Source organism: Diadema antillarum, unplaced genomic scaffold (assembly GCF_040938485.1).
Source record: "Diadema antillarum isolate AM-2024a unplaced genomic scaffold, OU_Dant_1.0 scf00000138, whole genome shotgun sequence".
Taxonomy (NCBI): Eukaryota; Metazoa; Echinodermata; class Echinoidea; order Diadematoida; family Diadematidae; genus Diadema; species Diadema antillarum.
The window spans coordinates 663,027-735,115 of NW_027271027.1; the positions used below are offsets into that span (position 1 = coordinate 663,027).

At 38.4% G+C, this 72,089-nt stretch overlaps 1 protein-coding gene across 1 annotated transcript; it reads right to left on the minus strand.

The window, feature by feature from the left end:
* Positions 1-9,886: 9,886 nt before the first annotated feature.
* LOC139721092 (neurobeachin-like) lies at positions 9,887-45,341 on the minus strand. Its single transcript, XM_071632422.1, has 19 exons — positions 44,963-45,341; positions 44,355-44,473; positions 41,347-41,503; positions 37,471-37,573; positions 29,995-30,110; positions 28,930-29,042; positions 22,776-22,916; positions 21,975-22,094; positions 20,877-21,029; positions 19,984-20,151; positions 19,212-19,301; positions 18,065-18,245; positions 17,342-17,413; positions 16,443-16,598; positions 15,671-15,844; positions 14,640-14,741; positions 13,854-14,053; positions 13,145-13,296; positions 9,887-11,924 (listed from the first exon to the last, which is right to left on the minus strand). Exons 1-19 carry the CDS (start codon positions 45,339-45,341, stop codon positions 11,834-11,836), a joined length of 2,787 nt encoding a protein of 928 aa, XP_071488523.1. The 3' UTR covers positions 9,887-11,833.
* Positions 45,342-72,089: the final 26,748 nt, after the last annotated feature.

Here is a 72,089-nt window from a genome sequence, read left to right on the forward strand (position 1 = left end):
ACATGTAAAGGGTATAACGTCTACATACAGAAGAAAAAAAAAATCATGTATCTTTTTAAACCCAAAGGGATACACCTTTGTTGTTGTTGTTTCGACAACGCCTCTGTAGGTTTTAATGCCTTATACTACTCTTGGATGCCTCTGTTGGTGTCAAAGCTCAGTGCGTTACTTATACCAGGAAAAAAGTGTAATCTTGATTTTTTTTTTCTTTTTCCTTCTCGTTCTTTTCCTTTTGTATAAAGTTATTTGTGAGAACTGAATATTGTGCGAAGACTTGGCATGTGCGGCTTAGAGATACACAAATCCAATATGTACTATAATCGACCCAATTCAGATCTTTTGTCCTTCTTGGACGCCATAAGATCAGCTGAAGTTCCTACAATGTTCTTCAAGTCAGTTAATTCCGCTTAAAATCGTCGCCTTACTACACTGTTTTGATTACGCGACCGAGTTGTAAACGCTCGTTCAGTGAACTCTGTAAGAACCGCTCTATGAACCTGTGATCTACTCTTTATACGTAAGACCCAATCCTCAATTTGCAATGCATATTCTTTTGAAGTCATTGTAAGCAAGTCATCATGGTCTGTGTTGGGAGAGGTTCCTTTTTATGTTACACTAGTAGTCCATGGGCCAAGAGCCGAAAAATGGGTTGTTGGTACCATCCGAGGTGGCAAAACCTTTTTGGTGTCATTTTGTTTGTCGGGCATAGATATGCTTATCAAGCTATGATAGCATTTCCAAATGAGTAGCTTAGTCATAATAAATGAATTTTTAACCAATTTGGGCTCGTTTTTATATCCCTATACTTCTGAATCGAAACTAACCGCTATACAAATACGAGCACTGCCTTCTGCATGTCCACAGGTGTTCTGTTGTAAACGCGGTGCGCTTAGTCTTTATTCAAGGCAGCGAAGGGAATATCCAAAGGGTTATGATGTCCACAGCTGCCACGCGGTGCGCTTAGTCTTTATCTAGAACAATGTACCGTTAATCATATCTAAAGTTCCTAATAAAAGGGATTATCTATACTGTTTTTATACCACCCCCTCGACAAATACATCAGTTTTAAACAAAAATCACTCTGTTCATTGACAACATTATTAATTATAATGTATTGTAGTGTACCGGTACATTGTTTTTGCATAATCTTTCATTGTTGGATGGAAATAAAGCGACATTGGCGTGGTATTAGCGTTTTCACCGTAGCGTTTTCAGCGGAAAATGATAACTAATTGAAAAATACGCTAGAATTCACTAGAAATTGCTTTTTTGTTGTTGTTGTTTTTAGATAAAGGGATATACACTGTATTTATAAGCTTTGGATATTCCCTTCGCAGTCTTGAATATTAGACTAAGCGCTGTGGACATCATAACCCTTGGATATTCCCTTTGCTGCCTTGAATAAAGACTAAGCGCACCGCGTTTACAACAGAACACCTGTGAACATACAGAAGACAGTGTTCTTCTTTGTATAGCGGTTGGTCTCGATTCAGAAGTACAGGGATATAACAACGAGACCAAATTGGTTTAAAATTCATTTACTATGACTAAGCTACTCATTTGGAAATGCTATCATAGCTTGATAAGCATATCTATGCCCGACAAACAAAATGACACCAAAAAGGTATTGCCACCTCAGATGGTACCAATATCTGGCCTGGCCCATGGACTATAGGTCGGTATTTCCGATCTAGTTTACTCATACCAGAGCTGACTGAATTTCAAACGTGCTCAAAATACTCACCATTTAGTCCATGGGCCAGGCCAGATATTGGTACCATCTGAGGTGGCAAAACCTTTTTGGTGTCATTTTGTTTGTCGGGCATAGATATGCTTATCAAGCTATGATAGCATTTCCAAATGAGTAGCTTAGTCATAGTAAATGAATTTTTAACCAATTTGGTCTCGTTGTTATATCCCTATACTTCTGAATCGAAGCTAACCGCCATACAAAGAAGAGCACAGTCTTCTGTATGTTCCATAGAGCTGTAAAATGCAGCTCTATGGTATGTTCACAGGTGTTCTGTTGTAAACGCGGTGCGCTTAGTCTTTATTCAAGGCAGCGAAGGGAATATCCAAAGGTTATGATGTCCACAGCACTTAGTCTTTATTCTAGACGGCGAAGGGAATATCCAAAGCGTATGATACAGTGTATATCCTTTTATCTAAAAACAACAACAACAAAAGCAATTCCTAGTGAATTTTATCGTATTTTTGGTCAATCATTTATCATTTTTCTGTGAAAATGCTACGGTGAAAATGCTGATACCACGCCAATGTCGCTTTATTTCCCTCCAACAATATAAGATAATGCAAAAACAATGTACGGTACACTACGATACATTATAATGAATGATATTGTAAATGAACAGAGTGATTTTTGTTTAAAACTGATGTATTTGTTGATAGGGTAGTATAAAAACAGTATAGATAATCCCTTTTATGAGGAACTTTAGATATGATAAGGGTACATTGGTCTAGATAAAGAACTAAGCGCACCGCGTGACAGCTGTGGACATCATAACCCTTTGGATATTCCCTTCGCTGCCTTGAATAAAGACTAAGCGCACCGCGTTTCCAACAGAACACCTGTGGACATACAGAAGGCAGTGCTCTTCTTTGTGTAGCGGTTTAGTTTCGATTCAGAAGTATAGGGATATAAATACCTGACCAAATTGGTTAAAAATTCATTTATTATGACTAAGCTACTCATTTGGAAATGCTATCATAGCTTTATAAGCATATCTATGCCCGACAAACAAAATGACACCAAAAAGGTTGTGCCACCTCAGATGGTACCAACAACCCATTTTTCGGGTCTTGGCCCATGGACTAATTCATGTTCTAAAGTCTCGAGCAATGATCTTGGAATTACGTAACTTACAGCCATGTCTAATTGTTTCTCTACACGAAAAAAATGAGGGCACGAATCTTTTGATGGTTATTCATCTCCAGCAACATTTAGTAAAGTATTTTATTCCTCATCTTAACCCTATGGACTTGGTTGTAAATACCTTTGCATCACGTAAAAGGCAGTAGGCCTATCCTCTTCATTTTCTTTGTTTTTGCTCTTTAATTGTTGACGCATGTATACTACACTGAATTGTTTTGCTTTCTTTTTGTGACAGTGACATGTAAGCCAGAAGATGCTCAAGGTCCCACGCAGCACTGGCTGCTGGCCTATTTGTGTCTAAAGAAAAATGTTTTTTTTTTTTTTTAATGTATTAAAAAAAAAAATCCTGTATGCATCTTTAAATGTCGGGGTTCTTGTTATCGCAATTCTGGTACATTATAATACCTGTATTACTAAGTTGGTGCACTGTGCGATAATTTAATCAAAATAATGTGTTGTCACATCATAGTGACTACTGTTATACTTTCTCATATTATTTTGTCTTCATTATATCAATGCTCTGCCTCCTGGCAGCTACGACAGTTCGAGATGTGACTGCTTGGTTTGCTTATGGTGAAATCACATGGCGCCATTGTCGGTCATATAATAAATATATTGAACCATACTCCCCTTTCTTACGCCTAGTTCATATTCATTCTTTTTTAAAATTATGCATTATGTTTATTAAAAGATGCCTAAACTCAGAAAACTTTAGTTTCATCTGGGAAAGCTTTCATGTTATACCGTAATGTTTGACCGCTGGCACGGGTACGTCTCTTTTTTTTTTCTCATCCAGAGCTGGAAGAACTGTCTTTAATAACATGAGATTGCTTGTTTGAATTCTTGAAACTGAACAGCCTGATTGTCATGAATTTTGTCCACTTGTCACCTTGCTTACCTTTATGTAAACTGAAATTACGTCTGCATTTTTAGTCAGAGGCCTGATATAAAAAATTTGATATATGCGTATACACCCGTGTACTTAATGCGTGTGAAGAATTTCATTGTTGTCGATGAATTTGGAAGTATTGTATTTGTCTTACGCAATACACCACCCTGGTAACACATATTTTCGTAACGTCTGAACGAGAAACAGGTCAGGTCAGTCATGCTTGAAGGATCGCACTACTAATTTGTGTGTGTGTGTGTGTGTTTTTTTTTTTCTTCTTCTTCGCCGACATCTAAGTAGAGCATAATCCGTGCTGTTCCTTGGAGAATGGCGTGAACAAGTCATGACCTTTCACTTTTTTTTTTCTCAACCGATCCTGGATTAGGTTGCATTTTTTTTTAAATGATGAATTAGTTGCCGACAACATTAATTCAGCAGCGGAAGAAATGCAGTATGATTTTAATGATTTGACTCAAGCTCCATTGTGTAATCATGTCACTTTGAATCAATTCAAAGATATTAGTAAGGGTTTCATGAAAGATACATTTTCGTTGGTACATTTGAATACAAGAAGTATAAATAAACAATTTGAAGAATTACAGTTATTGTTTAGATAATTCAAACAAATCTTTATTTTCAGTGATAGGACTCGCTGAAACGTGGTTATATTCATGTCCCAAACAATCTTTTGCGCTTGAAGGGTATGATATTTTTGTGAATAATAGACCTGATCGCTCTGGCGGTGCAGTCGCTTTATATGTTTTACGCTGCTTTGAATGCACTGTCCGTGAACAGCTTAGCAAAATGAATGATAGTGTTGGGTCACTTTTTCATTGAGATCACTGTTCCTGGTAACAAAAACATCGTGATAGGTATTATTAACAGACCTCCAGATTTCAACAACAAAGATTTTTATCACATCTCACTGAGTTGCTTACCTACCCTTTATTTACTAACTCAGACTCCTTTATATTCGGTGATTTTAACATCGACTTGTTAAAACACGCGACGGATAATATCTTGGGAGAATTTCTTGAGACATTCTTATCCTCTTCCTTCTTACCTCTTATTTCGAAACCGACTCGCGTCTCCCGTCATTCGGCCATTTTAATTGACAATATATTTGGTAATGTTTTAACCCTTCAAGATTCTTCGATAATTTTATCAGATATGACAGATCATTTTCCAGTAATAACGCATCTTAGACTCAACCATATCAGCAGTAATTTATCGCAGCGATACTTGAGGCGTAGAGTAACCCAAGAAAATTTGTCTTCTTTTTGTGCTTCTTTAATGTCAATTGGGATTGTGTGTTTGATACTGATAACATTAATTTGGCTTTGAATTTGAAAAAATATATATTTTGCTAATCATTTGGATATTTGTATCCCTAAAAGAGAGAATTATAAAACAACACCAAAGCTACCTTGGATTTCGAAGTCCATTTTGCGTTCGATTAATAGAAAAAATAAATTGCTTTATGCATTTAAGATGAAACAAAAACTGAACAAGCATGAATGAAATATACTTCGTATGACAATACCCTCACTAAGCTAATGCCTATTGAAAAGAAAAAAAATATAATCATAAGCAATTAGAGAGATATAGATGGGATATAAAAAGTACATGGAATGTATATAAACAAGCAATGAATATATCAAATGAAAAGTTTGGTATTTTGAAAATAAGATCTGATGATGAAATTATTGATAATTCTGTGGATATAGCAAATATTTCATACACATAGTTTCCAACAATTGGAGAAACCTTCACTCACGAAATTCCCGATACTAATATTTTTTTTTCTGATTTTTTAAATCAATGTAATATGCATTCTAGATTTTTTATTCCTACCACTAGGTATGAAGTTACTGATATTGTATCTGGTTTGAAAAAAAAGAGGTAAGGTTATGATGACATAAGCAATATGATTTTGAAAATTGTACATAATTTCTTTTCTTTTTCCTTAATGACGAATACTTTGAGGATTATAAGTTTATTCAGTTCTTGTGGTATTGTTTCCAATTTGCCAATTGCAAATGATTTGAAATGCCTGCAGGGGCGGATCCAGGAATTCTGTAAAGGGAGGGGGGGGGGGGGGGGGGGAGCAACTAATATTTCTGTTGCCACTTAAGGGTTTTATTTCAGTTTTTTTCTTTTTATTTCTTTTGTTTTTTACAAAAAATAAAGGGGGGGGGCGTGCGCCGGTTGCGCCCCCCTCTGAATCCGCCAATGGCCTGTATATTTTGCTCCTTTTCTTTTCAGTGTTTGATGTGTACACATGCTTTGCGTTTCCATGTTGGTGACTAAACTCATTCTTTCATTCATCACCAAGCATGCCGAATGACACAAGCGAGACAGAAATAATAGACAAGATACAGCCTCATTTACAATATTGTCAGATTTATTTTACTCCATCTGTCCCAAATTGTTGAATAGAGAGCCAAAATATACAAGTACTTCACAGTAAACACAATCTCCTAAAATAGCACTAAAACTACACCTAGAAACAACGGAAAAAAGAGAATTAACTCCTAATAATGCAAGAACAATACAGATAGTTTTTAGGAATACTTGAACTAATTATTGCAAATTGTGCCATGACATCAAATAATGTTGCTAAACACATGAACTTGCAAATTTAAATGGCCTACATTTATCAGCACTTTATTCTACTATCAGAATTCTGCATCAGTTGGTCTTACAATATCTCATGGACAATAATCATTCAAAAAAAAAGTTGCATAAGACACATAACTATAACATAAAATATGAGAATGCTAGGTTTGATGTTACTTAAAACAATCATCACAAAAATTAATGTCATCTTTCCTTGACTAGTCTTTGTCAGTGAATAGTCTAGCTATCACAAATTCAGTCCAGACCTTAACTATCAGAATAACGGGAAATTATGGAATAGGCCTACATGTTCCCACAGAAACATTGAATGTTACAGATTTCATCTATACAAACAGAGACACAAGTACAGTGTGAAAAATAGTGTATACTGATGCCCACCTCAACACTCCATGACAGTTTGTTCTGTATCATTCCATTGCTGCAGTGGAAGATTCTTCATTGAACTGGTCTTCTTGTATACATACAAGTGCCGTCATGATAATTGTTACTAACTAGTTATGCTGAGAGCAATGAAGCAAAGAAAGCTGAAAACTAAATAAAAAAGTACAAAAGTCTAGTCTTAAGAAAACAACATCAAACTATAATAAATTCTGCTGCAAAGTGCAAAGAGAAATAGGTGCTCCGTCTCATTACAGTTACACACTTTGAATTAAAAGACTGAAAAGCATAAAATTCTGCCTATATTATAAAGGCTTTGCCTTGTTTAAGTCACACCACTATGATGCAATGACACACCAATATACTGAAAAAGCTCCCAACCAATGTTTACAGAACAAAAATCTAACAATATATTAGTTCATGGACACATAAAAAAAATATCATTTTTCGAATTTGCAGTCTTCACCTACAAAATGAAAGCCTACATGTCTTTGTCATTTTCTGGTATGTGGCATTTATTAAGCAGGAGAAATCACAGAAAAACAAAAATCCCTTGAGTTGAAGTGGTAACCATAAAACAGTACTTTCACTTAATGAATGAATTAATGGTAAAATGCGGATGGCACTGCATTTACTCTGTGTCTCCATTTACTTTGTGTTCTGAAGGGGTTATAAAAAGGAAGGAGCAATTTCTTAAATCCATCTTCTTTTGTAGATCCATATTATCAAAAATTGTCCATACAAAAAAAATGGCATTCATTTTTTAAGGCTTGTGGGCAAAATTCACACTAGAACCCCCTTGAAAAACAAAATAACAAAAACAATACAAACAAAAAATGCTCCACAACAGCATATTTATCTCATTTAAGATCACACAATAAACAAACGACACAAAGAATCAACCTGGACCTGTCTTAATCAAACAATGTGAGAAAATCAGAAGTGTTACAATAAACAAAGAGGTTCACCTCAGAATCTCTAAAAGATATCAACAATGATTTACATGTGGTCAATAGGACACAGTCTTCTTTTCTTACAGTGGATCAAAATGAGTCAAACGGAGGTGGTACAAAATTCTCCAGATGCTCACACTTTGACCCCTGTGAACATGGAACCCAATCAATTGGTTGAAAAATAACAAGCCTGGCCTGACAGAATAAACATTGGCTGTGCCTTCAGATAGCTAAAAAAGGTCATATTGGAATTCATTACAACTACTTTTGTGCTGCTAAACAATAAGCATTCAAAACAGTCAACTGGAATGACTCATAAGAAAAGGTTAACTTCATGTTTAAAGGAATCAATACAATAGAATGTTTGGGTACTATACATGTATATTCCATTAGATTCTAGCTACTTTGAAGATTTATTATATTACACTATAAGCAAGTAATTGCACATCATTATGAAATGAATACAAAAATGAAATCACTGCTTCTTTTGTCAGCTTGCTTTGTTTGTTTGATTTTTTTTTTAACCACAGAGGTTTGATTTTTTTTAACCACAGAAGTTTGATTAATTTCTTCATCAGAAGGGTTACCAAGAAAGTCAAAAACTTGATTACTAGTTTGAGGAACAGCAAGAAAGGTAATGCAGGATTTGTTTTCCATCTGTGATCATTAAAAAAAAAAATCATATATAGCAGGAACAAATACAGGTGAGATTAGTATATTCATTGGAAATCAAAATTTTGCAACCGTAATTACAATATCTTTCTTATTTTTGTTTTGAACACCTCAGATGATATACATTTTAAAACATGGTATTTTCTGACTTTTCTTGTTTTCTCCACATCTTTGTAATTTGCCTAAATTACATTGGTCCACATGATTAAAAATATATGGGATCTGCGTATTCAACAATTCACAACAAAATGGAGCTTTTCACGCCCTAATTCTGTATATGATAGGGCTTCACCACTGACTGGATATGAATACAAAATTACTTTGTATTAAGGGATACTGCTGTAAATCAAAGTATTCTAACACATCAGAAATAATAGCATGGGTTTTTAAAAATCCACCAAAAAAATGAAAGAAATGAGTAATTGGAATGAAGTAATGGTGGGAGCATAAAAGTAGGTAGAAAGTAAACATTCTGGTTTGAAAACTGCTGTCAAACTATGTATCCCGACATAAAGCAGAATCTGGACAGCACGTAGCACCACTGGCTGCAATCTCATGTCCAGTGATTTATCTTGAATTTTGAAACAAACAAGGGGCCACTTGATGAGGCTTTTTGGCTGACATGAAATAGATTCACAGCAATCAAAAAAGTCTAACCTCTCTTTTCAAAATGTCACAATTTCAAAGTGCCAACACTGAAGATAGAAACACAGAATGATAAGAATAAACTACTGTCAGCCTTTCCTTGTTTAGATTGTACGCATGATCTCCAGATCATGTAAGCAAGCATTTTGATTGGCAATGCAGTGGTCGATTTTTCAGGTACCCACATTGCTCATGGGGCAAATTATAAAGTGAGTGAGTGTGTCAACACAAGTTTTGATCTTTTTCCACTTAAAACCCAAAGAAGAGTCCATCTTGAATAGCTATAGAAGAGTCTATACATCTTATTGTAACCCTTTTCTCACATATCACCTACTGCTAAATATTCTTTGTTGTCTTCTTCTGATTACACACAAAATCATAACTTGTACCATGGCAGTCCCCTTGCTCCAGCATTTCTTTATATCAAATCATGGCGCAAAAACTGAGAAAGCAGCAAGCATTATAACATCAGTCCTACTTTAGAGACATTCACATATGAGCATTCTTGAATACTAAAAAAGGACACTTCTAAAGTGTAAAACTGCGGGCGGACATGGACTTGCACAAAACAATGAGGATACCATGTAGCATGTGATGCAAGACCCTCTTGAACATTCCGGAGATTCTTTCAGAAACCTCCATCATTTCAGTTTTCTCAGTATATCTCTGCCCCTCTTTCTTCTTGGAAATCAGTTCAACTCAATATCACATGTACACTTTTATGAGATTATACAGTGTCCTCAAACACTCCGATATGTGCACAGTATCTACAATTATACACTGCTTTTATGTATACGATATGAACAAAGCACTGAATATTTGTAAATATTTCCAGCAATATTTCATGATTACATCGTATTTGTTGTACAGGAATTTTTGACTAGTTTTGATACATCAGTAATGGAAAGAAAACAAAACCAAGGATTTTCTGGGGTAGTACATGTGTGTGCATATGTATATATACACACACATACATATATATGAGGTTATATGTATACAAATAATTAATTTGTTGATCCAATTTTCACAATAACTATTCTCTTGCATATTTTATCAACAATGTACTACATGTACGAAATTTTCATCGCAGAAGACAAAAAGATAACGTTCAGATACAAATATAACTTTGTAGTCATTATGATAAAAAAACAATGTCACACCTAGTAGCACTTAAACATGCATCACATATTTTTTTCTTGCTTTTAACAGTCATGAAAAAATTTCAGTGTCCACACAACTTTGGTCAGTCATGTACATTACACACACCTCTTATTGTAAAATGTTGCTGTCTAAATTGAGAGTGCTGGACAGGAAGTCAAGAAGCATTTTGTCTAGGACGGGCAAAACTATTTTTGTTCTTGACACCAACAAGATTATGCATCAAAGTAGCTCACCTGTCTATTGCATTGACTACATACATCTTATGAGAGAGTGAAGAATCCAGTGTTAAACATACTTTTCCCTTTCACTCTTTCAAATAAGAAATAATCTGGCTTGAAAAGAAGGAAGAAACGAAGTGATAGTTCAGCTCAATATCCTTATTTAGAAGTACGGTTGCTCCGAGTAATGAATAACAGATTTACAATTATATAAATGATTCAACATCTACATAAAAACCAAAACAACAAAAGGGATAATATGGAGACAAACCCATGTGATACACGATGACCTATTCTATTTCCCTAAATATTTTCACTTCCTTTCCCTGATATTAAGAGAACCACCTTTTTGTACATCATAAAGATCCTTGATACTAATTTCCATGTGTATCCGACATCACTGAATAAAGATACATTTTTTGGGATAATTCACAAAAGTTGTCAAGAGCACAACCACCACTCCTCATCAACCATCATCCATCTTTGTCCAAAGAATGGATGAGCATTAAACCCCTCAACACCACCACCACCATCATCAGAATGCTATTGACTTGGTATGCAAACTGGTTGCCATGGTTACTGTCAGGCTTCGTATATTCCTAAAGAGAAGTACTGCAGGTGGAATGTTATCGATCATGACGAGGAATTTTCACAAAGTCCTCGAAGACACTACACTAGACAAAAATGTCCACAGCTCCTCTGCGTGAAATGAATAACAATGTTCTTTAAAAAAAGAAGAAGAAGAAGAAAAAAAAAAACTAGCACTGTTCCTATCTAATTTCATGGGAAATCTGACAATAACTTAGGTAAAAAAACATCTGATGACGTCCTAGGGGCTTATTTGAAACATTAAAGTACAAATGTAAGTGTACAGATATTCTTTTTTTATCGATGGTGAAAAAATAGGAACAATGGCATAACTTTGGCTCAGTTTTGTTTTGAATAATGAAGAAATAGTCATAAGCATTGCACACTCAGAGAGAGTGCAAAAGTTAATCATGCACACCCATATCAAAGAATCATTCTTTCACACTGACACATTTTTTATTTTCCCTACGAGGGAGGTAGGCAAGTACCACTAGTCTGCTGAGAAGACTCACCTATTCCACATCATTTATCTACCTTTCTTTACAGACCTTTGATACCGCTACATTCCTGCAAATATGTATCAATATGCTTCTCTGCAATTTCATAGCTTGAGCAGAATGAACCCTGCTTCACTGCATTTAAAATTACAATGAGTATAATTATATTCATATATGTATTTGATAATTTGTGTGCGTTTCGCTGCAATTCTGCTATGATAAGCACAAGATGAGATTAAGGGAATGCCCTCCTGTGTGCTGTACGTGTTCCAAGGGTTAGGGGTTGGGAGTTGGGGAGGCTAGTATGCCTCCCTGTACTCATGGTGCCACTTTTGGAAGTTGACGTGAAAGGCCACAATGCTACCGGTTGCCATGCCAGCGATGATCGTCCTGAAATGAAGAGAAGAGAAAGGAGCAGATGCACATTATGGAGGCACAAGGGTGACTGTACACCAGAAAGTAAATCACAAGTATTACCATGTCCCCTCACCAACGGATAGGACCTCAAATTCATTCACCCTAAACTTGAATCTACATCAAGTTGGACAGTCCATTCAGGTGTAACACTACCTCGGTCAAACAGGAAGGCCATAGTGACACTATATGGATATTAAGTCTTACCACTTTGGCATTGACAGTTAATTTCCAGACATCTGTGCCAATCAGTGAAGCACAGTAAGGTTCAAGCCTGTCAAAACTTTCTTATCAACATCTCATGAATGCCTTTCTTGATTTTGTTCCAGTTCAAGACTGTGAAATCTCTCTCTTTCCTAACCTTTTTCAGAATTCTTTCAAGGTGTTTGTTATGAATATTTATTTTTACAGATCTATAAAGCATTTGTACATTACATACAATACAGGTTTACAAGTGAAATCCATCACATTATCTACATATCTTCTTGTCTTTCTTTCTTTCTATCTATCTATCTATCTATCTATCTATCTATCTATCTATCTATCTATCTATCTATCTCTATGTCTACTAATATATAATTATGTCTGAAATAACCTCATGATAACTACTATGTGAAGACTAGGAATTCCATCACTTGATACTGCACTAGTGGACTGGGAATTAATCCCCTTCAAACCTACTCCAGGAATGATAAAACATAACATATCCAGAATTCTCCTCTCTTAACCTTGACACCCATGTACAAAGCTATGTACTGTATCAAGCACCTTCCCCCATTCACCGTTGTTTATACACGAGGCTTGACACCAAACACCAAACACCAAACACCACTACATCTTTCCCTCCCCTTCATTGACTAAAATGTGTACACACAACACTGGGAGCATTGCAGTGTGGAGAATACACCTCTGGACTTTATAAACAGACAGAAGATCCTGTCAGGAGTGGATCCTGTGTCATATTCCTCTGACAAGAGAGAACATCAATGGTCTGCTTGTTTTGATAATTCATGGATACCCCCTCCCTCCTTGAACCAAACTTAAAATTGGTACCTGGCAATGCTTGGGTTTTGATTATGGCCGAGCCTTCTGAGTAAGTGGTCACTACACCCTAGAGTCTACCCTGGGTAAAAATAATTTCACATTATCCTTATCATTATACACAATACATAATGATGAGGTATTTGCATGCCAACCTTTGTTCGTGGGCGAGGTCTAGGGCGAGAATGGAGGCGTCACACAGGGGAAAGGTGTGCATCAGCTTGTGGTCGTGGGTCCGCCATACCTGGACGACTCGGTTGTCGCCCCCGGTGACAAAGTAGTCTCCCTCTGGCTTCATCTTTACAGCCTGGAGGAGGAGTAATTCAGAAGAGTGTAGTTTTGACACATTAGTTTCATGCAAAACAACACAATATTATTTGGTTTATAGTTTGGTTGATAGAATTTAACAGTGCAAGAGATAAAAACAGTGAGACAGTCAGAAATACCCATAAAAAATGGGAGATGCAGTGTGATAGAAAACTAGTATTAAGGGGGAGGACAGCTTGAAATTTCACTATGAACATTATGCTGGGAATACTGCTGTTTTTTCCGACAAAAAGTACATGAAAAGTATATTACACATGATCTGATTTTCTTTGCAATTAGCTTGTTTGACCAAATGTGACAACATTATGGAATGTTTGTCTAGTCACAAATAAACTACCAGGAATACTTAAACATGTCATGCCTTTAATCTTGTGAGTGTTCGACACAGATTGAAATTTAGAAAAAAAGTCTTCAAATGCTGTTCTCCAAGGAAATCAGCACTACAATACTATGGTTACTATTAGATGGAGGAGTTACTATGGAATCAAGGCCTATTGGAAGACACTGGTAGTGGAAGGAGAAATGAAATGAACTCACATGAAGGTTGGCCTGGACATCAGTGAGGTTGAGGAAGCGGCCATTGAGGGTGTAGGAGCAGATGTTGCCCTTGTCAAAGGTGACAATGATGACACCCTGCTCGGCGGCGATGGAGCAAAGGCGTGGCACTTTGCAGGCAGCCGGAGGAGTGAGAGACTGGAGGAGGTCTCCTGATACTGTGTGTACCAGACAAGCACCACCTGTGGGGGACAAGGAGCAATGCTTCAATGCACATGGCATAATTAACATCCACCTGTGCTACACATCTACAAGGCAAGACATTATGACATCAGCACTACAGTGATGATGATCTTTTTGAACACCGTTGCTGTAATTTGCATTCACTCAATCAGTCAGTAACCTCTATTGTCTCTAATATCAAAATCTAGATGTTGCCTGATCAGCCCATCAAGTATGCTGCGATGAGCGCATTGTAGCAATGAGAAGTGTGAATGGTATTGAAGGTTCTTCGACGGTCTTTAAAATGGAGACAAAAATTCCTTGTCATTTCACAGATGTGGCTTGACGTTAATGATAATGATAATAAAGTATTTTTTACAGTGCATTTCAAATAAACTGATCAATGCACTTTACATCCAAATTTGCCCCAAGGACAAAGTCAAAAAAGAATATAAGAATATGCTTTTGTATGTTATACCCACATTATGAATTGTATTTCTCTCCAAGAAGATATGAATCAAAAGTACCTTGTAATTTTGAATTCAATGTGTGCAAATATTACAAATGTATGACCAACTTTAAAACTCAAGACTGCCTAATACTGACCCTTTGACCCACTGACCACCAAACCCAGTTCAGTGCAGACAGCAACTGAGATGACCTCGGTGTCATGACCGGTCAGGATGGCTCGAGGCGTGGCAACCTCACCTGAAAAGAGACCAAACGGAAATATTATGTAATTGGAAGGATTGATTGTGAGCACTGGCCTGATATGAATAAGACAAAACAGTATTATCAATGTCTTGTACTTGTGGCTTTTGTGGAGTAACTGGAATTCCACAAAAGAAAAAAAAAAAGAAGAAGAAGAAATAGATTCCTCTCACACCATTACATCAAAGGATAATGAAATCACCTGACTTGACAGTGGTCAATAAAAACAAATAATGAAATAAATATCGAGGTTGGGTGATCCTGAAACATTCTTGTCAACCCTAGCCTGTGCACTTGCCTGTAACTCGTCATGCCTTTTGGTTGGCACCTTATTTATATCTCTCATAACTTGGCAACACTGTGAGGAGAAATTCAGGTTTAACAGTGTGGCAGTCCCACACAATGGTAATGGTGATGTACTAGGGATGGGAAGTTCAATGTGACCTCCATCTATTGACAATCAATATCACAACATCTTTGAAGACACCAGCTGGTTACAAAAAACATAGGAAAGGCAAAAGCTGACCCAAGTGTGTTCACATTCAATGCAGTATCAAATTCTAGCATCATGTATCAACTTGCCTCATTCATCAATCAATCTATCTGGTGCATCTATTTCTATCTATCTACCTAACAATCTATGTTTATCTACCTCGGTATCAATCAATCTCTTTATATATTTCACATGCATAATACATTGTACATCAGTCGAATTTCCTCCCATCTTCTCCCCCCCCCACCCCTTTTAAAATCTCTTACTGCATGATATCACATTGTCTGCATTGGGTGCAGATTATCACATCATTCCCTCCTATTACCAATCAATCAATCTATCTATCTATCTATTTATCTATCCATCTATCCCCCCCCCCCCACACACACATATACAAAAACACCTACACAATCATCTACAGTTTGTATCTCACCATGTACATGATTATCACCCAGCACCCACTGCTGCTTGGCACTCCAGTGCCACACCAGAAGGGTGGCATCCCGGGACCCTGACACAATGTAGCAGTCCCCACCGACTGGGCACTCAGACCGGCCCAGGCAGGTCACCATGTCCCAGTGACCATAGACAACTTGGGTCACCTTACCTGGAATGGTACAGAACACAGAATTACATATAATTACCAAATCACACTGATTTCTTTTGTAGCAAAAAAAGAGCTGCTGAAAGCTGATTATCCAATAGTGGCAAGCCAATGGAGTAGAATGGAGTCAAAGGGGCTTTTGAAGAAGCAAAATTGTGATGAATATTCTGGTAGGATCAAAAGCTCAGGCCCTTTTTCACTCCATTATTTCTTTTTGTATTATATTGCTGCATATGGTTCACTGCATCCTTATTTCTAAGTTTTAAATGGTTGACTTTTTGATTTCTAAATTGGGAAAACCACGTAGTAGAATACGGTTTATGTTTCTTTCTCAAATTGGCAAATGTTTGTATCAGTTTCTTCCTGATATTTGGCAGATTTTCTCCAGGATAAGATATGCAGTGGAATTCAGAAATGCCAATTTGATGATGATCTACGCAACAATCCTCATTGAGGATTTGATAAGCTAACAGAGTGGACAGTGGATAGATAAAATATAAATAATGCCCAAGTGGTCTCCTTGGGCCTTGAAGCTGAGACCTCTTGTTGGACAAAGGTGGACAGGCTACTGAGTGAGTCACTTTGGCCGATCTCTACTCACAGGTGTCGGTCAGAAAGACCCTGAAACTCTTGTCCCAGAAGCCACAGGCCATGATGTAACGATTGTCAGCTGTGGCCACGTAGCAGGAGGCCTTAGACTTGATGTTGGAGTCCATGGCCTCAAGGATCTGACGCCGATGCATACCAGTCTGAGACACTGGGATGGCAAGATGATTTGAAAAAGATATTATGTATATACATTGCACACCACTTATATTCAGCACACTGAGAGTACTGCAAAAGTGGAAATGTTCGTAGTGTGGAATTTTTTGCGCATTTTGCACAACATGAAACTAGCTTGATTTTGTGGAATGAAAAACAAATCAAATTCATTTTACCTGACTGAGTGCCAAAAATTACTTGTGAAAAATTTTTCAGTTTTACAATAACTTATATTGAGCTTTTATTGCTAAAGATGTCCTTTGTAGCCATTGAGTGACAGTGTGAGGTCAGAATGATGGACATATTTGCTTTGTACAAAAAAAAAATGGTATGTTAAAAAATTCACCAAGTATTGATGCACTACACTCATCTCTATATATCATAGCGTTTATGATATACAAAACAATGGCACAGCACAGTAAACTTACTATCCAGCCTTCTATTCCAACAATAAAATGTCAATAAGTGGATTTATTCAAATCTTTCACAATTTGATAACTTTTGAATGGACGGTCCAATTTTCCTTAAACATCTCTGATGTGTTCTACTTATACTTCTGCTTCCACTTTAATAATTAACGTGTACAGTGTACGGTAAAGTCCCTCAAAGGCCCGAACATTGTTTCTGGATGGTTGAATATGAAGGTATGGTATACTTTTAATTTCAGATTCGATTTTGTTTTGTTTTTCAAGCAGCAAGGCCTGGCCCTCAAATTTCCAGAAGGACTATGCCACTTACAGACCAATGGATCAAGTTCAATCAGGAGGTTTTTTCCAGCATCCATGGAATAGCCTGGTGTACCAGGAACACCTGACAGGAGAAATGGGGGTAAGGAGACGGAAGAATAATATCACATGCAGTAATGTCTTTAACCCTTTCACAGTTGGGAGGGATCTTGGCAGCAACTTCATATGCAAATGAGATGAGGTGATGCTGTCATGGCCCGACAAGTCTCCAACTGATCCACACATACATTTTTACTCATTTCCTCCATTTGACAGAAACTAAGAAAGAAAAATATGTATGCTTGGATGAACTATTGGTTTTGTTGCAATAAAGAAACAAGGACGACTTAAAAAAGTGAAAGGGTTGTAATTGCTGATACCAAACAAAATTAAGACTTGAATTTTATGCACAAACTAATGGAAGAGTTGTGGGCTGATGAATTTATCACCTTATAGCTAAATGACATAACACCATTATCATTACATAGTTGTGAATGGCATCACTATTTGGTAAAAGAGAACTTTTGAAACTCCTGTTTTCTTCTCCTGAGTCTGATTTTGATGAACTCCTAGCATTCTGTCCGTTTGCTTCTACCTTATTTATCTAAATTCAACGACATCATGTTGTTGAATTGCAATTGCACAAATAACTTTCCAATCCTATCAAATCTTATCTCTATTCTAACCCCCCCCCCCCCCCCCCACTTGTCCCCTCACTCCTTGTCTACAAACTCACCAGCTGTTTGGTTGTTCCACCTGTTCATGGCAAAGGTCTGGTTGCAAGCCACAGTGATGATGGCTGGTGTGGGGACCATTGGGCTGGTGTTAGCTGCCACATGGATGACCGGAGAGTTGGACAGGAACTTGATGATCATGAGGACCTCTTGTTGCAGCTGGTCAGTGTACATCATCGGGGACTGATGAAAGGGACATTCAAAAATAAGATGGGATGCTTCGCATGGTGGACTTCACTAAAACTCTTCATACTGCGCTGTTTTAGTAAAACAAACTATATGTGTGCCAATGTTATTACTTTTTACTTGCCAATACATTACTGTCAGACCAGAAGTTTTCACATGCATGAAACTTTTGCAAATTTTTGCGAGGGGTCAAGATTTGCAAAAGAAATTTCCAAGCAATAGTTCAACAAATCTCTGTTCTGAATGAATTTATTCTTACTCTGCAAAATAAAAAAGTCACAAAAATTACCCAATTTGACAGAAAAAAAAAGAAAATCAAATATTCTAAAATGTTGCAAATCATAAAATCATTTATAAATACAGGAATTAACAGATTTTAGAAATTCTGCACCCAATACAACAGTACTTTTAGACATTCAAATTTTAAACTATGTAATAAAAAGACACATGACAAAACCAGGGAAAGTGTAGCATTGGGTCTTGATGGGCTGACATGTTTCTGTCTAATAACTGGCATTCCTGAAGCTAGTTTTCATCAACACTAACATGCACGCCTTCAAAAATCTACCGGGAATTCCACATGGAAACTGACACTAGCATCACAAAAAATACACAGTAAATCAGAGCCAAAACTCTCCTCTTGTTTGATATTGACAACTATCATCAGTTTTATTCTTATTTTTTCAAACAAATTCATTCATATAATCTTTGAGCACAATAGGGTCTTTCCATGTTCATTTCACCCAAGGAATTTCATTTGTTCTACAAGCAACATTTCGTGATGAAAGTGAATGTACTGTATTGCTGTGTTTCCTGAATATGTCACTGATATAGTACTACAGCAAGGAAATATTAAATGTCTTGCTGAATTTGTTCATGACAAAGAGATCTACCCCCCTCCCCACCAATGACTAAATTTATGAATTTTCTAACTCTTGATTTGATGACCAATATTGGTCTCACCAGGTGCATAGCTGAACTCCTTGGTGGATGTGGCTCTGTCAGTAGCTGAGCTGGAGTCTGTCCAAAACTTCGGATCTGATTCTCAATTGCCTGCAGAGAGAGATATGGAAATCATAGAAGACATTGGAGGAGACTTTTGATACAGTTGATGCTCAATAGAGGCAAAAGCAGGAGCTACAGCAGTATTCCAACATGTTAATGATTTACACAAATGAGTTGGATTTGTTTCCATATGTATACATATCTATATTCATTAAAGCATTCTTGAAAATGAATGTTCAGCTGTTCAGGGCGACCTTTGGAATCAATAAGGGCAACACCACCAAAACCAATGTGTGTACATGCATGTGTATGTGAGTGTGTGTGTTTCATTGTATATCTGCACAAAAACTTTGAGGAAAATCCATTCAATAATGTAGCTTGCAGATCACACACAAGTAGACCTTTTAAAATTCACCATTTAGACTATATAACTTGGGACACTGAGGGCGCAGTCTAGTTTTTCTCAGGATAGACAGCTATTGCAATGTGTAGTATGCACGCAAGATATGTGAAGCAAAGTATACTCCTCAGACTTTGTCTTTTAACAACAGATTGTGATATCTCTATCATAGATATTCGCTCTTAAAGTTTATTACCAATTTAGAGAGCCCGAAAACAAAGTCTCATCAACATTTAGTTTACAAATGATGTCGCCTTTTAAGACAAAGGTCATTTGAGAGTGAATAGAAAGACGTTATATGTGCACATGTCTGCGTGTTTTGAGTCTGACCTCTCTCATAACTGGATCATCAATGGACTCCAGGTCAATGCTGCCCTCGTAGGTGAGGTAGTAGAAAACATTGGTGGAGCGGACGGCATCCAGGCCCCGCTGCTTGTAGCCAAATATCAGATCAATCCACTGATGAAGCTGACACGACACAAACTCAGATTCCAAGGCCTGCAGGGATGGGAAAGCAAAATCAGAAAAAAACAAACTACTCTCCATTTCACATCAATACGTCCTTCAACGGTTTGCTGCTTCATTTAGGCCTACTGATCTTTTTTTTTTTATTGTGACACTTAAAATCTACTTATATAGACATAAAAGTAAAACAGAATAAGTGACAAAAAAAAGAAGATAAAACAACACATGAATAAATATATGAAAACGTATAAAAGCAGTCATTCATCTGTAGGAGGTTTTCTTTTCCCATCGCAACATTTTACATAAAAACAATGTTTGGGCTTAACTTTCCATTAAATACATAGTTTTTGATTACACATTCCCTGAAAATGACGGTGATGGCACTATAAAGTTGTAAATACTCTGTGGTCCTCGCAATCACAATACTCTCTGTTTATTGCTGTGTATCTTCTTTCATGATGTAAACACTACAGATTACACAATCTCTATGACCCTTTTGAGACTGTGGCATGGGGAAAAAAGACACTCATCACTGATTAAACTATTATTGAAACTCAGTGTCACTTTCATTTTTGTATGATAACAGACAACACCAAATAATGGAAATAAAAATTGTTGAAACAAAATACATCATCAGGCCTACTTGGACATTGACCAAGGGGACCTTATGTGGGTTTTATGATGCAAGGTCACATTTAAGAGAGCTATAACATGACATTTTACGACCAGCCCACCCTCCTCCCTCCCCCCAAACTGACCAGTCGGTTTATCCTGATGAAATCTTCCGGTGACTTGGCCCAAGGTGGGAGGACGACATCATTCACCTCGCTTCCATCGTCAAGGTTACCAAGCCGGTAGCCATTGCTGTTACAGAACATCTCAGGCAGGTAGTAGAACTCTGGGATCAATTCCTAACATTGAGAAACAAAGGATGACAGGTGGCATGAACAATAACAGCAACAACATCAGGTCCTAAGAGATAGATAGATAGATAGATAGATAGATAGATAGATAGATAGATAGATAGATAGATAGATAGACAGACAGATATATAGATAGAAAGATAGGTAGATAGATAGATGGGGGGGGGGGCAAACTTGCCTATCAGCACTCTTCTTAAGTCATAATTCTTTGTTTCATCCTAGTATGTACCTATAAGCTATATCATAGAGGTTCGTCAAGTACCAGATTGCTTGAATTTCAATTTCAATTCAATTCACATTTATTTTGCATCAAAGCAATAAAACAAGACAATAAGAACAGGTGAGTCGGGTAGCACCATAAAAAGCCGATTGCTTGTCAAACAAGGTACATCCTTTCTGTACATGATAAAATGAAGCTTGACATTTGATATGGATGGTGAAATGAAAAGTACAGTACATAGAATATAGGCATAGAATGCTGGACAAACATAATCAACTAGTACTAGAACATTTCTTCTCTCCACATATGGGCAGAAGATTTTGAGATATTCTCCAGTGGGCACCTGTGAGACAGGGAGAGGAAACACTGGATGACTGGACATAATTATTGTAAAATAATAGACTTGAGCTTTCCCGTCTTACTATGCACACAAGGGCGAGACTGTACATCCACTGAATTTTACACAGTGGAAATTTGATCATACTATCAATAATAGTATGATCTTGATTACCCAGGGTAGGCTCACAAAGAATCCTGCTATAATCACGACCAACAGCATTATCAAGTACCGATTTTGAACACGCATCAGAATAATTTTTAAGGTAAAACATTTCATCTAATGACAAACTCCAAGCTAGATTGAACCAAGCAACTGCTGTTTGAAAATCCAGAGCATCTCTCCTCTATTCTACAGCATTCCTATGTCCCTATACCTTGACATCTGAGGTATCCCTCTGGCAGTTCTTCCAAGCCGTAGCCATGGAGGAGAATGTCCTGGAGGCGTGGTCAAACTTGCCTCCCTGCAGGTTCAGGAAGTAGGTGGTGTATGGCTCCTGTACATGGGAGGGGAGAGAGAGGAGAAGGTGCACATTGATGGGAATGCATATTGCTACAAGAAGGTGCTTATAAACAATGAAGTTGTGATGTGCTGAGAAATAGAGTTGTAACTCCAAAGTCTGGTGAATTACTACTAACCATAAAGCACAACTTTTCTTGTCTTTCCTCTTGTTTATACAATGTATCTTGCTAGCACTGAAATCATCCCTGTGATGGAAATTTAACATAAATATGTGTACATACCCATCTTTTTATGGTCCCCAAAAGACCAGATCCATATCAAATAATAGTTACTGACAGTCCATCCATACATTTTTCATTCAAATAACACACTGATATATGTGTGTATCTGTACACAGCTGCAACACACAAGCTGAACATGTATTCACCTTCAATCACTCCAATGTATACTGAGTACATGAATATCTCTCTATCCTACGTATTTCATCCATCTGATAGTCAAAATCATATCTGACATACATGTGCACTAGAATATCTATTCTCTACCTCTCTGTCTACATTCATGAATACATCATATGTACCACAGGTTTTCATATATCAGTCAGTTTGTCAAGTGGTCACAGATCTCTTTGTCCATAACAAGTCACATGGATCTCTACCTTCCTCCCTCTGTCTCTCAAGATCTCTCTCGCTGTCTCTCTCTCTCTTTCTCTTACCAGTCTCATGAGCCACATGAGAGTGAAGCCCAAGGTGGAGTAGTGGGTGCCGTAGTGGAATGGTGGGATCTTGTCGTCTTCCCAGTTCTCGTACCTCTCCTGGAAGAAAGCCTTCCGACTGGGATTCAGCGCTCCCATTGGCTGAGCAGAGAGGAACAAAAAGAAAAAAGAGGTAGTAAACAAATTAATAAATGGATGAAAAACTGCATTCCCACAACATATGTACATGTACATGAAAATCTTTGCTAAATGCAGTGATATGATTTTTTCAACAACAACAAATGTAATGTAATTGTGGCAATAATCACCTTTTTATCACATTAAGAGTACATAGATGCATGTATTGGTATACAAATAATGAATGTTTATGAGTGCAATGGACAGAATATTTCATGAGGTGAAAGATGAAATGATCCATTCAACGAGGCACAGCCTCGTTGAATGGATCAAACATTTCATCTTTCACCGAATGAAATATTCTGTCCATTGCACGAAAGAAGAACATTTATTATTTGTTTTATATAACGCCTGAAAGAGATCCTTGTCCTTTCATGTTTTATTAATCTAGAAACAATAGAGAATCTGAGATCATGAGAGCACTCAGCTCACTGAGCGCTTTATGCTAGGTAGCGCGCTGTCGCATACATACACTGCAAAACGCAAGCGTATACGCGTAGTATGCCGGGCTCTCAGTGAGCGTGCAATGGAGCAAATTGTATGGATCCAAAATTGCACGGTAAATGGAACCACAATTGCACGGATGATGACGTCATAGTGAAATGGGCCGAATAATCAACATCAAACAACCAATCAAATGACAACGATTTCTTCAGGTGTTATATAATATCTTTCTTCACTTTCAGACAATCCTATTTGTGTGATGAACCCATCTACTGTTGAATCAATGAAGTTGCCAAATGATAACTGATATTTTGCATATATGCAATAAAATTACAAATATTACTCCATGATTCTCCATGAAACAAATATCTGAAGAAGAATTTACCCTATAGAAGTACATGTGTGGATTCAGTTAACGCAAAAACAATTTGCACACATCAGTGATACTTGAGAATATACGAAAATTTATTCAACAGTTATGAATCAATAATTTTGTGATGCCACAACAGTACAAAAATATGAAGGAAAATATAAAGATAATTCCACAGAATTTTCATATTTCCTAACTTACTTTTTTTCAGAAGAGAGCGAGAATTGATATCACCCTCAAAATATGCTAACAAGTTGAGATAGTATGCACTTTTCACTCAAAATGAAATTTTTTGGGATTCTCTTTATATCTTCTTGACATTAAAGTATTATTGTGGCATAACACATTGTAGCTTTCCATCCCAGTGAAGATGGCACATGAATTTAACCAAATCTTTAAAAGTTTTTAACTTATGATAGCTTGTTTAAATTCCTTCAAGGTTTACTAAAGTGTTTCACCGGAAAAAAAAAGAAATCTACTAAAAAATTGGGGGAAAATTCTCCTTAAAAACAACACTAAACGATAATGATACTCTGAGGGACACATTCTAATTTGATAAACTACCTTTGATGAGGACATCAGGGGAAAGCTGGTGGGTACACATATCAGGGGAGAGTTTTGGAATGCACAGCTATAAATAAGGACAAACTATTTGATAATTACTGGAAGAACCTTGGGAACGTCAGTCAGTGATTTGCTGCCTCTATCTTTGTGCCAATATTTATGGAACCGACCTTCATCCGGCTCATTCTACTTGGCAGCTTGCAAAATCAAAGACTTAACATAGTCCTGTCCCATAAAACATATTAATATACTCTCCTACCCATCTGGAACAAATGAGTTTGACTAGTGTCATATGATCCACTGTAGCATCATCACTAAACAAGCCACATATTTTATGCTGCTTGACTGTCTTTAGTTCAACCACACACCCCAAGCTTTGTCCTTACGTAGGTCCTTCACCCCATCTAATCATGGCAATCTTGTCTTTTACATAACCTACACATCATTCCTGTGGTCTGTCTTCCTAGAGAAATCTACACCTCTCTATCTCATACTTGACATATAGTCTGAGAGCTGGCTGCTGGTCAATTTACCCCATCAAGCCCATAAGGTTTGACCCCTGAGAGTTGCTGGGGCCACCCTCCTCATTAAAAAAATGCCCGTCAGCCTGGTCCCTGAGGGCGGGTTCGGCCCCCAGGGACCCCCCGAAAAGGCCCTCCGGCGGGTGTAATTTACCCCATGGAGCCCATGGACCAAACTTGGCCTATATGAATGTCCTATGGGTGTACATAATCAAAATATAAAAACTGACAAAATATCTGGTCGGGAAAGGGGTTGCCAGACCGCTTGTTTGCAGGCATAAAACCTTGTTTTTGGTCAAGGAGTCTGCGCCAAGACTACACTGTCCCATAGGCCCTGTACTGTAGCGTCTCCCAACAGGCTGACGGACAGTGCCAGTTAGTGCATGTAGTAGTCTTGGCGCAGACTCCTTTACGCCCAACAAGGGTTTGTGCCTGCAAACTACCCGTTATACCCTGGGACCCAGGGTAGTTTGCATGCACAAATTGACCACACACACACCCACACCCACACACACACCCACACACACACGCACACACACACACACATACACACACACACACACACACACACATTCACACATGACTCTATGTATACTAAGAATACCGTAACACAAAACATGACCAGTGGTTTCTCCATACAGCCATGATACCTTGCATGTACATACCTATAATTATTATGTTCATAACTTTTGAATGTTTTACATCGATACTATCAGTGAACCTTCAAGCAGGAACACTGAAGAGATTTTGAAATTTGTGTGAAATTGTATTCTGTTTTACTGGCCACACAACCTGCTTACCCTTTATTATGTATCCACCATAAGACAAATATATATATATATATATATACATATATATATATTTGGAAAATGCTGAATGAACCCTTTGTTGTGAGTAGACTTCAATTTCTCAAATCATGCATTATACTGTATGATAGACTAAAATGTGAAATTATGTTTTATATTATATGAAATAAATTCATGCCAAATACTGGTCAGTTCAGGAATCATAAGACTGCAACTGAAACATGTGCAATGCTTATCATAGGCCTAATTTGTGTAAGCTTTAGTCTTCCATAGAGTGTGATGCATGGTTTGATGTGTAATTGCCATGGTTTTGAATGGCAACTAAATCATAAATATGAACTAGGACCTGCATTGTAACTGTGTGACACCCTCCAGTATTATCTTTTTTTTTTTTGGGGGGGGGGGGGAGGGGGGTAGACAAAGTATCTCAATGAGGAGTTGACAAAAATTCTAATATAAAAGAGAACACAACATGTAAATGCTCTCAACGTGCATGCTATTGTTAAAAAAAAGAAATTAAGCTAACATTTCATTTAGCTGGTAATTTTATGTTTCACGTTGTGTGTATATGTCCCGGGTTAACGGCAATCATATACTATGATGCGCTCTTTGCAGTGTGTGACACCGTAGGTTGAGTTTTGTTTGTGTGGGGCTGGGGAACTGAAGATGAAGTACAGTGTATCTCCAGAAATAAGGAGTTGACAAAACTGCTGATATAAAGAGACCACAAGACCAAGTTAATACTTTCAGCCTATATGCTATATAAAAAGAGAGCTATTATGTTTCAACTTGGTGTGTACTGGTCACGGTCATTGGCAGTGTTTGCAGTATGTGACACCATTTGTGTGGGGCTGGGAACTATTATAAATAAAATATATCTCCAGAAATAAGAAGATGACCACAAAAAAAAAAAAAAAGCGCTGAAGAGATGAAGACAACACAAGATCAAAGTAAATGCTCTTGGCCTGTTTATTTCCATTACAGAAAGTTAGCATTCTATTGTGAAGCTTGTTATTTGAGGTTCCAAGGAAGAAATACATGTATATAGAACACCATAATTACATGTTCATTAGTATTATAGATATGCAGATGTCCAAAACTATGAGGTGACATGCACTACTGAGTATGAAAATTGATCAATATCATTTCCAAAACCATTAAGCTCCTTCCTTATGTTATGCAGTTTATTCTGATTTGGAATTTATTAGAGTCAAATAAAGGAAATGTTGGCATGGATGCTGTAATCCTTGCCTATTTTATACATCAAAGGGTGGTTTTTATCAGCCAAAAACACAAAAAGTTATTAGTTTGAGGTTTTCAAAGGAATCTTATATTAGGATTGAGACTTGTTATTTGTATCTAAAAGAGGATATCAAGCAGGAGAAAAAGAAGTAATCCAAGCTACATCCCACTTGTTGACATAAAGTTTATTAGAGTTATGTTTAATGCACGGTTGATGAAAAATGTTTACTTAAATGTGTTATACAACTGGCCTTTAGCGCTGTTTTGGTTGGTCTTAAACTGAAGTTTACTCACAACAAAGGTTTTTCAGCATTTTCTGAAAAGCTCTATTTGAGTCTCATAAGGTGAATACATCATACAGAAAGAGTAGGCTGTTTGGCCAATAAAACCTAATACAACTTCACACAAATTTCAAATTTCTTCAGTGTTCCTTAAAGGTGTATTGATAGTATCCATGTAAAACATTCAAAAGGTATGAACATCTTATAAGTTTGACATTTATTATGTGCAAGGTATTATGGCTGCATTAATGAGAAACCTATTAATTGTAACATGTTTAGTGTTATGGTATATACAGTTGTACATTAGGCTACCTATAGAGTCATGTGTAAACATAATTGTGTGTGTATGTGTGTGTGTGCGTGTGTGTGTGTGTGTGTATGTGTGTGTGGGGGGGGGGGTGTGTGTGTGGTCAATTTATGCATGCAAACTACCCTGGGTCCCAGGGTATAACGGGTAGTTTGCAGGCAATAACCCTTGTTGCGCGTAAAGGAGTCTGCGCCAAGACTACTACATGCACTAACTGGCACTGTCTGTCAGCCTGTTGGGAGACGCTACAGTACAGGGCCTATGGGACAGTGTAGTCTTGGCGCAGACTCCTTGACCAAAAACAAGGTTTTATGCCTGCAAACAAGCGGTCTGGCAACCCCTTTCCCGACCAGATATTTTGTCAGTTTTTATATTTTGATTATGTACACCCATAGGACATTCATATAGGCCAAGTTTGGTCCATGGGCTCCATGGGGTAAATTACACCCGCCGGAGGGCCTTTTCGGGGGGTCCCTGGGGGCCGAACCCGCCCTCAGGGACCAGGCTGACGGGCATTTTTTTAATGAGGAGGGTGGCCCCAGCAACTCTGAGGGGTCAAACCTTTTGGGCTTGATGGGGTAAATTGACCAGCAGCCAGCTCTCAGACTAATAGTAATGTACATTTTTGATGTAAACATCACAAAGTATTTGTCTGTCTGTGCCTGCTTCTCTCAAGAAATTTGATTTACTCAGTTTCAAGCACTTTGAATCAACTGCCTGTGAAAGTGTTTTCAGCAATATCTTTGACATGAGAGGTCTAACTAGAAGAATAATTTTCATCACGATTGAGATCACAAATAACCTTTTATTACTATCATTACTATCATTCATCTATCATCGTGATCAACATCAATATTTATGTTATCATTGTCACTATCAACTCTATCATTACTATTGTTGACATTTATCATTACTGCCCTCTATAGGCCTGTGTGATACAACCTACACTGATGTTCATCATTCATGTCCAAGTACTTTTGGTGTATTGCCCTTACAATGACTGTGCAAGCATCACAATGTCACAAAATAGATCATATCTGATTTTTTTTTTAGGTACTTGCACCCTTTTTATAGATGCAAGAAATGGAATGAAAAGCATCACTAACACAATTCCAAGAATCAGCTCTATCATCTCTATTTCCACTCTCATTCTTTGTTCTCGTTATTTCATTTTTGTGTGTGTGTGTGTGTGTGTGTGTGTGTGTGTGTGTGTGTGTGTTTGGCTGCAAATCAAATCACAATTAAATACACAAACTTAGAGTGTAACAGAAAAAGATGAAGCTTATAAACATTGTTTGCACTGACTGAACCAATGCTGACCCAATGCTGTACAGTCTATTCTTTTGTACCACTTTGGCACTCCAGAGGAAAATATTTGTCACGGCAATGTAAGAGATGAAAGGTTTACGATAAAGATATAGAGTCGCTGTTATGAGAGTCACCTTTGAAAGATCTCTGTAGTTGCTTGGTAATGTGAGGTCCAGCTCTTGTGAATCATAGTTGGTAAGAACCCAGGGAAACACTGGGTACTGGTTGAGATCGTTGTAGGTTCGTCCTGAAATCAGATAACCACATGTCAAAAACATATACTGTACTTTTAATTTACACACTTATGTTTTCTATTCACATAAACAATGAAAAAATAACAAAATTAGAATAATTGCAAGATTTTGACACCATGATGTTCATGTGCACTTGGACATCGACTGGACTTCATGTAATGAGTATCGTGATTTTCCTGTAGAATTTTCATTTCTTATCACAAGCTGCTGACTGCAAGCAGTAAAGAATGCTGGGATTGCTAACACTCCACTAGTTCTTTAGTACACTGAAAAGTGATACAGAAGCTATGTTCACAGTCACACATACATCAATGATAGCTCCCATTGACGATGGGTTTGCCCTTATCATCGATCGGTGTGTGTGCTATGAAGTATAAGATTTCTTGAGGTTAGGAGCATCGCTAACTACACGTTTTGTTCAGATGGTCATTAACTTAATTTAGCTAATTATATATAACATAATATATGAAAACTGACAACAGAAAATGTAATCCCACTTTCTTTCCTCATTTTTCATTTGTATTGGCTGACAGTATCAAAGTTTGATATTAATGTTTGCTATCAAACATAACTTTTATATATAAAAAAAAGAATTCTACAGGGCCCTTGGCTTGTGTTGATTTTGGTGTGAAGATTTATGGAAATCTGGCATTATCCTATATATCTTGTGCTTAGATTGGGCACAAATGCAAGTATGTCATTTCGTGTTCTAATTCTTTACTAGTGAAGCTGCAGCATGACAATATGAGACCCAGAGTTCTTTTGAAAAGGAAAACATAAAAGAATTTAAGAAGAGGTATCCCCCACCACACACACAGAGCTAGATTCAGCTTCCATAAAGTGGTCCAAGAATTAATTCTCAGACAGAGATCACTGTTAAACTTTGCTGGAACCATCCAGACAGATCTATCATTCATTTCCAGGATTGCAATAACTTGCAAGTACCTGCTATAGTGTTGAGGTACATCAGGTACTCAAAGTTTGATATCTCTCTCCTCTGCCAGGCCGCCGTCATGTTGGATGCCTTGAAGAGCTGACGAGGCGTCGCCAAGGAGACGTGTCTGCAGGACAGAAAGTACACAGAGAAATTTAACTCGGATCAGACTGCAACTGTTACTGAGCCACTGCAAATTCTGACAGCTTGCAAACTGGTTCTTATTGCAATATATGCAAATGACAAATCTCTTGTAACTTTTGCATGGACGAAATTGATTTTCTACACATACTTTACGTTTTGATTTGAAAATCTATTTCCATTACAGAAAAAGGTTATTCTTTGTCAAGATGCTATATCCTTGAAGACTTGGCTCTGAGTTTTTCTCACTCAGAAAACAAACATGTGAGAAGTGTACAGATTAAAATGAGAAAAGCCCTTGTTGCAAACACTCAGGATATCATCTTGATGAGAGAAAGGATATGCAGTGTGGTTTATCATTATCATTGATGGCTCTTTGGTTTGAAACCAGCTTCTTAGGATTCTTTAAGACAACAAAGCCTCTTGAAGCTCAGGTCAAATGAGTAATTTTCTTTTGTTGTAGCCCCAGGCACAGCTCACATACCTGATCTTGATGTATGCTATCTAATTACAAAACATATTCAATTGTAGCTTTCAGCTCTTGATGGATCTGGATTACAACCGTTGCAAAAGAAAAATGGTTGTAATTGGAAGGATTAGGTATGCACTGCATGTATATGCACACGCACACAGTGGCACAAACATATATTCGCACATATAGATGATTACAGACTATTTCAGTGACATGTGGGATGTGACTTTCACTTCATACAATGGACACACTTGATGATGAGCAATAATACATATTTTTTTTTGTTGTTCAAACTTCATCTTGATCAAATCAATCTAAATCACTGTGACATCCCATGCTGAGTTTATTCAACCAAACAAGTAATGTCATCCATGCGCAAGAATGTACATCATTACAATGAATAAAACAAACATTCATGAATACACTAACAGACAACTACAATGCTGGAAAGATAAAAGTCTTTTGTAATGTAGCATGCAGAATTGATTATGCTACGTTTTCATGTAGGAAGTTTTTTTTTTCTTATTTCTGACTTCTCTTTGCATGAGAAACATCAAACATGGCTTGTTAGGAAATGAAACAACACGGCGACGATATAAACAAGAGAATATGAAGAGCTGACGAACTTGATAAACGAACTGAGAATAAAATTGTATGCATGCTGAAATTACAAAATGAAATATAAATGTAGAATGGGGCGGGGAGAGGCTTTTGACGACTGCTTGCCAGCTGAACATCTGCTATGAAAATGAAGGGAACGATGCAATGAAGCTGGTCAGTTTTGGAAACTTATTGCAGTTTGACCCTCGAGGCAGCGGCAAATCCTTGTTTATTGGATTTTGTCTTCATTGCAATAAATTGGAGATGAGAAGAATCAAATCACAAGACGAGATACGACTGTATGCCGCACTCCTACATATCGTCTGCCACTTCTCCACACTGAGGCCCGAGGTAGAACTCCACTTTTCATTTGTCTGATTCTCCCTTCATCATCCTAATTCAAGGAAACATGTGTTTCATTTCACTCACAAGCACTTGATATGTATTTTGGAGCAAGACATGTAAAGTATACCTGTTGCTGTAGAGTAGAGTAGAGCACATTGATCATTTGCCTTAAAAACTTGCCATCGATATCATGGCAATAAAAACACTAGCAAGTAGTACAACCACAGAGACTCCTACAATAAACTATCAATGCAACATGGTAATTAGCTTATCACTATGATAAATGTAAAGGTCTGTAATATCATTCTAATTTCATAATTACTTCAAGAAAAAAAAAAGACAAAGATTTGAAGCAATCTTGGAAGAATGACCTTTAAATACTTGAATTGATAAGGGGCATCTCATGAAGGTGCTGCATTTTGTGCATGTACAATGTATTAGTCCAGGCATTATTGAATGATGTCATTAACTACTTAAACTGAATGCACATAGAACAACAAATGACAGCATGTCATATGGACACTTCCTAGTAATGGTTTTTTGAAATATGGGGTGTCTGCAATACTGAGTCAATGATGTCCCTCATTCAACATCTACAGAACAAGATAGAGTCACACTCAACTAGAAAACTACAAAAATATGATTCTCATTTTGCCACTTAATTCATTCAGATTAGATTATTTGCGAACTCTGACTTTAGTAAACCCAGCAAAATTAGTTTGCAACTATCCATGTATTCATACAGAATACATTAGATATTTTTTTTCTTTTAAATTTCACAACCTGTTTTCACAACTGCTCAGCTTTCTCTAATCGATTGGTACAATGTATATTTATGTATTCAAGTCTTCTACAATTATCCTCCTTTGGCTGAGGGACTATTGGAAACATTCATCCCTGTCCTGCTTAACCCATTGAGGATGGGCTGATTCTGCTGTAACACACATTTCCCATAGACCCCTGCCCGAGTATCCTCGGGACTCGTCTCCAACGGGTTAACACAATATAAGTTTTGGATGGTACTGATGATGTAACTGGAAGTACATCATCATTTAGGGGTATGAACTATGATAGTGGGTGGGGAAGAAACACAGGTATGCTCCCTTAAGTATTATGCACTGCTTATCTGGTCTAAGATTTTTCAAAATTTATCTCTCAAATTATGAAAAAAAAAAGATTATCCTGAGGGCACCAGACTATGCGAGAAATAGAAATATATGGAAATATGACAACTCTAACTCGATGCTACAAGATACATATGTGAGGGGAACAGGGAGAGAGAGAGAGGCAGAGGTAGAAAAGGTGAAATATTGGATGCAGAGGGAGATACTGTATACACAGTATATTTTTCGGTGTTTTTATTTGTGTGGATTTTGTATGTCAACTGATATTTACAAGATTAAACTAAGATATATTGCCTCCCATGACACAAATCCACTGCATATCACCTCTAAGGTGGGATATCACTAACTTTTTCCCTGCATAGAGATGACATTTGTCTCACATTCTTTGACAGTGGTTGTTGATCATGAATTCAAACGATCTCGAAATATATGGCAAATGCAGTAAAAATATATGGCATAGAAAGAGAGGAGAGACTAACAGGCAGATGAGAGAAAATAGAGAAAAATTGACAATAATAGATTATGGACAGAACAGAGAGAATACACATCTGACACATACAATCAAGACATGCAGAATGATCACAGAATTTTAGAATAAAAGGAATGTAGTCCTAGATGAGAAGGACCTCCTCCTACGCCTCAAATTTGGTTTGGGAGATGGATAAGAGATGTGTGTATCTGTATGGTTCCTCGGCAGTGGATTGTCAACCAAAATGACATGTTTGACAGCCATGTTTGTCACTTCTTAAACAAACTCTGGAGAAACTCCAACTCCCAATCTTGGAGACTGGTAAAGGAGTGTTTGCTTTGGGAGATATTGATACCACCAGCACCACCGTGGGGCAGGAAGGAATACAGGGATCACTGTATAATGCAATCGGCATCTTGTAAGTAGGATGATCATGGATATATAAACAAAAAGCACTGATGCGTGAGTCCTTTGCTATTTTCATCAAAATTTATTTAGCCTTTCAAGTTCAGATGCTTATATGTCTCAAAGCACGAAGTTCATATTGTTAGAAACTGACTGAACACTTAGTCTGGACTTTGAGTGAAACCATAGAATAACCAAGTTGGTAAACCTCCCTCATACATCAGGGAAAATCTTTGAATGCCGGATGACAGGTTCCAGACAAAAATCTGCACAATAGCAAAGTATGGATTATTTGGATAAAATATTTAATTGGCACTCTTCTTGACTGCCTACAAATGTACGGATCTTCTTTTTGTTTCTTTCTTTTCTGACTTTGTTTGTTTTGTTTTGTGTGTGTGTGTGTTTGTTTTTTTTTGCCTGAGCCAAAAGTAGCGACAGAAAACTGCATGGGGAACATTCTTTGTAAAGTCCTAGTTTGGTTTTGTGATCAAACATCTTTCCAAATAAGAAACATAGTACTGGTAAATCACAATCTAATTAATCTTCCATTCCCACACTTCACACAGTGGAACAGTGCGATTAAAAGGTAATCAGAAGAAAAGCACTGAAGTCAATGTGCACTGAAAGACTTTTAATCATTCATGTGAATGTAATGAGTCATAGACAAAGATATCACAGTATTAGATCCTATATTATGAAAACTAGCAATCACATGGAAAGTTTACAAAAGATAACAAGTGTGTTTGTAAAAGCTGACAAGAAGGCTACTATGCAGTGAAGGGCAGGGTAAGGAAGGAGCTTTGTCATCAAAGGACAAAGATGCTCAATTTCACCTTCCCTACATTATGTTGAGGCTTACTGTTTCTGAATGATGTAATAATGAACAGGGGTTAGGGCATGGTCTTGGTGTGTAGTAAGCAGAAAAGTGTCTCACTTTTCTTCCAGGTAACTGGATGTTGGTTTTTGTTTGAACAAATTCATTTGCTTTTTTTTTGATAACCTCTTTTCTGATCAAATGGCATGAAGACTCAAGATAGTGAATTGATATTTTGATGAGTGTGCCCTCCTGCATGCTGTATGACGATCTTTCCCACTGAGTACTTTCAATCTTGATATTCTTTGAAACTGATAATTTGACTTAATAAAAAAAGAAAAAGACTGCAACGTCTGTATGGTTGTTACAGTGGAAGTCATTTCACATGGTTTCTTCTCTGTTATGGTGAATGTCAATGAAAGCATATGTGCATGTATGCAAGTTCTTTAAACATGTCAATTCTTTCATTCTGATAAAAGAGGTTCATTTTTATCTTGGATGATGGAAGATTCACCAGTTTCATTTCTGTCTGTATGATTTATGATATTTGAGGAAGAATCATCACAGCATTTGTGAAGATCAAATTCTGAGATGAACATTACGCATTATCTTATGGGATATGTGTCATGAACCATAATCTTGGCCATTTTCTGAAATACCACTACAATACTGCAGTTGTTCATTATGATTGCATTTCATACCATGTGACAAATCTCAGTCGCACATAAATGTCATGAAAACCAAACATTGCATGTATCTGCAGGACAATACGGAAAATTAGGACTGGAGTCAAACACTGCCCTCGTTAGTGAATAAATATGAAGGTGAGTTTAGAGTTGGTTTATGAGAAGGGTAATCTCATTGAGATAAAGCATTATTGGTGAATTTATCTCTTAAGGGCCTATTCTGGCGTTGACAGGGAAAATTGAGTGAGTTGGCAGATGGGAATGTCAATTGGCTGCCTGGTTAGTGTCAAGGCTGACCTCATCGTGTCAGGGTCAGGGAATGTGTCAACAGGGGTCAGGTGAGGGCGCTAAAGGAATAGTGCTAAGTTTCGCTCTGGGTTGTCTGTCTCTCCCGCCCTTTGTTTTTTTCCTCCAGCATTATGCATCATATCACACATGTACTTGTTTTGATGGCTGCGCCACACTCTGTTTGTGGAAAGTTTCGTTTGAGAAATGAGGCGTCATAAACATTTGCCTTAGCTGGATCTAAACGTGCACTGAAATATGACTCTCTTCTCTCAAGACTCTGGAAGCAGGTAAAGAGATAAGATGCTTCAAGAAGGATAAAGAAAGATACAAGTATGGAGGACATAATGGACATGTTTACAAATGCATTTAAATTTATGATTTTTTTTTCTCTCCCTCTCTACCAACAGAGAAAGAGATAGAGATAGAGACAGAGAGAAGATAGAGAGAGGGAAAGTGAAGAATCTGATACCACATGTAGCATGAATTTCATGTAACAGAAATAGAACAAACAAAGACAAAATGCCCCAAAGCTCCCACAGCCTATAACACACCCAAAACAAAAATATGAACAACTTGCAAAACAACCTTTCAGTTTCATGCAGAAGAAGGAAATAACTTTTAAACATTTCAAACATCACAGCAGATTTAAATACAACACAAGAGAAATTTGGACTACCTATTCGTATTTTGGAAAAATGGCAGAGAACTGGAAAAAAAAGTTCATTATGTTAATTACTGTAAAACACGATATCTTTGTGGCATGAAATTTTCGCGAATTGGAGCCAATGATCACGGCGTCGGCGGGTGGGTCCTCAACCCGCCAGCCGACGGGAATGGCGTAACCCTGCACTTTGGTGCAGGAGTAGGCTAGAAACATCTTTTTTCCCTAAAACCTATCCCCTCTTTCCTTCTGTGATTATCTGATTTGTAAATACTAATCATAAATATAACAATATTTTTTTTTGTAGATAATTACTAGTAGTGTAGGTTTTTGCAGTTAAATTTAAGTGATTATTTGAATAAATATATATTATGGAGCAAATTGCCCACCCGGGAGAGAACTCCATAATTTCAAAAGAACAACAACATAACTGATCACGATATGGATGAAATGTTTGCTGGCCGATAATCAAGGTGACGTAATTTTTGATAAATTTCAGTTTACCTGCTTTGAGAATGCCTATCACTCCCAAAGTTGGCATCATTAAAACGCTGAACTTTGTTCGCTCTGGTTCATAAGCAGAATACACACAGCAATTGGTGAGTATTTTTCTCTTGACATGTTTCGTTTATATTATATTGTGCAAACTACAATAACTTGTATTGTCACAAACAGAAAAATTTGAAAGGAAAGGAAGAAATGTCACTGGGGAATGTCATGCTACAATACTATAATAACAACACCATTTATGTACAAAATAATGGGGTTAAAAAATCATAATGAATTTTTTGAAGAAATTTAAACCTTGCCCAGTAGGTATACTTTCACTGCTACTGTCATGAACAACTCAAATTCTTCACTTTTAAGATCATCGGACACAGTTATTATCCATGAGGTAATACATTCATACCATGTAAGATGTGCTGTGTACTGTATCTCTCATGTATGAACTACTGTAAAACCAGAAACATTTGCAGCATGAAATTTTCATGATTTGGAGCTGATAGCTTTTTCTGTTTTTTTTTTGGCAAGAAATTTTCTTGGAGTAATTACCATGAAAAAGTCATGAGTACTGTAAAACCAGAAAATTTTGTGTGCGTTGTAATGCCATGGATTTTGTGAGAGCAAAGATTTGCGAAATTAAAATGCACACAAAAGTTCTTCTCTACACTACATGCATTGACTCCAGGTGGCAATTTGCAAAAATTTCATGCCATGCAAAAGGCAATCGGCTCTAATTTGCAAAAATTTCATGCATGGTCCACAAATATTTCTTGCTTTACAGCATACTACACGTACTAGTAATACAGGGATTTGTTAACTTTTGTGTGCATTTATTTTTGTGACTCTTGCCTCCTCACAAAATTCACAAAAGTTTCATGCACGTAAGATTTCCGGTTTTACAGTATCATAGGAACAAGTAGAATTTCATACATTCCTCAGACAATTAGATATCAGGTTCTGATGTTGCTCTGGTCTTACCTGGATGCAGGAATGCCATACTTCAGGCCAACACCAACACGAGGAAGAGCGTGAACCACTTTCTTCACAGTCGCCTTGTTGGGTAGGCTGAACATCACCGATGCTAGAAGTGAAATAGGTTGATAAAGCAGATTAAAACAGCCTTGCTATGGAAATACAGTCACAGTAGTAACAGTAGGGGTTGTGACACACTGGGAAAAAAAAGACTTTCATACAAACATCACACATCATCACAGAATGAAATGTGTTAAATGGGTGAAACTTTTATAAAGTGCCAATATTTGGCTATCAAGACAGTCTCTGAATGCCTTGCCTATACAGTTCAGTATTTGAAATGATGAATTATGTACCTTTAAAGCTGAATATAATGTACTAAAATTATGTCTACTTTCATTTTGCTAACAAGTTGCCTGGGCAAGTGAGGCAAGTCATTTGGATTAAAGTAGAAATAGTACACCAGCACCACATTTGTTCATTTTTTTTAATACTGCATACATCTTAAGAGGACTACTGCAAGAAATACTTGCTGCATGGTGAAATATTGACATTGGAGAATGGCAAAGATCAAAGCACTGTGCTCCATCACAACAATATTTGGGTTGAAGCCCTGTTTAGCCTGTTTGGTTCCCGTGGCTCCTTTCCCTCTTTTCTCTTTGACTTTGACTGAAAAGTGAGTGCCAATGACACTATTCTTTCACTATAAAAAAAAAATCCTTGATTGAAATCATGTTTGTGAAATACATTTCTCATAAAGTTGCAGATGGGAAAGGAGTCTCCCTACTCACTGCACTGCAAAAGGTATTCAATACAACAGCTGTGATGAAAACTTAGTGGCCTGTCAAGCAAACAGTCAACATGAAGGCAATGGCACATAAACACCATGCAAATTATCATCATCTAAAGAGGGCGCCATTCATCAATGAAAACAAATAACGGTCAAGTTCATCTCCACCACATAAGACATGTTTTAGTGATCAAACCATTCAGCCTACAAATGATGACTCAAACTCAAATGGAAAACATGTACACCACTGGGCCATCATTGGCCAAACATATGTTTCAGGGAAGGAGACATGATTCAAGCTTGCTGTCAAACATACAAAAATAACTCCATTAGCAAGGAATGCATTTCTAAACACATTTATAAATTGGTTCTTATGGCAGTGTGAGAGGGCTGGCTGTGACATGAGTAGACTGATGCAGTAAAGTGGTTGCCTCTGCTCAGAACTCTGCCTGTTTGATGACACTCCACCTAACTGCTAAGAATAGGGCATATTCCATTCACTGGGTCAGCATCTACAAAGACGTTAGGTATCACTGAAATAGCCTAGGGAAGAGATAAGCTTCAGATTTGGGTAAAAAACAACTTCGGACGGGTTACTTGGGGATTGGAGAAAGGGTTCTGTTAAGTATATGTGTTATCTGTATTTCTATTATGAAATGTAATGGATATGTACCTGAGGGATTTACACTGTATTCACCAATGGCCACTGGCAACAGTAACTTTTCACATCACCTGACATTTGTGACAATAACTGGTGAAAGCAGAGCAGGATCATGCTGTGTTACAAACCTGAGCCTCCTCAGACTCACAGAGAATCCTCTCCAAAGAGTCAAATGTTTTGATAGCTCTTTAATAGGTTGGCATCTCTGGCAAGCAGTAGACAGGGCTTTGGAGGATATTTTTGGTAAAAAAGGAGGAGAGACCTGAGACAAACTTGCCATGACCCGCAGATCTGGCATCATTTCTGGTGGTCAAAAGTTACTGTATATGCTTCTTAGTAAAACTTCAAGTGAGATTGTCAGACAAGATTGAGACAGAGATTTTGTACAGAACTGGCATTTAACCCTGTGACAGTATGTCAAACTGTGTTCCCAATCACCCTAACTCTCTTCCATCAATGTTCACAACACACCCAAAAATTGAAATGTGTGCAGAAATAAAAAGAAGGTTGATGCTGTGACAGTGTTGCAAAGCTTACCCCTCAGAAAAGTATTCACAACATTGTGGCACTGGTGTAAAGTTCACAAAACATACTATTGCACTCTGCACCATCTGCCACAGATACACCATATATCAAAGAATTGGTTCTCCAGTATAAACACAAACTATGGTGGTTATTAAAGTTATATATTCCATATTCACAGCTGAATGTTTGGCTGTCAGGAGTTTGACATGAAGAAGGGAAACAATGACCAGAGTGAAAGGCATTTGTTTGAACAAGTAAAACTAATTGTAATCATGTCATTACATAACAATTGTGACAATAAAAATACTTCTGTACCCAAGGCTTGACATTAGCAGTGGCCCAGTTTGGCCTGGAGACATCAGACAGAAAATGTCTGGCCACTACTTTTAATAAAGAACTTATATGTTTTGGTGGCAATTGTGAGTGTGTGTACCTTGTTTTTATGTGTTTTCTCATCTTGTTGTAGGGGAGAATATCTCGTGGCTCAGTGCTTGATAGCTGCATGCATTTCTGAAAAATCAGCTAGCTGCCACTAGCAGGGTTGCCAGATTATTGCTAGTTTTCATGCCAAACTCAGTCCATTTATGGCTAAATTTGGCTAAACTGGTTTTTTTTTTTCTCAAAGCCAAATTTTAACTATCCAATAATAGAACTAGGTATACCTGTATACTAAATGTGACCACTTCATGAAAATGTGGTATCATGGAAACTCATGCTCATTCCTCAATTCAATACTGAAAATGTTAGACTGAGTGAACTTACATATATAGTCACAATATTTGACATTTGAAGCCCTCTATCATACTTGCCAATTTCTACATAATTATCTTGGTTTATGAATACTTGAATGTTTTATAAATCATTTCCTTTATACATGTTTTCCTATCTTTCTTCTTAGTCACAGTATGTGGTATTCGAAGGACTCTGTTATACCTATACCACTCTTTGAATGGCTATCATGGTTTAGGTAAAACAATCTTAATCTTTTTATGCCTTTTTTATTTTTTCAGGATGCCAAAAAATGAAATTGGATGATTTTTGTGGCCTAAAAAGCCCGCAAAAAAAAATCATTTGTTTAGTAGGTGATTAGATGAAGGAGTGACTTTGAACAAGCTTTGATTGGAATCTTTCAAAGGATTTGTAAAAAATCTTCTTTTGTTTTCTTCGTGTTCTAATATATGATGGCTAATGAAAACTCTATACATGGATGGTCTAGATATCTCATGCATATACCTATGAGCCATTTATAAATACAACCAAACTGTCACAAACCTAGTTTTTACGTGCATTTGCCTCTACTTTGAGGGGTCAGAATCTGTCACCATGCCATCACAGGGGGATTTTCTCAAAAACATTTACATGGATTCAATGAATGCAAAAAATTTTAGTGGGACACATCAGTGAAGTGTGAGGAAACCAGACAATCCAATCAAACAGGAGGAATTTTAAAATTTTGGTCAAATCCATGTGCTTTCGTGCCTGAAGTGGAAGACTACAATATGTCATAACAGTAAAGAGATCCCCCCCCAAAAAAAAAAAAAAAAAAATCAAAAAAAATCTGCACATATTTTTTTCCAGAATAATGAAAAGGCATTTGACTTATCTCCTTCAGAAGGCAGGGAAAATGACATCACCCTTAACAAAATGTCAGTACTAGGTCAAGGGAATGTGTACTTTTCATTAAAAGAATTCTATTTTGTGGATTTATCTAATACTGTCACATTCTAAATGTATTAATAGAAGGCAAAATCAGGAGGAAGACAAAGGGGGGGGGGGAATTTGCACTTTATCTCCTGGCAGAACAGGGCAACACATACTGTCAGTTTAAAATGACCATCCAATAGTCTTGTCACTCATGACTGGACCTACAATGTGCTGATTCACACAGAGCATTCTCAATACTCACTTCTGTTTGCTAGGAAGATCTCAACTGCTGTGTTCTGGAGTAGGTACCGCCTGGAGAAGACAGCCCTGATGTCGTTGAAGTGCCATCTTCCATGCAAGCCATCAGTGTACTGCAGAACCTGTATGAATGAGAGTGAAGGAGAGAACAGATTTAGACACTGGGTTCAAAGGTCATACAGAGCTCACTGCAAAACCTTCCCACCTTTTACCAAGGTATTGTTACCATCACTGTCTGCTGTAAGCAATGATATTGCAAATGATATATGTATATAATATAATGTAATATAATTTATCAATTTATAAAGTGCAAAACCTATGCATGTATATTCTTTTGTGCTGCAAAAGCTATAGGGTAATTCAAGCCTAAGAATTGGATTTCTGATAGGAGTTCTGTAGGTTCGGTGAGTAAAATGAATAGATAAATCAATGACAGAATGCCTGTAAATTAATCTGATACTAAGCCAGACTGAGCTCAACCCCACAAATGATCTCATCCTTGTGCAAGGATGGAGATCACTTTTCAAGTAACATTTATTGTTTACTCTTCTTCAACCTCATGCTTCCTGAGGCTCTTTTTTTAACATCACAGTTACACTGTATAGTGTTGTAGTTTGTCTCATATCATATGCATATATACAGACATTTATACACATACATATACACCTGTATACCTCAGATGAGATAACAGTCATACCAGTGATATGTCACTCTCAGGTTCCCACACTTCAATATGAGTGATTTGCTGGATCTCTTAAAAAACAAACCATCTAATCACACACAGTTCCTACCGGAACATGAGAGGATCTGAAGAAGTAGACGACCCGCTAGTCTACTCCCAAACTGACGCATTTATCAGATCTGTGAAAACACAGACCTGTGAAAAGTCTCGGCTGACAAAGAGTTTCTGACAAGTATCAAATGTACGTCTCTTGAATCAGTGGATTTGCATTTAGATTGAATCTTTGCGGAACAGCCAATCTCCTTTCTTCAGAACACGTAAAATTTCTGCGTTGTGAAATTCTTAGTCAAATGTAAAAGACCATTAATGAAAACAAACAATGTGTGTTGTTATAACTAATTCCACCTCTGTGTCTCTGTCATCTGCTATGCCTTTAGCCTTCTACAATTCCTTACTCCAGCCTGACTGAACTTTTTTCAACACAAGTAAAACTTAGAGCCATAACAAAAGTAAAACTTACTGCAATAACAATGCCATGCCAATGCAGAGTGTCCAAGAAACATACTTCGAGTAAATTCTTTGCATTTTTAAACATAGTAAACTACTACAAGGACCATTTTACACTGGCCACACAGGGCATAGTGTGCACTACATTCCCACAGTTGGTCTTATTACTTTGACTAGTTAATCACACAGGCATATCATCATTGCCAAGATTTGATAAATGCTCATGTGAAAGGGCAATTGTTACATTATGTTACATACAAGTGACATTTTTTCTTCTTTAAGGGCAATTCTTCCTGATGTTCATGTTGGTTTTCATGAAAAGAATAAAATGAGACAAACAGAATGGTAAAAGGTTTACATTAGGGTTTTCATGTAACATACATTGTACTATATATTACATGCATTCCTCTTCCACACATATACCCTTGAAACTCCAGTTCTGAGAAGCAGAGAACCTCTTTCTCCCTTCAATCAAAATACTACTCACAAATGAGAGTTGGTCTGTTTGTAGGAACAACATATTATCATCACACTAATGACCTAGGTGCCAGATTGGAATGAAATGCAATCAGGCTATAATCTGCTCCAATAACATACTCATGGCTGTGTCTTGATAATGCATGTAATCCATGGTTAGAGAGAACCCTCCTCCTTGTGTGTGTGTGTGTGTGTGTGTGTGTGTGCTATACATTACCAGAGAGGAAAATCTGATCTGTGTATGAATTGCACTGTGTCACATTTGCATTTAGATCACAGACTGATACAGAGCTACCAAGTCTCACGCATTCTGAGTGAGACTCAAGCATTTAGGGTCTGTCTCACGATCTCACGCATGACACCCATTTTTCTCACGCATCGGGCAAAGTCTGCAACTTGGGCCTACAATAAGGAGCATAGCTCAAGAGATTAAAGTGACAGTTGCAATTGAATGTATATTTTCCTTTTGTCTTTCAAAATACGTAAAAAATAGTCACTTAAGTATGCACCTGATCATACCATTAAGAGCTAAAAATTAAAAAAGCTCCCTACCGTGGGAGGCCACAGGGGGAAAACCCCTCCTACACCCTCGCTCGCGCGCACATTCGCTCGCCGAGATGCCGAATCTTGAAAATCTCACTCAAAAAAAAATGTTGAACTTGGCATCCCTGCTGATACTGCTGCACACTTGATCTAGCATAGACTAAGCATTCTGTTATACTGGTTGAAGACCAGTCTCAAGTATTCTTAAGGGTGGGGTGAATGGAAATGCGCCTTCAATGGGTTAAAGTCATGACTGCAAGTCACAGGAACAACAAATATTGACATAGGTCGATTTCTCGGTAGGCTCTTACGTGGGCACAGTCGTCATAAAAAAAGAAATCTCTAAACATATACTATCAAATGTAAAATTGCTGATAAATTGATATTCCATAAAGAATTACATTTTCTTATAAGTCTATGATTGCCTCCCCTACCCCCCACCATCTCGATGGAGAGTGACTGCAATTAGGCTTTTGCCATCTTTTCTACCACTTTCCCCCTGCAAGAGTACCACCCCTGAAAATAACCAGCAATCACATGCAGCCCGGAGTTATTTTAACTCTCTAACTACAGTCTAGGTTTTTCCTGCCAATCTGTTTATTTATTTACATCACTGGTGGAACCAGGGTCAGGATTGGGGTTCACGTGTGAGAAGCAGGGGGTCGTAACCAACCCCACTGAAGTTTCCATTCACGGCAGTGTCTCAGCATCCAGCTATCGTTGAGCAGATGGTGGGATGGGGAATGGATGCGGGACTATTCACATGACAGTGCTCACAAATGTGCTTGAACAAAACATGTTACAGAAACAAGTGTGATGATCTGAGCATCGTCATTATTGGGTCCTGTTGTAGACAAGTCGCAAGTTAGTGTGAGAATGATAGTTGATGGATACAAGAAGCTGTTGTCATGACCTGCGTAGCCTGCAGAGAATGTGGTGATGGTAGTCAAGCAATGTTGGAGAGTTTTGTGTGCCAAGATTTTTAATTGCCCCCACTGTTCAGGTGACAGCCGCTGATGGGTGTGACAAGAGTGTGGTAGCTGGAAGAAGCATGGTGACCGAGAGGCACAAAGGTGGTGTCTCCCTTGTGTTTTTCACTCTGCTCTTAGGTACGAGACAAGTGTTCAAATAGGTGTTGGCTGACTGAAACGGAAGATTATGTTAGAGGTGTGGCCAGATCTAAGGTTAATTGAAGTGGAATGTATCAAGGACGTAACCTCTGCATATTCTTTTTTCTTATATATCAGTAAGTGGATGCTATATCAAGAAGATAACTATAGGACAATGCAGAAAATGGTAATTGCAGCTGACACTCCTTTGAACTCTGTTTTTTGGATGTTTACAGGCAGGTGTGAGAGCACCCCTTGATAGCATCCTATAAGTGTTCCCAACTCTGCGCTGTCCCATTTACCTGTTTGTTTAAGCCCCGATGGAGACTTCCCAACCCAGCAGCAGCCTGGCGCCAGCCCCATATGGAGAGTCTGGAGTATGGTTTCTGCTCTAGCATAAAAAATGTCCCGGGCTTGCGGGTGTGCCGGGATACCTCGCCTAGCGTGCCTCTGTAATTGAGTGGCTTTTTTCATGTCAAATTCAATTTGCCTGGATCTAATTTTGAGGGGCACTGATAGTGGAGTGATCGCCCCGCCTTGCGAGCCCCGCCCGACGGGGAGTCCTGGCCTGGTACAGGGTGCAGGGCGCAGCCCAAGACGGACTGCATGCCAGGAATATCGGATGCCGTGGCTCACTGCGCATCTTGTTGCTGCTGCTGCTGCTTCTTGCATGCGTGCCATGGCAAGCTTGAGTTGAGTGCTTCAGCTGCCTGACATCTTTTCAGGTGCTCCAGTCCTCAAAGCTTCCTCTCAGCACACAATCTTTTCATTTTTCTTAAAGGTACAGCTGTACCCTCTTGAATGTCATCTAAATTTCTGCTGGATCCTGCAGATTGTAAATCAGCCTATAGCTAGTGTAGGTTATCTTTTTTTCTTTCAGTAAGTCTGCCTTTAGCTTCCAAGACAAGGAATAAATACATCTGATAAATTTCATTTTGGTTTCCAGGCTTTGTATAGACATGTCTGGCAAACCTAACTGTGATTATGAGTTCAATATTGACAGAGACTTTCAATGTTTCTTTGTTTTCATCTTGGTCATAATAAATGCTATTCAACACTTCCATGCTTCACTTAGGCGAGGTCTATTAACTAATTGACAGACTACAAAATGCTTCACATATAAGGTCTTACATATTGCATGGAGCTTGCTTTGTTTTTCCCACAAAATTGTGAAGCATTAGTAACAAGCATTTCTAAAAATACAACTACCAGCTTGACCTTACAGATTCTTTACCTTTTTATAACTCTCAAACTTTTCCTCTACGGGTTAAAAAAAAAATTATAACAGCTTTCAACTCATCTAATGTTGCTCACAGTTATTGAAAGTATTGCATGTTCCGTTCATGAAATGGGTTAACGTCGATGGAGTAACTTTCAACTGCAATCAGCAGGCCCTGAAAACATGACACACCTCCATTTATCCAGGGAATCAAGTACAACAAATGAAAGTTAAATCATGCTGACTTTCCTCCCCCACCCCAATCAAACATGTCAGAGGCTAGCTCCCATTTCACCAAACCTTCAGGGGAGGATCAACCACCTTTTTCCTGGAAGTACCAACAGCCGCAATCTCATCCCAAGGCGAATTGGATGTGACACTGTGGGTGCTACAAGTGGCGTAGTTTAACATCAGGATGCATCTTGGGTTGTCCACTAAACATTTGCCTAACTGGCGAGGGTGGCTGATGAAGTCAAAGATGTTGGATCCAATCCTGGGTCGCCACCAGTGACAACTAACACCAGATGATGTTTTATTTGGGGTGACTGTCAGTGTAAGTTGCCAGGGGTCCCTTCAGTGGACCACTCCAGTGAGCGGCATCAGAGCTGGGGGGTTGATCTTGTGATGCTACACAAAAAGCTTTTGTGCTACTAGGCATGTTATTCTCATGGGGGTCTCACTTTTATTCACTAAATATATATTATATATATATATATATATATATATATATATACATATGTATATGTATATGTATTTTGGTGGTAAGTGAATCATAAAAATTGCAAGACAACACATAATCTACACACCATTCAGGGAATCTAGAGTATTTTACTGGCAAATAAGATGAATTACTTTGCAAGTAATGTGCACTTTGCACTTTTAGCTGTTTTGGTAATTACAATGCAAGCACTATCTAGGCGTGAGAGAGCATATACATTGGCAAAATTTATGTATTTATATAAGAGCCATAATACATTCAATTTATATCACATTATGTTCTCCTTTGCTGATGGCAATGGAAAATTAAAACTTGTATGATGCTATTTTCTAGGAATCACAGAGCACTGACTTGATAATTCAGTGATGTAGGCCATCAACTGATTATTTTCAGTGGCCACACACGCACCCCACAGCACTGAGGCTGAAGTAAGCTGCTTAATTTAGACACGATACAGAGGGCAAGCACACGAATCCGATCTGACCCAAATAGTGTTTGTTACTGTTGCCAAACTCAAGCTTGGTGTCTCCTTAAAAAGGCAATTCTTCCACACTATCAAAATAGGGCCCCTCCATTTTATGATTTAGTGAGCAACTTGAGGGCAAAATCAATTCTTAATCATCAGATCTATACTCCCAGTGTCAAGGCAATATAGGGACTTGTGTTTGCACTGCTTCTTACTATGCAGCTTGACTATTGTAATATGCCAATATCAATTCCTGTACCCAGTATAATTGGCACTATTTATTTTTTTTCTACTTGATTAATTGTCTGGTAGATAGAGTCCATGCATGGAGTCCATATCTAGTTTGATTTAATTTAAATGAGGCTTTATATAGAAACCATGAAACAATAAAGTGCACAGCTAATGTCAATTTAATCCACCTGATCACTGATGTATTCACATAGCTGGAAACCATCTGAATTATACCATGCAAAATTAAGCAGAAATAAATGAGACAGATATTTGATCAAGGGAAAAGATATGGTGATTGTTGAGGTTTTTATCCATCATAGGAAGGAATTTCACAAAACGTCTGATATAAACATGGAGTGTAATGCTGCGGTGTCATGTGCTATTTCTTGATTCTGTCAGGGTTTCATACAGTAGCAGACCAATATGGTGCCTACTTTTCAGAACATCCTACCACACAAGAGTATACTGGTATCTTTAAGCTGATCTACACATATGAGTGAAGTGTATAATAGATATGCCAGATTTGTAACCTTCAACTAATCATTAAAAATGGACATACCTGTTCCATGGTTAAAATTGTACGGTAGATCATGGCTATTTTTCCATGAAATGGGGGCATCGACAATGCTTGATAATACCTCAGTTGACCGACTTTGAAATTTTAGAAATCCATCATGTCCTACGCAGTGATTAAAAACAAGTCCCAACTAGAAATATCACTGAAGAGTGATTAATACCCCCGCCCCGTGACGACAGTCTTACCCAAGGAATGATCTTTCCTTGATCTTCTGCCATTTAAATGCCGTTACCATGGCAACGCAGCTTCCGACACGTCCGAAAAAATATGTCTTGCACATCTTCCCACCAAGGACTATTGTGTGCCACATTTCGCAAGCTTTTGTCAAAAAACTGAGGAAGTAGTTCAATCCACAAGATCTTTCCTTGATCTTCTGCCATTAATATGCCGTTACCATGGCAACGCAGCTTCCGACACGTCCAAAAAATATGTCTTGCACATCTTCCCACCACGACCAATGTGTGTGCCACATTTCATGAGTTTCAGTCGAATACAGAGGAAGTAGTTCAATCCGCAAGTCTTTCCTCGATCTTCTGCCATTTATATGCCGTTACCATGGCAACGCAGCTTCCGACACGTCCGAAAAATATGTCTTCCACATCTTCCCACTAAGATCAAGGTGTGTGCCACATTTCATAAGCTTTGGTCAAAAAACTGAGGAAGTAGTTAAATCCGCAAGATCTTTCCTTGATCTTCTGCCATTAATATGCCATTACCATGGCAACGTACTTTCGGGTACTGTCAAAAAATGCGTCTTGCACATCTACAACCAAAGGCACACATCTGTACCAAGTTTCATGGAAATTGGGCAAAAACTGAGGAAGTAGTTTGCAACACAAAATTTTCCATCATTTTGGCTCATAATATGAGCTGTTACCATGGCAACATACTTTTTGTCACTGTCAAGAAATGTGTCATGCTGACCTATATCATAAGACAAACATTCAATATGAATTCCATGAGAATTGGAAGAACACTGATGAAGCAGTTTTGCCATGAAGCATTTTGCCCTATATTTTACCAATAACATGCCGTTACCATGGCAACGCACTTTTTGCCACTGCGGAAATATGTGTCTTGCACATTAACATATTCAGATGAACATCTGTACCTAATTTCATAAAAATTGATCAAAAACTGTGGGAGGAGTTCGCGACGCAAGATTTGTACCCATTTTTGCCCATAATATGCCGTTACCATGGCAACGTACTTTTGGGTACTGTCAAAAAATACGTCTTGCACATCTACAACCCAAGGCACACATCTGTGCCAAGTTTTATGGGAATCGGTTGAAAACTGAGGAAGTAGTTCGCGACGCAAGATTTGCAACGGACCGACCGCCCGACCGCCCGACCGCCCGACCGCCCGACCGACCGCCCGACCGTCCGCTGATTCCTATATACCCCCTTCAAACTTCGTTTGGCGGGGGTATAAAAATAGAATTGTTGCTATGGTGACTGGTATGCCTCCCCATATCGTATTATTCTCCCGATAGGTCTACAGTACAGCTTAACAATGAGAGACGACAGTTTTACATGATTGGCAAGAAATTGAAGTTAAATGTTTAAAAATTTGATGGCACAACCCCAAAATGTGTCGAGTGGTTATATAAGGTATACATTTTTATATGCTCCTTGAACAAAGTTTCTTTCGGATGGCAAATGTTTCTGCAAACAAATATTTGGGAATCTTAATAACTTCCATGATTAAACTTGCTGCGCACTTTTAAGGTACAATTTCGCTGAAATGTGACCTCATAACCATGAGACCATTTTCAGCTGAAGAGCCAAATAGCTGATTAAACAAGACTGTGCTACATCTCCTAAAGCTTGGGTGTAGTTTCACAGATACGGGGGCATTGTAGTGGTAAGTCTTCATCTAAGACAATTCATCCTTGACCTTTCACCCAATCATCTGCACCATTCTCCAAATTATTATTTTCTGCTTAGACACACACACACACACACACACACACACACACACACATATATATATATATATATATATATATATACATAATTTTCCCCTACATGATCATTTTGCAGCAATGCATATATCAAATTTAATCAATGGAGAAAATACTGTGATTTTAGCATTTTAACCTAACCTCGGATCTTGACCTTTGACCCCATGACCCCAAAGTTTGTTTAAGAATCACTGTCAGGCAACACATGTATATGTACTAGGTGTCATGAAGATGACTTGAGCGATTTCCGAAATATGGATGAAAAAGTGATACTTTAGCATTTTCATTTGATCTTTGACCTTTGACCCCATGGCACAAGACTTTTGCTAGTTCTCTGGAGAATCTAGTAATAGATGTATACACTAAGTTTCATGAAAATACCTTCTGGCATTGCAGAGATATGGAGGAAATACAGAAATTTTCAAATTTGACCTTGACCTATGACTTTTGACCTCGAGCATGTGCTTACATAAATTGATAGGCGCAGCTTCGTTCACTCATACATACATGGGCCAAGTTTCAGTAAGATACCTCAATTTTTTTTTAATTAATTTACGTTGTACATAAAATTAATTACAGATGGACTGACAACTCGAAAACATTATACCTCCGAGGACCCCTTCGAGGCAGAAGCATAGAAAAGAGGCAGATCGGTATTCTGAAGCCACGGACACAGTTGTTTTTACTGCGCATGTCAAAATTTGCCTTATTTCCATAGCAGATATATATATATATATATATATATATATATATATACATTATTTTTATGAAAATGAACCAAAGTCATGTTTTAAAATGACTGGTGCTCTAAAACTAATTCTAAAAATCTGGTTTAAAAGGAAGTGGTTCCTCTTGTAAACAATATAGCACAGTGACCTCACATGTGTCAATAATACTTATAATAATCGGCATTGTCAGTGCGGTGATGTAGCTATCTAGTCGGTGAATAGTGCATACCAGACGAAATATTACTCTTCCTAATAGCACTCGGTAATAGCATGACTTGGTGACACCATTATTTTGTAGTTCTTTTAGATGATCACAGTAAGTTGAGGGCTGGGCTGGTGTATAAATTATTGTTATTATTATCATCATCATCATTTTCTGGTTATATAATGACAATATGTACTATAAGAAAAAAATGTACAGAATACAACTGACTAGTGTATAACGTTAATGCAATAACGTATGTTGAATTTCTGACGCACATCCCCCAAATATACACGATATCTGTTCATTTTTTTTTCACACAGAGACACACACAGACACACACACACACACAGACACACACACACACTCTCTCATGGAAATGATAAGAAATTGTTATAGAAGCACGCACGTTATTGGCCTAAGACAGCAGAAGGATTTATGCGTTAAAATTTCTTTAATGACTTGTATACGGATGTAAAAAAAAATATCTACTTAGCGGTAAGATCATGACATGACGAACGTACGACTTGTTCCTCCTTTGATCCATGTGACAACCTTAGCATTTCAGTCATTTTTTGCACAAAATATTCAGCCATGAATCCTTGTCAAAAGACTATCATCATCCAGGCATACATATTACGGACATAAACGTGATAAACAAAAACCAAAGGGAGAAAGAAGGAAGAGAAGAGAAGGGGGTATTGTTAGATACAGCGGAAGCAGAAATAAACACAACAACAACAACAAATGAATTTCACGGAAAACACTTATCATAATGATACGATTGTTAAATAATCATGTGACAATAATATAGCTGAATACGAATTATAATCTCAGATAACACCATCAACATACAGACACATATACAAACAAACACGCAAGAGATAGCCGTTGATAAAACACGAATATGTTTGACACGGACGACACGCTGTCTTGCGTTTATTAGCTCCCGTAGATGTGAACACATCGCTTAAGCAGAATTAGTAAACGACATCGCTTTCGCGCCATTATCAGTGAGCTGAGCTGGGGGTCCGCCACGAGGCGGCGCCATATTAATTGATCACTGAAAATACACAAACACTGATCGATTGAATAAAATCTCTTCATGCATTACTTACAATTACGCTGGATAAAGTCAAGCGGGAAAGGGAATGACAGCATGTTTGGGCTTGTCATAACTAGCTTGATGAACGTGAGTCAAGGAAGGATATCTTGCGTAAATGTGAGAATCTGCTGGCAAATTTTAGACAGCTAGCCAGACATTTTATCCCGCTTTTACAAAGTGCTATTCGTTAATGTTTGTGTTTGAAAGTGATTAAACGTTACCGGCAACTTGCGTGTTTAGTTCACGAATGTCCAGACTAACAAAATCATACCGTCTAAAATTGTTCATCTGCACACCCCTCCTCCAGGTTTAGTGTCCCGACTTCCTGATCGGGTTGTGTACACCATTGTAATCAAATATCGCTTTTAAACAATTTACACTTTCTGCCCAACTTGGCGACATCTCACCACGACGTCGCCGCCATAATCAGGTTAGATCGCCATAAAATCGTTTACAACTCATATACAGAATGCCGAGTGTCAGTTTTTAGCACTCCATAAAATCTCTTGTATCATTTAATATTTTTTCTACTTTACATCTAGGCTCCCTGGACTTAGCTGTCAGCGATCCGTCGGTTGCCACTGTCCGGTTCGCTCAAAATCTGAGGCTCGCTAACAGCGCTCGAAGTAGAACATTTCTACGACAAGATAATATAACACTCTCGCCAATTATCGCTTTCACTAAGAGCTGGATACAAGACGCTTGATTTATTTAGCTCCACGTCCCGATGGAATGATTTGGATATATGGAGAGCAAGGAAGCGGGAAGGAAGCTTTACGCAAAGCTCTTCTTCCCTGCGCCTCCCCATTTTCAATTTCGCATTGCCCCAGTCTCGCCTTCAGACTCTGGGTAAGCAGTTGTGCTCATGTATGATTGTATCCTTTTCTTTTTCCTCCCTCTTTTCTTGTTCTTTTCCCTTCTTTTTCTTTGCACACGCGTTGCTATGTAGGTTGCATGACATTTGCATCACATGTATGTGAAGGAAAAGACGCCACGCCGAGAATAGTTACTTTGGTTATCGTTAGCGTTCCACGCATGCCTTGGCGCGGGCCGAAGTATGGGTGCGTCATTGGACGGAGGACTACACATGAAACGAGTTTCGTTGTCCGTCTGGTCTTGTAGAAGTTGATTTGGTTTGCGCGGGATGTGTCCCGTGTGGCGGGCGAATTTGAAGGGAACATGATTTGTTTATGCAAAGCAGGCTGCCGTTCAATTTCAAAGTGTCATGGGGAACAACAAGGCTAATTCATCTCACGAAGCTGACGGGGCAGTGATTTATGAGCGCTGCGCTGGCATAGTAGGGGGAATTTTACACACGAAGAGATTGGAAATTAATTGCTCCTGAAGGGATTTTTTTTCTTTCCCTCTTTCATTTTCACTCTCACGTATGATGGCTATGTAGCTCAGCAGGCAGATCTAGCGGGAGCCGAGTTCATATCGTGGATAATCGGTGACGCGGAAAACCGTTTGTGGGTCGCTGACAGCCAGAGAGAGTTATGAAAAGGACCACTCGAGTAAGGTGGAAACATGCGATTCGAGGCACGATATTGTTGTCACGCAGCTACATACTCACGGGTATAGGCACACGGTATAATTTTACTGTGAATATTAGCTCCGAAATTGTCCGAAACCCTCCTGGACAATCAGCGCAGCTCACTGATAGCTCAATGGTTCACGGATGGCTGCGTTAGGACATTTCTTGACACTGTTGTACAGGACACGCATACATGATCTGTAATTAGGTCTTCTGAAGAATGAAGACTTGATCTGAAATGTCACAGTATCAACTTGCAGTCGATGTCAAAATATTTTCCTATTATCATTATCACACCATTCATTTCTTGTAGAAGATGATGTCTATATGATGATATAATTATGATCTATTGTAGAAATGGGCATGGATTTTCATGTGAAAATACAATAATTGATCAATAATTGATAAATAATAATAAATTGTATATTCAGATATTTCTGATAAAACTTCACTAGCCGAGACCGAAAGCGTTGAAGGCAAAATACTCTATGAAAAGCGCATCACAGCTTTTCATCAGCATTGGAAGCTCACTGAAAGCGCCCGTCCAATCAAGTGATCGTATTAGTGGTGCGGGGGGGGGGGGGGGGGAGGGTAGGGGGTTGGTGGATTCAATATACGGACGATTCGGGCGAAACAAACATAATCCCGAGAACCAGAATGTATACAGCCAGTCCTGCCTCGCCAGTCTGTTACCGCAGGGTCCGCTTTCAAGAATTTTTTTTTTCGTATACTCTGGCCTGAAAAGCTTTTCCATTCTCTCCTTCGCTTTTCTCAGTATAAACTTGGAAAACCGATGCGGCTATGACATATATTATGTATGTTTTATAATATAAAATATGCACATATATTTTACATACATACAGTCTTTAGTTTGATTTGAAACTTTATACCATGGAACAAAATATTACTTTTTTCCCTCTTACCGAGTAATTGCAGTATCATCGAAACATTGATTTCTGACGATGCTATCATCTATAACCCCTCAAAATCGTGATTTTTCTACCTTGTTGAAAGGTATCTCTCCTTAGTTCTCGTCTTTTCGGAAAACCAAGTCTTTTTTTCTTGTGAATTGGAGGTATAAAATCACCATGACACCGAAATCCCACCCCGCAAACATGGACGCCGCGTAGGTGGAGATTAGAAATGAAAGGTATTCGCAGGTTATGTTTAGAATTCATTGTGGCGACAGATATCTCCCAGCTTGCCTCGCATATGAAGACAGAAAATTGCACTGATAAACCACCCGGTCATATTTCGCCGATATCTATCCAACTCGAACCTGTTTTCACGAGGGAAGTCACAATTGGGATGTGGATACCACTTTCCAACAGTGCGTGTGAAGAAGAAATGGCTATGGATAATAAATGCAACTATCTCTCCACTTCCGAAATAGGTAGCTGATCGTACCAGCAATTAGTGTCAAATATCAATCATTATCAATTCATCACGCTAAATCCCTATCATGCATGCCTAATCCTACCTAATCAGCATAAATGTGCTTCACAGCGCCGCCAAAGTATCGAATGATTCGCCATGGTGATGTACATTCGACAATATTCCGCGCGAGGATAAGATTTCAGTGTCGCAAACCTTCCTACATGACACTTTCACATCCTGCCGTAGATCCGCCACTCTTAATCAGGTTTGGAGATGGCAGCGAAATTGGGCTCTGCAGAGCGCCGACGGTGAGTGTATGGGAGGATATCCGGAATGATGAGGGGGAAACAGTTGGCTGGCGGAGAGCTATAGAAATAGAACTGTGGGTGTTGAAAGACCAGATTTTGGACGGGACCAGTTCATTTACGGGTTTTCCCTCAATAACGAAGAAAACACGTCCAACGAAAGTTTATTGAACTGGAGTATACAGATAAAGCGACATTATTGCCTTGAGTTACATATAATTTTAAGTAGAAGCTGAGTATGATGTGGACAAAAACACACTTACAAATCGAACGAGTGTAATCACTTTATAAATTTACTCAGTATCTACTCCTACTAGTACTAATGGGTAATCACTGTGGTCAATCTTATCGAACGGCTTTCACCGTGCATTGGTAACTCACGAAAGAGTTACTTTAACAGCATACACAGGTGTGACCTGTTCGGAAACGTGATAATGTATGTTGAAAATGATAGCACCGACAAAAAAGAAATTTAAAAAAAAGTTAATATTATCATTTGAGAGATATAACGCACAATATTGTAGCTCCATGATATCAGGAAATGTCTTGTCTGTTCCTTTCATATACAAGATTCCTGATATCCCTGTTGATTTGTAGTCTTTTCGTCGAATAGGGTTATGTGGATTTGTACAGGGGACTCCACATCTTGCCGCTTGTGAGCAAAGCAGTCTCGTTACCGTCACCCCCCCCCCCCCCGGATTACATTTACAACATCATTTTGCAGGATGATAAACTGTTGGTCATTGGTTATGCTAACGAGCTCGCTACATAAAAACCTCGGGCATGTTGGATTCGTGTGCGCTAGGAACGTCTATTATGGTAGCCCCCCCCCCCCCCCCCCAAAAAAAAAAAGGACCAAAAAAATCACGCCATGAGTGCGAAAAGTAGGTCAACAGTTAATAAAAAAAAAATCCAAATTGTTCTCCTGTAAAGTGGTCATGAAATACAACGTCCGAATCACGACCGCACGATTTCTTGGATAAAAAGGGGAACTCGCGGATGTGGTTTATATTACTTGTCTGATATACCAATAGACAGGTGTTTGGGTGGTCGCAGTATGTGGATTGGTGTTCAGATGACAACGAGGTAAACGAGTAAGTGGGTAGAGCAGATCAAAGTGAAACAGAAAGCAGGTAAGACACTTATTACATTGTCAGGATCGCAAGAATCCTTTTCCGTTTTTCAAGTCGGCGCTTGTCTCCGAGCTGGCTAATAGCACTAACACTGCTATCATCACTGCCGAGAACAAATTCGTTGAAATTTTCAATTTCCGCAGGGAATGAGTAAGTTGGGGATAGAATGTGTATCTGGAATCTAAGAAGAATTCGATGACAGACTGGTAGAGGCAGTCTCATCTCATTGTCCCTTGGAACTCAATGGGACAACAGTCATGGGGTGGACACGTCGACTTGTGACTTACGTCTTTCTGCCGCCGTTCCTCCCTTTTAAAGCGCAGTTCAACTTCATCTTTAAAGTAACTATGAAGAATAAAGTAAACGCATGCTAACAGAAGGGAAGATACGTTTTGTCCAAGTCTGCGATAAAATAAGTTACGGGATTTTGATATTTCAAATGTTGTTTTTGTTTTATTTTGGGTTTTTTTTTATACAAAACAGAGACGATGATCGCAACTAGGTATAGTGTCAAGATATAGAGTGACGTCACGAGAACTATCCAAGGGCTGTAAACATGATGAAAAAATAACGCCGACATCTTCGCAGTTCTAGCATAGACCTACATTGGTGGAATGCACTTTATACTTTACGTGTGAAGAAATAAAGACGAATGATTCAATAACCTCGGGCCTGCAATCACGGCCTTCTTTTTGTCTGATGGATCGCTTGCGTCCTAGACAGGATTTGAACTATGGAATCCTCATTCGAGTCGAAAGTCAATAAACATGGATTTACGAAATCAGTCGTTTTCATACCATTCCATACAATTCTCGAAGCGAAAGATCTATTTCTATTTGTCAACCGATTCACCTATGTGCATATTATACCTGCATATTATGTACACATGCCAAAATGTAAGTTGAGATATAATGTATAAACGCAGACAATTCTCTTTTCCTTTATTTTTATACACCCCGTCACAAATTATTACCCTGCTGCAGCAAAGGATGCAGATGTTCGAAGTCTGTCCTTCTGCTGTTTGGCCTTTTCTTTATTTAACTCTTTGTGTGTTTTAAATTTGCAAAAGAGGTGCTTCTGACATGCCGTATGACACGCAATCATTGCTATTTTGCGTTTTTCCTACTTAAAGTAATCATCGAGAGCCGTGCGGGACAACGAGCTTCCTGAGATGCAATTTTCACTTTATTTCGGCATGGGGTTTGCGCGAATTTTCCTTCAACTACCAACGGGCATTAGGTACCAGGATATGGTAACGCGCCGCATCAATTATGCATTCTAAGACATCATTATGTGCGGGTTTTCAGTGGTGTGACGACGGTTCGTGGTACACCCTTCCCAAATAAGAAAAAAGAAAAAAATTCCTGTCTCTCTCGATTATAAAACGCCAGTTAATCTCAAAGTTGACTGATAGCACTACCACACGCCCTCGGGTAGCTTTCCATTAGTGCCAATGCGATTTTAGATTCATTTCAAGTTGCAGATTGAGCCGAAAAAACACAGCGAGAAAGCGCTCGAAGAATGCATAATACTTTGGGTGCAAGCAGGGCAGAGCGCACCATCTTGTCGGTTCTTATTTATGGCGCGTACATTTCAACGTGTACTTTAAGTGGATGATCGCGCAATGTGTTCACGCTGGATAGGGAAGTCTTTTTTCCCCTCACTCTGTGAGTTCTCTTGAGTGTCTTCAAATTTATACAACCCTCTTTCACAATGTGCTTTGTCAAATTATCTCGTATCATGAACAAGGCTTGTCACTAAGAACAGGTTGCACTTTCCTCCAAGTGAAGAAAGAGCTACACCTATATGTACGTTGTCTGGTGACAAACTTTTTAGTTCAAGACTACGTCACAGAAGGTTCTAAAGATGTTCCCTCCCTCATTTAACCCTTTCAAGGCCACGCGTGTAAAAAGTCTCATAGTCAATATACTAAAGGAGTTAGATTAAAATTTCCTGTTTCCCAATGCGAAGGAACAGAGGAAGACATGGCAGTCGTGAGGGATGAAAGAGAGAAAAGCAGTTAATTACGAAAGTTTACATAGATGTGATGTATGTAATAAGAGATCACGCACATCCACACACACACATAAATATAATGCGACCAGATCATGGCCCCCTCGACTGACTAAGAAACAGACAAATCACATTAAAGGGATCGTATAATTTTGGTTGAGACCTAATTTCAGGTTTCTAACATTTTTTGGTGAGATAATGAGAAACATCTTATGAAATATGAAAGTGCATGTAATTCCATGAGGAATTTAGCATTTATTTGATGAAAATTGGTTTTGAAATGGATGGGATATCCAAAACAGAGCGATTCTAATAAGTGTAGGACCCACACTTAATTACGATCGCTTTGTTTTACTTTGTTTTTGGATGTTTCAGTCATTCCAAACCCGATTTTCATCAAATAAACTTTGAATTCCTATTAAAATGGTATGCTCTGTACTATTTTATAAGTGTTTTCTTGGTATCTCGCAAAAAAGTTAAAAGCCGAATTCTCATCTCCACCAATACTGTACCATCCCTTTAACGTGAAGCACAAAGACAAGGATGAGGAAAGTTTTGTTTGTACAATTCAATCTCTCATCTTCTTCCAATGTGATAATAATAAGATAATGTTCAAATTTACGGGACTTAACAAAAGCATTGATACACAATTCGATGATGTATAGACGTCATCGTCATAACCTTTGTATAATTAGCACCACATTAAAAAAAGCTGACAATATTATTGGCAAACTTGATATCTTGCTGAATATGGAAAATATGGAATAATAAATCTGCAGATATACATTTCGAATTATACGCGATGAAAAGAAATATACAGATAAACATAATTTTACGACAAATACACACACACACACACACATAACAAAAGAACTGCACAAAATGAAATAGGTATGGCGAACAAAATCGATCAGCGATACCACTTTCCTACATTTTATGTACATTTCCTTTGCTACATTATTCAGTATTTACGGCGGTGTGGCGAACTCTTAATAAAATGCTAACGGGATCTTGATAAATCGCTCCTTCGTATCGAACAGACAGTAAGTGGGACCTTTGATTGCCAGGATGAGGTAAAATGAGGATCTCTTGAACCAGGAGTCTTTGTGCCACGCGTGCGGATAATCCGCCGGTTGGCGGATTAATGACGCGCACGGACCATATGCGTCTCCAGTGAGGAAATTGGAAGAAAAAGACATCGAAATAGTAAAGAAACCGTCTATGACAATGTGTGTGTGTGTGTGTGTGTGTGTGTGTGTGTGTGTGTGCGTGTGTGTGTGTGTGTGTGTGTGTGTGAGCATGGGAGCGCGAAGATGAATACGGAGGATATTAAAGTCTTAGTTCATCTGATCTTTACTAGAAGCGCATCGCGAGATGGGGCTTATTACAGTAAGAGGTGTCGCGATCCCTCATCTTTTCCTCAGATACGGATTCGGCACCAGTCGAGGAAGGAAGAAGAAACTATCCACCCGACTACACGGCACGTGATCTGTGCTCATCACCGCGCAGGGCAGGTGGTATTATCCGCGTCGCGAAAGAAGGGAGAAAAAAAATCACACGGGTGCACAATTAGTGGTCGCCGAAATTGAATGACGATAAGAATGACACTGGTGTCTCCTGTGATGTATGAGGTGTAAGCGAGGACAGGGATCTATGAGGCATGTATCCATCCCCGCCTGACTGTATACTGGGGACGGGAGGTGGTGGCAAGAGAGAAATATACCGCGGCGTCATATAAGGACCATAACAGATAGATAGATAGATAGATAGATAGATAGAGATAGATAGATAGATAGATAGATAGATAGATAGATAGATAGATAGATAGATAGATAGATAGATATAGATAGATAGATAGATCATAGATAGATAGATATAGATAGATAGATAGATAGATAGATAGATATAGATAGATAGATTGATAGATAGATAGATAAATAGATGGATAGATAGATAGATAGAGATAGATAGATAGATAGATAGATAGATAGATAGATATAGATAGATTGATAGATAGATAGATAGATAAATAGATGGATAGATAGATAGATAGATAGATATAGATAGATTGATTGATTGATAGATAGATAGATAAATAGATGGATAAGCAAGACAGAAAGATATGGAGATGGAGAGAGTGAGAAGAGAGACATATATATAGAGATGGGGATATGTATTTCCATTAATTCTCTCTCCTTGACTTCAAAAAAAAAAAAAGAAGAAAGATCTGTCGTACACATAATCATCTTCAAACCAAGGAGGTATCACACACCTGGTCAAACCACAAGAAAAACAGAAGTACAGTCTCGTGAGAGGATCCAAGCGAAGAGTCACTCGAAAATTAATCTGATGATGATAATAATGATAATATAATAAAAGAATAACAATAATGATAATAATAATAATAATAACCACAACAATAATAATATAAATGATTTATATCATTACTGTTGCTGCTGATATAAGTCATACTGTATACTCAGTGTAATTTTTCTATCGACTCTTCTAAAATTCACTGAATATCCTTCTCGTTATCTATACAAACAGGTTCATCATAATATGACACACACAGACGAACTATGATGACAACTCAATTCTCTTGTACGACTAATACGAAGATTTGCCTCGTTATTGGTTTTGATACACTAGGTGTGTTTTGGAAACTGGGTATTCGACGTTCTATATTAGGGAGCTTTAGATTTTAGACGCGCGGACGTTCAAAGGGAAAAAAAAAAACATGGTCTGAGCGTGCGCAGTAACTTGACGTGCGCTACTGCGCACGCTCAGACCATGTTTTTTTTTTCCCTTTGAACGTCCGCGCGTCTAAAATCTAAAGCTCCCTATTATATACATTGAAGACGCAGAAAACAACAAGTTTGAAAATAATACCCATTGTTTCTCGGTTTACAAAGCGTAGCAGCTTACCAAGGGTGGTGCGGATTTCCTGCAAACGATGATCGTATAGGGCGCATTGCAAAAATGTACTATAAATCCACTTGGGTTAAACCCAATGAAGATCAACGTTCAGGTCCGGAGTCCTACGGAAATAAGTGAGTTTGTACCTTAGGGTATGCCAAGTAAGCAGACACAGCTTACACTGGCGTATGTGCAGCAAATGAATAAAGCAAGAGTAATAAACATCAACTAAAACCAATGAGAAACAAACTAAAAGCAATAACTAATATCGCATATATATGCCGAGGTGTGGAATGGAAAGAAAGCGAGTGTCACTTCTATCTCTGTTGGCACTCGTCACTCATCTGCGTAGCGATGCATTGGAAGTGACTCGAAGTGGTGAGGGGATAATCCGCCAATGAGCAGAATAATTCGGTTTCCGCTTTCGCAGTTGGATTTGGCTTGGATAAAGATATGAGTGCGAGTGCGTGCGTCTGGACAGCATACTGTGCGTGTTTGAATATGTGTTATTCATTTTATGATGAAGATTCGGCACTTAATTTGAGCTTCACATCCGAACGATCCCAACCATGTAGCTCCTGGGCAATCTAATTTGTCTCCCGCCCTATAACACGTGGAAGTGGTCCGCATATTGCTCGACTCTCGAAACAGACAAACCTATAACTTTCGGTTATTGATAGAGGGAAATGAACTGATTTTATCAACTCGAAATAACATCATGCAATAGGCGTAGTTAAGATGATGTGGGACTATTTATTATACGGTGTAACAGATATGCACTGAATTTGTCTTTTTTTTCCAGTTGAACTCTTAAAAATCTACTTGAATCTACATGAACTGCACACACGAGTGTTGCGCCTGCTGGGCTCTACAGAGACAAATTCCTCGCGTGTAAAGGTCGGAACAAACCATTGTCTCCCAACTGTTGTCATTGCCATTGCCAACTATCATATTTATTACTGACATTCTGTACAAGCAGTCCTGAAAGAGTTAATTGCAAGGTCTGTGTTCTCGTCATTAATAATATGCGACAATTCAACACACTTTAAAAAAGAAACGCGACATTGTAACCTTGCCCGTCTACTAGAGTCAACGTTTTACGAATGCTTTCATTCCCTTCATTTTTTCTCTCCAAAATTCGTGTAAATGACTCAATCAGACGAAGGCATTATTAGTAACTAAATCTTTTATGTGGAGAGATGGAAGAAATGAAGGACAATGAGACTGAAGTGAGAGAGAGTGAGAGGAGAGAATGAGGAGACAAATCGGATTTGGGTCGGCTAGCACGGTAATGAACTGTTAATTCTCTCGCATCGGACGAGACTTGACTCATCGTGCTACTTCGCCCCACTCGATGGTAAGGCACACCGAGATCAGTGCGGCTTCGCGCCACTCGCCACTCGCCCGCTTCATTCAACCAGCAAACGGCAAGAGAAAAATGAAGATGATGAAATAGGAGAAAATAAAGCAGAATTAGAATAACGTACAATTTAGCAGTTGCAGTAGTGAAGCAGAATGCCAAAGAAAAAGTAGAGGTAGCGTTCAGTGTTTTTTTTTTGTATGCATGTGTGTGTATGTGTGTGTGTGTGCGTGTGTGTGTGTGTATGTGTGTATGTGTGTGTGCGTGCGTGTGTATGTGTGTGTATGTGTGTGTGTGTGTGTGTGCGTGTGTGTGTGTGTGTGTGTACCTATACTGAAATCTTGAGAATCTCCTAGAAGTAACTTCTGCACTCATGTTCTGCACAAGCTGCAATATTAATCGCACGCGCTCCTAGCACATGTACTTTTCCCTTGTCGCCTTTGCAATCATGTCGATGTGTTTCGTCACTATAAAATGCTCCAATGAATCTTGCATTCTCAGCAACTGAGAGTGAGGGGGGGGGGGGGGAGGAGTCACAGATAGTCAAAGGGAGCTGCCTACGTCTCAAATTGTTAAACTGTCTCGCCCGATATAACAGACGCCCGTGTTTAGACGATCACGTCGTCGTTTTTCATTACGATTCGATTTATGACAGCGCGTGTTTACATTTTCATTATCCCGTCAACATGGCCGAGAACGCCTGCCCATTGCACGAGTTAAGACGCCGAATGTTGAACTATGATTTGCCAAGGTAGTGCTGAGCGACTGCGATAGAATCGACGCACACGACAATTCTTTACCTGTGGCGCCTCCACTGTGAGACTGGCGTCACTCGGCAAATTGGCAATGCTCGGATTTTGATCTCTGATCCGAATCACTAATATCTGGTGCCAGCAGTTAAATCCGTAAGACACATTCAAAATTGTTCCGTCTTCCTAGTCTTGTGTATCCCTTCTTTCATTAAACACCGATTAACTGTATTTTTATTCGTGACATACATCTCCTCCGAAGTTACATGAAGAGAAAGCCCTATGCGCGCTAAATGGTGTAGCGTGCAAATGGAACAAAAATAATGAAGAACAATGCCTGTCTAGTAGTACGCCTAGCTATAAAGTACAAGAAAACGATACTTTATTGAGGTTATGAAAATAATTGCAGGCATCTACTAACATGGTTGCACTAATCACGTAATACATGACTATATACGTAATACAGGCACATCGAAAAAAAAAACCACCAAACCCCTGTCTATCATCATGTATACATTAACAATTACGGCATTTCTCCATTGTTCTCTCTAAATGCGTTGGTGTTAAGCGATTCAAAACTCCTGAATAATTCACTTGTTCTTACCTGTATTCATTTTTCTTGGTTCGCGAACACCTGGGTAAAGAATGGATGCCTACGTGGATTCTAATCAAAACAACAAAATGAAGCGCTCCTATGAAACTGGCGCTAGCTGTCACAGATCTAAATAAAACCTTGTTTTTTATTCCCTTGCAAAGATTCATCGACAACTAATGAATAAAATCATATTTGCGTGTGAAATTGTATTGTGTGGGACGACTGATGATACTTTCCTCAGCAGCAATTGAGAAGATTTTACAAATATTTAGAACTAGTGGCAGCTCCTCGACCTATATTCACTTTACTTCACGCGTCGCGCAATAATTGCGAGTTAGCGGAGCCGAAGTGGATGGGTTGAATGGTATGGAGGAGAAAGGATGGAAGAGGTTTCAGACGTGTTCTGAGTTTCGGGACTGTCTATTAAGGTCCGACAGTGGGCCTATCGAGATATTTAGGGTGGCCGACGATTGACAAGTGCCACAAATTGGGCAGAGAAACATTCGGACGACGCACGTAAGTGACGAAATCGGGAAGACTGCGGAACAGTCCGTGCCGACTAAGAAATTCCGAGCGAGCGAAATAATATCAATAGGCATGAGGAGTATTGAATAGTATGCAGATACCATAAAGAAGGGAGGTAGATGGAGGCTGAGATACTGGAGGGGGGGGGGGAGTAATGACTATAGATCGAAGAAGATCCATGAATAGGGGACTCAAAAGGATGATAATTCTATCGAAGAAATGGTTATACTAAACAACCAGAGTTTAAACAAAGATATAATGTGTATGAAGAAATTTAATGATGGGACACTTGTAATGAAAATAGGTGAGCAAACGTTATGAAGGTAGAGGTGACACACGAATGTATGAGACGAGTGTGTAAAGAGAACAATTGAACTATATTATTAGAAACATTACTGCTACCGAGATGGGAATGGATTGTAGTGGGATAGAGATGATAGCGATATGAAACAGAGATTAGATCTGGGAGAATCGAGAAGGTTGGATGATACTCGAAGAGATGAATAAGAAGAGGAGTCACGGAAGATGTGAGAAACGGAATGGACCAATCCAGGGAAGGGGGCTGAAACGTATCGGGAGAGAAGCGGGCTGTCTCTTACTGGAGCGCTAATAAATCTGTGCAGTTTTCTGTCGCTGAAAAGCTGGGGGACATCGGACGCCATTATTTAGAGTGTCAGCACTCGGCATCCACTTTAGATGGCCGCTTGTTTGTTTTCAACCAGTAAATGGCGCATGGCTGTGCAGCCATAATAAAACATCGTGCCAAGTCGGAGCCTCATCTTCCACATATTCCTCTGTTTCTTCTCCTTTGTCGTTCTCCATCTCCTCCTACTCCTCCTTATCATCATCATCATCACCATCATCATCGTCGTCGTCGTAGTCGTCATCATCAAAGTCTTCTTTGGCGCATTTTTCGATGTCAAGGGGTCCCTTTTTTTGACGTACTGAGGACCAAGAATTTCTAAACATAATACGTTTGCCTTCAATAATCCAATACCGCAAGCTACCCCCTCCCTCTATCTCTCTCTCTCTCTCTCATTCTCGCGTACGGTCATTGAGCTTTTTTTCTCCACATTATGGAGACTGAAAAAGGATTCTTTTACCCTGAGAGACTACTATGACAATTTTCAGTAGCTTTCATAAAGAAGAAGCTTGGAGAGAAAGAGAGAGTGATAAAGAAAGAGACAGAGAACTCTAAAGCTGGCGGTATTTCTTTTTTCAACATAATGATCACGTCCCTTGGTTTAACTCTATGAAGAAGAAAAAAATTGAATATTATGCCGCTGTGAGATATATTCATTCTGTATCGGGTACTCTCAACAAGTTCAGTTTAAAGTGACAGTCACTCCAACATTTGTCTGTGTAAATGTTAACGAGAGAAATGTTAAGAAAAAAAAAAACCGAGATTATGGTTGAATATTTTTAGTTGTAATATGTTGACATTGAGAAAATAAAATAGTCCATGGAAGGCTAAAAAATTATGGAAAAAAGAAACAAAATAATGATCACATTTGATATCATAACAGAACTTAGAAGAGAGGGAAAGGAGAGCGACCTTACGGTGTTATGTCATTGCCGTCACGATTTCATTCATCAATCTTGAATTCTGCAGTTTGAAAGTGATGAGAATGTAATGCATGAGTGAAGGTGCGTGAAAAATAAAAAATAACAAAAAGCTCGAGAAATTTAATTACTTTTCTCCATCCTTTGAAGTTATAAGCCTACTTGTAATTCAATGTGTCTTTTTTTCTGCAGAATTTCACTGTATTCTCAACGCTAACAGTAAACAGCCATTTCGCGAAAAAAAAATCCCTACATTGATCATGATGACTTTATACCGTCAAAATAGGATGGCGCCCAAATGAAGTTTACAAAAGAGAAATCAAGAACAATTACAATAGTACAATAAACGTAACGATGACCCTGAATCTCCCTCCCCTCTCTTTCTATATATTACATGTGTATATGACTGAACGGAGGAGGGAAACACAACTGCAATAAAGAAGAAAGAGATCGATAGCTGGTTGGCTCTCGGGATGAGAAAACAAAGACTGAAAAAGTAAGCAAAATGCAAGGCAAGAAGAGGCAGAAACCTTTTTTTTTCTTTGGCCAGAAGTCATTGACATCGGGCAAGATTTGAACTCAAAACGTCTCTATTCGTGTAGAGAGAGAGAGAGAGGGAGGGAGAGAGTAAAAGAAAAAAACCCAAAAAGAACATAAGATAAGGCTTTGTTGTGGTGCCCACACGTAAACTCTAAATCACCCAAGTATCCCCTATGACACATTTATCAATATAATTCCGCACCAAATGATTCAATAAATCATATTTTATCTGCGCTCTGAGATCGCTGCGCGCCGCCCTCCCTCTTTCGTGATCACCCCGGCTGCTCCCTCACCCCGACAAGCCCCGCTAGCGGTGAACTGGTGGTGGCGCTCACTGAGACAGTGATAGTTTGTTCCTTCTTCCTTGAAGCACGCCACCCTGTGGGCGACCGAATACAACATCTATTCAAGCCAGTGGCAAAAGTACTCTTCACCTTCATTGCAGATTACGAAGTTAAGTCTTGTTGATCGACTTTTAATGAATTGTAAGGCAACATCTTACTCGAGGATAGACCACTGATGCTGTCTAGGTAATAAACAGTCCTATTTCCACGGTGATGCTAAAAAGAAATAATATTAACGCACTGAGAAGTCATAAAACAATTTCATAATCAATGGAAGACTGCAACTGCCACTCGAAAGGGAGAAACATAATTTCGCATAATCTCTTAATTCCGACAACATTACATTGATGCTTTCATTTTATTTTCTAGGCCTATATTTAGATTTCACACTAGAAATGGCGCCAGGAAGGAAGACGAGGTTGTTTTTTTTTTTTTTTTTTTTTTTTTTTTTTGAAAACAATTAATTAAACGGGCATTTTCTTGGTTGAACGCGTTAAAAATTTCCAGAGACGCTATGATCACAGCGCTTTATTTCACATGAATCGAACGTCCAAGTTGTATGTTAACGAAATTAGGTTGCAGCTATTTTAGGCTGCACTGAATCTAGCTCACTCAAGAGGTCCGAGATGTATATCAATAATATACAGATTGCAGAACTCGCCATTGCACGTTCTCTCTCTCATTCGTGGGATGCGGATTTGAGGTTCTAATGCGCGCGTAAGTATCGGATACCCCCCCCCTTCTTACAAGGATTGGATGTTCTTCGTCCGCCCCCCCCCCCATTCCCCTACTCACCCATCCACTCTCTTGTCCGATCTGTCTGTCGGTATGACACAATCGTGACCAGGTCAGCCCTAACAGAAGCAATAATTCTGCAACCATAAATCAATTACGATTTCAATTTTCGTTCTCTCAATCCTTATGCTAACATCTACCGCAGCAAACCACCCGGCTGCTTGCGCAAGTAAGCGAAGAAGAAAGTAAGAGGGAATAACAACAATACGGAAGCTGAAACGAGAAATCGACTCCCGTCCAATCAATCCTATCACAATGAATCATATTGCGGTTTGGAGAATGGTCAGTCCTGCTAAATTAAATTATGCGCGTTGAAACAAGCGTTTTCTTCCAAAATATAATAACGTGCACCGTGCATGCAAACGTATAACAGCAAGACTACCTCATTTATTCTTAAGTTGATGGCTACATGCGACTCGACCTCAATCTAGAAAACGCCAAACACCCTGGAAACAACAGAAGACGAGACCGATGAGGGACAGCATGAGCGGATTTTAGCTCGACGAGTCTAATGTTACATAATATCATGCTAAAGGAAAATAAAACGCAGACTTTTGATATGATCAGGCCAAAACGCCTGCATTGGTTTCACGTAATATATCACTATTACTATTATTATTATTATTATTATTATTATTATTATTATTATTATTATCATTATGTACATTATTATTTACATTATTATTACTAAAAAAAAAAGAAGAAGAAAAGATTATCGGGAAGGGGACGTAAAAGGTACCGCCTACGTGTCAACTGTTTTTTTGGAGCACCTGGGTATACCTTCGTATGAATACACACTTATACGCATGCGCACATAAACACGTGCAACATGAAAAATATTCTCTTTTATACAGTGGTTTTTATGTTCTTGGTCATGTTAATGATGGATGCTAAATAATTATCATAAAAGGCGGTCATACCACACCGTATCAATGAAAAAACAACATTTCTGAAACATATAACAATATTTACGTATTTAGAAGTCAAGCTGGAACTTGCTGTCAGGAAGTTTTTTTTGTTGCTGTTCTTTTTAATTTTTGTCACGAGACAAATGTTTAAAAGCGCTCTACACTAAGACTTTTTAAAATGAATTATCGTTCCGGCTGATGTAGAGACTAGGTATACTTATGGAGGACCGAAACATTCTACTTTGGCTTGCCAATCATGTCTGCACAACGTGACAACATAACAGTTGTTATCGGTCATTCTCCACCCGATACCGATCGCCACACAATCGCCTGACCTTGAAAGTGGAATAGAAAAAAAACTAGAGATTGTAATTTGTCATCACTGACAAATTAAGGTGATCCGATTTTTTTTTAATCAATGATTCGAGTCCTGATCGTAATAGGCATGACAATACAAGTTTCATCTGTGTTTAGAGACATTGGCCGTGTGAGGTTTGGATTCTCATTTAGAAAAGGGAGTCATATCTGCCATCTTTGGTACCAATTCTGTATACACTGAATAACGAAGATACAGCAACGAATACATATGACCTTTGACCCACCTTTACACTCCCAAGATGGCATCTGAGGAAAAAGTGGTTATTTTGTGAAATGATTCTTGCGACATCGTCTATATTCGTGTGCAAAATATGGCAAAGATAGGACAGGTATTCACCAAGATGCAAAATGCAAAGTCTTAGGTACAACATAAAATCTGGGAGAAATTCACCGAAGGGTAAGTGAGAGCTAGTGCTCGATAAAGAAAAGCATGTCGATTTTCACATTAAAAAAAAATCCCTCCCATAGAGATAACACGTCATAACGAAAATACAGGAAGAAGTACATATGACCTTTGACCTCACTTTGCACACCCAAGATGGCGTCTGAGCAAAAAGTGGTTATTTTGTGAAATGATCCTTGTTACATGGTCTTTGTGTGTGCAAAATATGGGAAAGATAGGACATGTATTCACCAAGATACAGGATGAAACATTTATGACCTTTGACCCTAATTTACATACCCAAGATGGTGTCTGATCAAGTAGTTGTTATTTTATGAAATAATATACGTGACATGAACTAAACATGTGCAAAATATGGGATTGATAGCCATTGTTGTTCATCTATTGCACAGAAAGTAGTAGAAAGAAAGAAAAATAAAGAAAAAAATATGTTATTTTATAGAAATTTGAAGGAGAAGCATAAAAAAAATCAGAAAAAGATAAAGTTAGGAAGGGAGATTAAGAATAACTAAAGAAAAAGAAGAAAAAAAGTGTTTAAAAAAATGAAAAAAAAAATTGGCAGGGGTGAGCCTCGAACCAGGGACCTTAGGATTACGAGTCGGATGCGCTATGCAATGACCTATTTCATGCTCCATAGGCCCTGTGTATTAAGCAAAATGACGCTGCATCGAAGCCACGTGCCATTTTCAACCAAGTTTTTCGACGTGATGCCGACGTCGTATGAAAAAATGAAGGGCACACTTACGATAGCCCAAAGTCTCAGCTACAACATACTAAAATCTGGGAAAAATTCACCGAAGCAAAAGTGAGCTAGTGCTCGAAAAAGAGAGTCATGTCAATTTTCACTGCCAGAAAAACTGCTCTCCCATAGAGATAACACGTAAACTGGTCAAATTCTACAAGGATACATTCAATCCATTTTTACGAGGCGATGACGTCATCCAATCAAAATGTTGTTTTTACATTAATGAAAGAACATTTCATAAGCTACAACATACTGAAATATGGGAGAAAATTGGCAGAGGATAAGTGAGATACGCTCGAGTAAACTTGTAATTTGATGACGTCATTTTGAAAATTTACTTTTTTTACTTTATTAAGAAATTTGATATCTTTTAATCATTTTGTCAGCATTGCCTACCCATGAAATGACATGTACAACTCATCAGCTTTCAATATATGTAAAGAAAATGTGGGGTCACCGTCCATCCTGACGAGTAAAATCGGATTTAAAATTGGCAGTTTTTTGGCATAGTTGCACTGTATATCGCCATTGACGCGCGCGCGGAATTTCAACTTTGACGGCCCCGTATGACGTCATATTGAGTCGGATTGACTTGAAACGTGGTATAAATATTCCTTGACATTTCAGACATGCGATCAAAGTGAAAAAACTGGAAATTTCAATTGCATATGAGCTGTGCGTGCGTATATGCGCGCGCGCGTACGCGTCCGTCCGATTTTTTCAATTTTTCAAAAAATGCTCCAAATGGTCTGAAACGTGTGCAAAAAAATTTTGAGCTCGATTGGAGCATACAAATATTTCAACGCGCGCGTACGCGCACGTTTTAAGAGAAAATATGAATTTTGAGAACATGAGTAGAATGCGCATAACTTTAAATATATGTGACGTAAATTTCATTGAAAAATTCAATTTCATTAATGAGATATGATTGAGAATGTGTTTTCATATAATGACGTCATAGTGACGTCACGGTCGACTGATCACAATGATACATTAGATTTGCCGTCTTTGGGACATGATGCATACATGATATAATTTTGAAATTGACAGGCAGCGGACTTTCTGAGCTAACCTCTGCACAACTTTTGAGGAGAAACTAGAGATTGTAATTTGTCATCACTGACAAATTAAGGTGATCCGATTTTTAGGTGATCCGAGTATCCTCTCGGATCACCTTCTGTATCTGTACGGATTCTTTCTTCTTTTTTAGGTGATCCGAGTATCCTTCGGATCACCTTCTGTATCTGTACGGATTCTTTCTTCTTCTTTCTTTCTTTATTTCTCCGCAAAAGTTGTGCAGAGGTTAGCTCAGAAAGTCCGCTGCCTATCAATTTCAAAATTATACCATGTATGCATCATGTCCCAAAGACGACAAATCTAATGTATCATTGTGATCAGTGGACCGTGACGTCACTATGACGTCATTATATGAAAACACATTCTCAATCATATCTCATTAATGGAATGAAATTTTTCAATGAAATTTACGTCACATATATTTCAAATTATGCGCATTCTACTCATGTTCTCAAAATTCATATTTTCTCTTAAAACGTGCGCGTACGCGCGCGTTGAAATATTTGTATGCTCCAATCGAGCTCAAAATTTTTTTGCACACGTTTCAGACCATTTGGAGCATTTTTTGAAAAATTGAAAAAATCGGACGGACGCGTACGCGCGCGCGCATATACGCACGCACAGCTCATGTGCAATTGAAATTTCCAGTTTTTTCACTTTGATCGGATGTCTGAAATGTTAAGGAATATTTATACCAAGTTTCAAGTCAATCCGACTCAATATGACGTCATACGGGCCCGTCAAAGTTGAAATTCCGCGCGCGCGTCAATGGCGATATACAGTGCAACTATGCCAAAAAACTGCCAATTTTAAATCCGATTTTACTCGTCAGGATGGACGGTGACCCCCCATTTTCTGTACATATTTTGAAAGCTGATGAGTTGTACATGTCATTTCATGGGGTGGCAATGCTGACAAAATGATTAAAAGATATCAAATTTCTTAATAAAGTAAAAA

Bases quoted from the DNA above. Each gene is read 5' to 3' on its own strand.
- LOC139721092 (XM_071632422.1), bottom strand. From the start codon at position 45,341: ATGGCACGCATGCAAGAAGCAGCAGCAGCAGCAACAAGATGCGCAGTG. The intron at 21,030-21,974 runs GTATAGGGACAT...TCTCAATGTTAG, and splicing joins GGGATACCTCAGATGTCAAG to GAATTGATCCCAGAGTTCTA. The intron at 19,302-19,983 runs GTCAGACTCAAA...CTCTCTCTGCAG, and splicing joins ATGATCCAGTTATGAGAGAG to GCAATTGAGAATCAGATCCG.